Here is a 70,992-nt window from a genome sequence, read left to right as displayed (position 1 = left end):
TGAGTGCTTACTGTGTGCAGAGCATTGTACTAAGCGCTTGGGAAGTACAAATTGGCAACATATAGAGACAGTCCCTACCCAACAGTGTGCTCACAGTCTAAAAGATCAAATCAAGATCTATTCGGGAGGGTGATTTACAGGGGCTCATTCAATGAACACCATTGAACTATGCTCACAGAGGTATTAGACAATTTTTGAATTAAGCTGACCAAAGTACATTAATTAAAATATAAAGATGACTTCCAAAATAACTGCGATGTTCTGTACACACACATAAAGGCAGAGGATAAATCAATGTACCACAGTAAAATGATCGATTTGCCAAACCACTGAACCGTTTTAGATAGCTGATTAGAGGAAGCCAAAATTTCCCTTCAGAATAATGTGCTTCCTTCTCATAAACGTACAATAACTTCCCTGCCTCTGAAAGAGAATTTTCCCTCCCCACCTTACCTTTTCGTGAACAATTTAGTTCTTTTCATAAAAGATTCCATTATGTTCACATGTAGGAAGAAAGTTGTTAAACTGGAAGTGGAACAAAAAAAAAAAGCCAAAGGTGGAAAGCCACACATTTCAATTTCTTTCCTCACATTTCCAAATTGCAGTATTGCAGGAGTTGAGATTATGAACGCACTTTTCAACCAGAAGATGAGGTTTGTTATTGTTTTTTTTTTTTTCCTTAACCCCTTACTTGCAAAAAGACTGGGTTAGGGAGAAAGGCCTGCATTTATAATTACATAATATATGTGAATTAAATTAAAAAATCATCCCCGTGTATTAGCTGTCCCATTACATAAGCCTGCTCATATTGGATGAAAATCTTTCAAGCTCTCCGACTAAAATTGTGTGCGTGGCCCTTTCTGGCTTCTGTGCCATTTTCGATGGTTTTTGTCCATTAAGTGTCATACATTTCACTGAGCATTTAATTTTTTAAAAATGGATGTTACTCTTACTCCCATTATGGATGGCTGCGCTTCTGTGAAATGCTATTTGCATAAAAGGAAGTGAATTATTGATAGCTCGATGTGAGCAGGACTGAGCACACATCTTAGTAGAGGCCTGTTGGTGATCCCCGTGACTCTAACCCACAGCTCATGGCTTGCTTAATGGGATGGAAACTGACAGGTTTTTCTTGTACCTCTGCTATAGAACTCATCGCTACTGAATGACCTCCATGTACTTAGCTACTTTTCTTGTTGATCTTGCTGCCCTTCCCCTCCATTAATGGGAGAATTTCTAAAGGAAAACATGAACTATCCAGCAATTTTTATTTTTTTGCTTCCCGATGCTCTGTAAAACAACAGGACAACATAGGGTAGACAATTCTTCTCAATGGTAATATTAGCTCCAATTTCTATCTTACAAAAGTAATGGGAATAACATTGTTGCAACCTGGCTTTATTACATTTGCGGTTTTAATTTACCTCATGAGTTTCTCTGGGCATAGTTCGATGAAAAGCTAAACGAAAGCTACTTACCAGAGGCGGCTTTGACATTTTTGGAACTTCCAAACCTTAGTTTGGAAAGCGTCATCTTCACCTCATGATTGTCTGATGATAAATCATCAAAATCAAAACGGTGAAAGTCAAATGTTAAAAAAACCTCAATAACCTGAAATAGTAGAAAATTCCAGAAATAGAAATCTAGAGGACACAGCTGAAAGTCTTTCATTCTATAAAGTTGCCTTTAATCCCCCCTTAGGCAAAAATATCTGATTTTAGCTACTTCATTTTTGATGATTTAACATAGCAAGACAGGAGGCTACTGCTTTCATAAAAAAAAAAGGGTTGCTGCTATAAATGCGCTAGTCATCTAAAATCAAATGGATGTGATTTTTGCACTGGAATCGGATCCTTTTCATATCAGACAGCAACCACGAAAGAGACCTGAAACAATGTGTTTGGTTTATTTCCAATTCTGCGCTTCTGCTCCGAGGCTGCCTCAGCTGCTCTGTGATCTGGACATGGTTTCCCGTGTAAGCCCCTTTGATTAGGAGCCTTTTCTTGAGTTGGCGCAAATTCTTCCCAGTCTTTCTTTTTCAAAGTAAAGACCTGTCCGCATTTCAGACCCTTAGACTCGGAATTTCTGTCATTTTTTTACAAGTAGCTGCCTTCGCAGTCTGGCCAATTTGTTCTCATTTTGTTCTCCTTTGTTGACCTCTCTCGCATGTTGCCAAATATCAGGTCGGTGGCTGGACTCCAAATCCTATTTTTCAAAAGCCAAGCCAGGGTTTGAATAGGGTGAGGGTCCGGTGCCTCACTTCTTTTCCAGCAGGGCCTGAAATTGAACAGACTTGACCCCAGCCTGGATCTGGAACTGGACGACTGTGAATGAACTAGCCCGTGTCCATGTTTCTCTTTCTAGAATGAAACGCCCAGCACCCTACTTTCCTTTTCTCCCGTCATGGACTGGGAAAGATAAAAAAAGACAAAAACTGAGCACCACTACTGAAAGGCCTTTTACAACAAAATTAGCCCAACCTTTCAAGGGCCAAAAATCCAAAGACTGTGAAATTCAAAACCTGCAGTTGTCCATCTTGGGGTTCAGGGGATAGTTGATTTTTCTCGACCTTATTTTTGAAACATTTTGACCAAAGCTGATGGTGAAAAACCACCTTTACCTGCCCTGTAACTTGGATTGTTTTTGTTCTTTCTTTCTTCCCTCACATAATCTGTTGCTTATTTGGGGTTTTTTTTAAAAAAAGGGCTGTCCAATTTAGGTTTTTTTCCCCCCATAACATTTTACAAGGCCTTCTCTAATGCACCCAAAAAAATGTACACCATAAACATTTTGACCAAAGCTGATGGTGAAAAACCACCTTTACCTGTACTGTAACTTGGATTGTTTTTGTTCTTTCTTTCTTCCCTCACATAATCTGTTGCTTATTTGGTTTTTTTTTTAAAAAAAGGGCTGTCCAATTTAGGGTTTTTTTCCCCCCATAACATTTTACAAGGCCTTCTCTAATGCACCCAAAAAAATGTACACCATAAACATTTTGACCAAAGCTGATGGTGAAAAACCACCTTTACCTGTACTGTAACTTGGATTGTTTTTGTTCTTTCTTTCTTCCCTCACATAATCTGTTGCTTATTTGGGTTTTTTTTAAAAAAGGGCTGTCCAATTTAGGTTTTTTTCCCCCCATAACATTTTACAAGGCCTTCTCTAATGCACCCAAAAAAATGTACATCGTAAACATATATCAATAGCATTTTTAAGTTTCCAATTCTTTCTAATACCTTCCCGTCAATTTAGCTGAAAACAGGTATTTGCAAACACGGCTAGCCTAATTTCTCGTGGCCTTTCATTTTTTATGAAGCGTCTCAAAAGAGTTCAATCAACCTTAATGGTGCATTTTTAGTTAAAGAAACAGAATGGAGAGAAGTCAATTTCAGCTCCCTGATGAACAAGTGTCTGCAGAAAGAATAGGCATAAATGGGTTTGGAAAACAGAGAGAGTACAAGCAAAATGCAGTGAGCAGGGCACTCAGGGAAGCCGGATACAATGGCAAGAGTAAAATACTGCAGAGCTTTTTAAGCTCTACACAATTGGAACAATGGACTGGATCCCGCCATCTCTGTTAAACTGTTAGGAGATAGGTGAAAAGCAAGCTGGAATTCTATAGCGGGTGTTGGGAGACAGCAGAATGAAGAGCTTTAAAGCTAAAGGGAATGAATGTGGTCATTCAGGGAGATGGAAATGAAGTCAAAATTGGCATATTTCTCCCGTGAATTTACCCTGTAAAGAATTCTATTCTGTTTTTATATATTAAAGCATCATTAGGAACACAATAGCCATTCTACTACAACTTAACTGGGGTTTTGGAGTTCCAAAAACAGCCAAATCATCTTCAATATAAACGTGTATGTGGTCATTTATGCTTTTAGTTCCTAGCCAAGATTTCCCGCTATTATTTAAGTCTCTCGGTGACGGTGCCATTATTTAAACACACTGTGTTTTAATGAAAAAATAGAAAATCAGTCCAAACTTTCCCAGCTTCAGGCAAGAGACCAAATTCACAAAGATGAACAAACTGGGGATAATATGATGGTTTAGCATGTTGCCGTAAGCTATCACGGGCAGCAGCCCAGGAGTCTATTTAAAACAAACCACTGGGCGGTGGGCCGACATTTATTATCGCCTTTATAGCGGTACATCAGTTTGGGCTTGGGACTGCCTATGGTTCTGAGCAATTATTTTGTTGTCCACCCTATGTTTTCATTAAATTCACCTAGGTAGCATAATGCAAAGAGCTGACAGGTCCACAGATAAGTACAGTCCTATTAATTTGGAGAGTGCACTCATTACTCTTTAGCCATGAAAGTCAACAGGATAAAGGAATCAGAGAGAGCCATTCCAACTCCAAGAGAACAGCTGCCAAAAGACCTAAAGGATTTTATTTATTTATTTTTCTTTTTCTTGAATAATAAAAGAGGATTTAAAAAAAGAATTGTGACAACTTTTCTTTTGCTCTGAGTTTAAAACCTATTTCCTTGAGAGTTTTAATACAGCAAGATGAACTTCCAAGACTGAAAAATATCCAACCACACCTATGCTGTTCTGTGAGCCCAGTCTCCATATATCAAATAAGTGGCTCCTGACACAAATCACAAAAAATATTTATCAAATATCCCAGCTTTTCCAAACCCTTTATGATCTATTTTACCTTCTCCTCCTATTGCTTTGAGAAACTGAGATTGCGGGGGCTCTCTAACACCTCACCTAGTGATCAAACAATCAATTAATCAATGGTATTTATTGAGTGCTTACTGTGTGCAAGAGCACTGAACTAAGCACTTGGGAGAATACAATATAATAGAGTTAGTAGGCTCCATCCCTGCCCACAAGGAGCCTGAAGTGTAGAAGTTGAGACAAACATGAAAATAAAGTACAGAGAGGGGAAATGGCAGAGTATGTGGGGCTGAGGGTGGGTTATCAAAGTGATGTTTAATTTGTTTAGTTGACCAGTCTGCAAGTTAACAGAACACTTATTCTTTTTTCTTTTTTTTTTAAATCACATTTGTTGAAGGCTTACTATGCGCTAGGCACTACTAAGCATTGAGTAGATATGAGCTAATCAGGCTGGACACAGTTCCTGCCCCACATGGGCTCACAGTCTTAATCCCCACTTTACAGGTGAGGGAACTGAGGCCCAGAGAAGTGAAGGGACTTCCCCAAGGTCGCAGAGACAGATGAGTGGCAGAGCTGGGATTAGAACCCAGGTCCTTCTGACACCCAAGCCTGGGCTCTTTCCACTAGGCCATGTTGCTTCTCTTTAAGAGTTTCTAGAGGGAAGACCAGAGTGGTCAGAGCAATGAACTGAGGATGAGGATGAGGATGATGATGGAGGTCCCCTTCAGGAATGACGTATGTGCCTCGGTGCTGAGATTTCAGGGCTGAGTGCTTGTGTGGAAGAACTGATGACAGCACTGGTGGTTGGCATGGGGCCACTCTTTCTCTCTTGTCCCTAGCCCTCATGTTCCAACTGAGGCAGGAAGAGACTAGACAGGTGCATAGGGTACAGACTAAACAAAACACTCTGGGAAGTCTCATAGGAAGAAGGAAGGGTACTTGTCCTAGAGTTTACAATGCATTTGCAGTTAATTAGCAGAGACCAAACGCTAAAAAGCACATAGGGACTGAAACTGAAGAACGCAATGATAGAGGCAGGAGCAATCAATAAGTACCACTCACTAAGCACCAACAGAATGCAGAGTCCTGGGCCTTAGGCTCTTGGGAGAGTACAGTAGAGTTAGGAGACATGATTCCTGCCTTCAAGAAGCTTACAATCTAAAGGGGAAGACAAGCACTAAAAGAAATTACAGCTAAAAGGAAGGAAGAGAGGATATAAAATACATACATAAGGGTTCCTGGAGGTGTGAGTATAGGTGAGACTAATCTGGGAAGGCTTCGGGGAAGAGGAAGGAAGGAAGGAAGGAAGGAAGGAAGGAAGGAAGGAAGGAAGGAAGGAAAGGAGGGAGGGAGGGAAGGAAGGAAAGGAGGGAGGGAAGGAAGGAAGGAAGGAAGGAAGGAAGGAAGGAAGGAAGGAAGGAAGGAAGGAAGGAAGGAAGGAAGGGAGGGAGGAAAGAAAGGAGGGAGGGAAGAAAGGAAGGAATGAAGAAACGAAGGAACGAACCAGGGAAGTGTAGAAAAAGTTAGGAAGAACTGCACATGCAATGGCCCAGCCATAGCTGAACCTCAGACGGGGACAGACAGGCAGGGCTGCTAGGAGCAGAGAGCTCTCAGCGGGAACTGGTGTCTGTTTGTGCTAGCTCCAATCCCCAAAATATATGCTTGATAACAGTTTGAGAATCAATTCTTATGAATGCCGCTACTGATAACTGGAAATAAACTAACTGTTTTCTGCAGGTTGGGCTGAAAGAATTGATCACTTCTGCCCAGTTAGATTTTTTATATTTCTACAGGAAAACAGCTTAGCAAAGGAGTTATTGTTCTACTGCATTACAAAATTAGGTTCCAAATAAGTGTACGGGGGTAATTATGTCAAACGTGCACACATAGAGATAAAATGGAAGAACAGTATAATGACCCCTGTACCATATGACTACCATTATGTACATTCTATTAGACTCCCTTCCGCAGAGTGCAATCTTGGGGAAACCCAAAGGTGGATTTAAGGTGCTTTCTCTTTGTTCCAGGGAAGACACTCTCTGGCCCATTAGGTGTCAGAATGTGAGCATCTGTGCCATTCCGAAAAACTCGGAGATCAAAATATTAAAAATCCCCAATATGCTTTTGAGCACCACAAAAAGAATTGCCTGGAAACCGCTCTTCTTTTCTGAACTAGGTGATGGAAAGTATTTGATGTAAGTGAGATGCTTGTTCCTAGCATGGGATAGATTTTCAAAGAATGCTTTTTAAATCCTGTTCTGAGACTCAATTAAGAATGCACTTGTGAGCCTAAATGGGAAAAGCTGAATGACAACATTTTAGCCCGCATTAAGGTTTCCAGAGCGTTTCAAACTAGAGGAAAGATTTTCATGACTCTTGGTAAGAGGGATTGAGCTCTATATAACTAGGTTTCCGGGGGCGGGGAGGGGTCACTGTAAATGACCAGATTTTAGAAAAGCATTTCCACTCTGCCCACAAGGCAAACGGATAATGAATTGGTTTGAGATCATCTACCGGTCGATGGAGGAGTCGCCTTTGGACGAGAAGGCCTCTCCCCTTCACCGGTACTTGGGAGGATCCCAGTCTGAAGAAGCGCTCCTGGTGAGAGCCTGCTCAGCCCAAGTTTTCAGGGCCTCACTCGAGACCCTGAATGAGGCCTTCCACAGGGCTCTCTGCCCACCCTCCTGGGCCCTATTTTCAGCTGCTCGGAGCCCGTCCGTAGCCCTTCACAGAGTCATCAATCGTATTTATTGAGTGCTTACTGTGTGCAGAGCACTGTACTAAGCGCTTGAGTCCCTTTTTGGACTCAAGTTGTTCCCCCTTCACAGGTCCAGACTCACGGGGAGGGAGGCTGCAGGCTGGCAGCTTCTGACCCACTCAGCTAGAGGTGGTGATTGGGGCTCAGGACAGAAGGGCTAATGAAGCACTGGGGAAATTCCCTCCCTTTCCTTCTACAGTTTCCCCTTGGCCCACGGGCTGGAGGGCAGTGCTATTTAATAAGAGGAATTCACTCTCATGTGACTTCCGTGTTCTTCATTCATTCATTCAAACCTCTTTTTTGAGCGCTTACTGCGTGCAGAGCACTGTACTAGGCACTTGAGAGAGTACAAAGTAACAATAAACAGACACATTCCCTTGCCCACATCTTCACAAGAAGCAGTGTGGGCCAGTGGAAAGAGCACAGGCCCGGGAGTCGGAGGACTTGGGTTTGAATCCCAGCTCTGCCACCTGTCTGCTGTGTGACCTTGGGCAAATCGCTTCACTTCTCTGTGCCTCAGTCCCCTCATCTGTAACATGGAGACTAAATCCTACTCCCTTCTACCCAGACTGTGAGCCCCATATGGGACAGGGACTGTGCCCAACCTGATAACTCTGTAGCTTCCCCGGTATCATCATCAATCGTATTTATTGAGCGCTTACTGTGTGCAGAGCACTGTACTAAGCGCTTGGGAAGTACAAGTTGGCAACATATAGAGACAGTCCCTGCCCAGCAGTGGGCTCACAGTCTAAAAGACTTAGACCAGTACTTAGAACAGTGCTTGGTACATAGCAAGTGCTTAACAAATAAATACATAACAAATAATAAATAATAATAATAAATAAATAATAAATACATAGAGAAGCATAGAGAAGCAGCGTGGCTCAGTGGAAAGAGCCCGGGCTTTGGAGTCAGAGGTCATGGGTTCAAATCCCAGCTCCGCCAATTGTCAGCTGTGTGACTTCGGGCAAGTCACTTCACTTCTCTGGGCCTCAGTTCCCTCATCTGTAAAATGGGGATGAAGACTGTGAGCCCCCCAGGGGACAACCTGATCACCTTGTTACCTCCCCAGTGCTTAGAACAGTGCTTTGCACATAGTAAGCGCTTAATAAATGCCATCATTATTATTATTATTATAACATTATTATTAATATTTTATTAGTAGTAGAGTCAGTGCTTGGCCTGGAATATTTTCTATTGCTGAAGCTAGGGGTGAAGTGTCATTATGGGTGTACATGCAAGAACATATACCTGTGTTTGTCCATTGGTGCCGTGTATATGCACTTATGTGTGTGTGCGTGTGTGTGTGTGCATGCACACACATGAACTTTTTCTATTTCAGGAGGAGCAGCTGTTTGGACTTCCCCAGTTGGTTGCTCCTATGAAGTCTCTTGGCAGCTTTTGGCTCTGTCCATCTGTTGAATGGCTTTGTGCCAGGCTGCGAACTGGTCAGAATGTGGGCCTGCAGTCTGGGGGCCAAGCGGACGTGCTTTGGATGAACCATGTGTAGAACACCAAAGGTCATCTCTGTTCCCCTTCTCTGAGAATGCAGATCTCTCTTCCTGAATTGTCTGCTCAGGCTGAAACGAAGTCCAGGCTAGTCTTTCAGAGTCACCTGTGTTGGCCTTTCTGAACCCACATTCACATTTTCAAGTATACCACTGGAATCCTGGGGTACATCCAAGCTAATCCGATTGGACATAGTCCCTGTCTTATATGGGGGCTCACAGTGGAAGAGGAAGGAGAGTGGATATCTTATCCACATCCAGAAAACAGTGCTTGGCACATAGTAAGGGCTTAACAAATACCATCATTATTATTATTCAGGGAGGGCCCTATAGTAAGCGCCTGGGAGTGCACCATGGTGTTATTATTATTATTATTATTATTAAATCGTATTTATTGAGCACTTGTTGTGTGCAGAGCACTGTACTAAGCGCTTGGGAAGTACAAATCAGCAACATATAGAGATGGTCCCTACCCAACAACGGGCTCACAGTCTAGAAATTGGAAATCATGCCAAGAGGCTATCCGATCCAATCCCCTGCCTCCAAGGAAGTGAGTGACACCATCTAGGCTAACCCCAACCCTCAAGGAACTTCCCATCTAGAACTCAAAGAAGGCTCTCTTTTCCTTGGAATGCCCCTGCTCTCAGACTTCTCCTCTCCCCAGAATGCTCCCTCCCTGTCTCCTGACTGCTCCGCTCTCTCAGTCCCCTTTTCTTGACTCTCCCCAGGGCCCCACCTCCCCTGTTGCTCCTTTGCCCAGAGCTTCCCTTCTCCCAGGTGGCATGTGGCAGGAGAGGAAGGGGAAGTTGCTATCACCGCCTCCCCTGGAGCCCCGGGATTTCCTAGTGAGGGGCCTTACCGGGCCATGTGGGAAAGAAGAGTAGGGCCAACCATGTTCCAAACCAGGCCAGGAATGGAACTCCCCAACTCAGAGCTGTAGGAAGGGGGCAGATTTCTCTCTTCTCTTTCTTGGGCTTCCCTTAAAAATGGAAGGGAGTGCATTTCCCTCTCTGACAATCATGGATAGAGGGTAAGAGGCACAGACTGTGTGCCAGGGTAGTATTCATAGGTTATCACTATTAGAGACAAAGAACCGACTGTGTAATATATTTATTATGGTCTTCCCTACTGGCCCTACTGAGAGCTCACCTCCTCCAAGAGGCCTTCCCAGACTGAGCCCCCTCCTCCCTCTCCCCCTCCTCCCCCTCTCCACCCCCCCGCCTTACCTCCTTTCCTTCCCCACAGCACCTGTATATATGTATATATGTTTGTACATATTTATTACTTTATTTATTTATTTATTTTACTTGTACATATCTATTCTATTTATTTTATTTTGTTAATATGTTTTGTTTTGTTCTCTGTCTCCCCCTTCTATCATCATCATCAATCGTATTTATTGAGCGCTTACTGTGTGCAGAGCACTGTACTAAGTGCTTGGGAAGTACAAGTTGGCAACATATAGAGACAGTCCCTACCCAACAGTGGGCTCACAGTCTAAAAGGGGGAGACAGTATATCTTCTAGACTGTGAGCCCACTGTTGGGTAGGGACCGTCTCTATATGTTGCCAACTTGTACTTCCCAAGCGCTTAGTACAGTGTTCTGCACACAGTAAGTGCTCAATAAATACAATTGATTGATTGATTGATTGATTCCCTACTCTATTGCCCCAAGGATGTTGTTTAGTTATCAGGAACACATAATAATAATAGTAGTAACAATGATAATAGTGGTATTTGTTAAGCACTAACATCTGTGACTGGGTCAGGAATTGCTGAACGGCTGGCATCCCAACTGCTGGTCTTCTTGGACCAACAGAGGGAAAGAGAATGAACTAGTAGGAGGGACCCAGGGTATGCCAGCTCAGTAGGGTGCCCAGAGAAAAGCTGGCAGAGCTTGCCCAGCATCCTGTCAGATGCTTGAGGGCAGGGTTCGTGCCTACTAACTCTACTGTGCTCTCCCAAGCGCTTAGTACGGTGTTTAGCCCGGGCTTTGGAGTCAGAGGTCATGGGTTCAAATCCCAGCTCCGCCAATTGGCAGCTGGGTGACTTTGGGCAAGTCACTTAACTTTTCTGTATATATGTATATATGTTTGTACATATTTATTACTCTATTTATTTATTTATTTATTTATTTTACTTGTACATATCTATTCTATTTATTTTATTTTGTTAGTATGTTTGGTTTTGTTCTCTGTCTCCCCCTTTTAGACTGTGAGCCCACTGTTGGGTAGGGACTGTCTCTATATGTTGCCAACTTGGACTTCCCAAGTGCTTAGTACAGTGCTCTGCACACAGTAAGCGCTCAATAAATATGATTGATTGATTGATTGATTTAGCATTCAGTAGGAGCTCAGTAAATCTTTTTGATTGGTTGATGGGTTTCCCTGAGCTAGGTCTCTCAGTGACCCTCCTACCACCCCTCCCTCCAGCTCACCTGGTCCTGCCACCCCTCGGACCACTTCTTCTCCTGCCTCCACTGCCAGCACAGTTGTTCCCTGACACCACCACACCTCTCAGCCCTGAATGGGACCACTGGGGTTCTTTCTGAATAATCGAGCAAGTTACTGCTTGCTTATTAACAAATCTGAACTAGTTACATGCGAATCTCCCTCATGCTCTGATCTCTGCTTTTCATTCTACCTCTTCCAGACTTCCTGGGTCCAAAATGATTACCCTATGTCTCTACTCCAGTGCACAGTCAGAGTTTATTAAATACCATAATTATTACCATAATTATTATTATTAGCCCCATCTCTCCCCAGAACATTCTTCTCTTACGGGTACACTCTCTTACCTGTATATCTCTATACATGTTTGTTCGTATTTATTACTCTATTCATTTATTTATTCTACTTGTACATATCTATTCTATTTATTTTATTTTGTTAATATGTTTTGTTTTGTTCTCTGTCTCCCCCTTCTAGACTGTGAGCCCACTGTTGGGTAGGGACCGTCTCTATATATTGCCAACTTGTACTTCCCAAGTGCTTAGTACAGTGCTCTGCACACAGTAAGCGCTCAAAAAATACGATTGATTGATGGATTGATTGACCGGGCCCTGAGACTAATGTGCTGTTATTACTTATTCTTTTTTATTACTTATTTTCAGTCTCTGCCTCAGACCAGTCTAGTTGCTGGAAGCTTCAGGTCTGTGGGATCAGGGCTTTAGACTAACACCGGCCACAAGATTTTAAAATGGTGGTTACCTCGCCTTTGGTGGACATTGTCCAGGGCAGAACGATCAATAGTTGTTTGCTAGCCATTTGAGAGAGTACAATATAATCAGTTCTGTGACCCTGAACCTCGGCCACGGAGGACGTCCAGAGGGAGAGTAAGGCTGACAGTCGTCACCCCGTGTGCGGAGTACTGGACACGGATGGTGTCTACTCCCGGCTATTGTACCCTCCGCAGTGCTGCGTGCCGAGCTCTGCGCCCAAGAAGCACGCCATAAACACCACTGATTGACTGGTTGTCTGCCAAGGAACTGTCAGGTTAACATGTCGCCTTAATCAGTATTCCCTAAGTACCACTGATGTGCCCTCAGAGGACCCTTTTTTAAGGTCAGTTAAGTGAAGAAAATTTCACTTAATTTCACAGCGGTTCGTTGTTTGGCCCTTCTTGATTAAGAAGAGAGTGGGTCTGAAAGTGCCGAAACCCTTGAAGGTGATTTGAGGGTGGAGAAGAGCCGGAGCTGCACAAACAGCAATCAGAGACAATTAAGAGAGCTGGGACAAGGGTTTCATTCTCTCCTCCGGACTGCATGGGAAATTGCACTTTACACTTTGGGCTTGCTGCATTTTAAATAAGGCCCCCAGCTAAGTTGTTTTCAAGACCAGCTCCAATCAAAACATATGGCTTAAAATTTCCCTATCCCCGTAGAAGTGAAAAGATTGATTGTCTATGTTGATGAGCCCAGAAGATTGTCTTGGGAAGAATTTGACGGTTTTGCTCCCATTCCCATTATAACGTTATTACAATCCCTGGAGAAGGCAATCAAACAAAAAAAAAGAGTCTTAATGCTTCCCCGAATATCAGAGTGATTTTGAGACGGTTCTCTTTGATGGCTACCGCCGCCGACACTAACATTGGAATACTTTTTACGGAGGCGAGACCTCTCAGAGTGTAAATATGGCATTTATGCCTGTATACTTTTATTTTTTGTTCCAAGTGATGCTTTTGAATTACCAGTTCCGATCAGATTGGCTGTTAGGAGAACCGGTTGGCAAGACAAATCAGAGGGCTTTCGACTTAGAGGAAACATAAAATCTCCAGTGAAAAGAATTATGGGGTACAAAGGCTGAAGTCCTCTCCACTATCTTGGCAGACAAGTTGATAGTGGAGAGCCAGGCCACTCAGCCTCAACCACGATCAGGGTTGTATTTGTCACCCACACGTGTTGGCCCCCTTTTTGGAGGTCACCTGCAGGCACTGGGATTTATGTAAGCTCCTTAAGGGCAGGGAGACTGTCTACCAACTTTTTTTTTAATGGTTTTTGTTCAGCACTTATTATGCACCAGCCACTGTAATAAGCACTGGGGTAGAAATAATAATAATAGTGATATGCTTTCAAACTTATCTTTTGATTAATTTTCAAAATGATCTTTCTGAAAGCAGCCAGCACTTCAGTGCTCTCTTACTGCCCTCCTGAGTCATTTCTTTAGTACGCAGAAGGAAAGAAGTGCAGTGGCAGTAACTAGACTGATTTGGTTTTGTCTCTAATGACCTGACTTGGGGGTGGAAAGAAACTGCGAGACCCCTCGATTGTTAATACTAATTGCTCTGTGACCGGATCAGCATCTAGTCTGACAACCTCCGCCTTTCTTAAAAAATCTTAATTCCTAATGTTGGAAAACAGGAAGATAAAACTGGGCCAAAGGGGCAGTCCGTTGAAGTCTAGGGAGGCAGAGTTGCTACATGGAAAGCACATAGGGCTGGGAATTAGGAGACTGGGGCTCTTTTTATTTTATTCTAAGGAATTTATTAGGTGCTTCCTTTTGTGCCAAAGCATTCTGCTACGTCCTCAAGGCTGTAATCTCATTGTGGGCAGGGAATGTGTCTGTTTATTGTTATGCTGTAGTCTCCCAAGTGCTTTGTGCAGTGTTCTTGCACACATTTGGCGCTCAATAAATATGCCTGACTGACTGCAGGGCTGGGGTAAAGCCCATAATCAAGCAGGACACGGTTCCAGTCCCACAAGAGGCTCACAGTCTAAAAGGTGGAGAGGGTGTATATCTTAAGAGGACTCTGAAATCTAGGTGATTTTTTCGAGATCACCCAGCAGGTAGCTGGCAGAGATGGGATTAGAACCCAAACCTGAGCAAGTCACTTTTCTGTGCCTCAGTTACCTCATCTGTAAAATAGGGATTAGGACTGCTAGCCCCATGTGGGAATGGACTGTGGCCAACCTGATTATCTTGTATCTACCTCAGTGCTTAGGACGGTGCCTGGTACTTAATGAAAAAAAAAAGTCTTCTCCCAGCTCAGTCCCTGGTCTGCTGTGTGACCTGGGGCAAGTTACATAACCTCACTGGGCCTGATTCCTCATCTGTATAGGAGGGATGAGATAACTGCTGTCCTTCTCTTAAACTGTAAGGCCTATGTAGGACATAATAATAATAATGATGGTTTTTGTTAAGCACTTACTATTTGCCAAGCACTGTTCTAAGCGCTGGGGGAAATACAAGGTAATCAGATTGTTCCAAATGGGGCTCACAGTCTTAATCCCCATTTTTCAGATGAGGTAACTGAGGCACAGAGAAGTAAAGTGACTTGCCCGAAGTCACATAGCTGACAAGTGGCGGATTCAGAATTAGAACCCACAGCCTCTGACTCCCATGCCCGTGCTCTTTCTGCTGTTTCAGAAACTGTGTCTGAGCTGATTGTCTTGCTTCTAGCACACAGCAAGTACCAAGTAAATGTCATTGTTAATTGACATTAATTAACGTCACACTGTTAATTGCACTGTTAATTGCTTCTTCAGTGCCTCCCCAGTTCAGCCCTCTTCAGCTTCCATTTGTTATAGGGAGTTTCTCCCTCTCACTCACCTCCTGCCATCGATTAAGGATGCTATCAAAGGTTTTTTTTTTGTTGTTTTTTAAATGCATAGCAGAGCAATGCTATCGACCTCATCTTAAACCACTACCCTCAGCAGTGAGAACTTTCCTTATAGAGAGTTTGGGGAACCAGCCAGAAGCTAAATATATCTTGCCCTCTGCTTCCCTCAACCACTTTTATACTCCCTTTAGAAAACTCCAGCAGTCATGAGGCATCATTTCTCTTTTCGGAAACCACACTTTCTTTCGTCTGACGGTGTTTTCCTAAACGCTTAACGATGCTAAACTAAGAGAGTCTACTAACATGTTAAGAAGTTTAAGACTCAGTGGCCTATCATTTCCAACAGTTATACAGGCAATCGGCCAATCGAACGATAAAGCCATCTTTTGCAAGCAGTGATCCTCTCGCCAAGTAGGCCCAGATTAAGGGTGTCGGCCTGGGTGAACTGAAAAGTCCCAGTATGAGGTTGTGGGGAGCACTTTAGCTCCAAGCTAAGGTGCAATTCTCCTACCTGACTGAGCGGTGCAGCGGGAACTTCTGGAAAGGGTTAGAGTGTAACCTCCTCGAGGGCAGGAATTGTCTTCTATAGCCCATCCCAAGTGCTCCGTAGGGTGCACAGGAGACACACACACACAGTAAGTGGTCAGCAAGTATAGCTGAAGCCATTTAAACTGATGTTCAGCAAGCAGCAGTGTCCTTGAGCACTGTCCAGAGTCCCTAGCAGTGTGAGGTCCGGGGATGGTTTCTCCACTTCCCGGTGTTATCCACCTGGATGATGGCCACGAGCGCAATGGAGCCTTCCCTAAACATGGCAACCTGGGATGCATGCCTGAAACCTCTGCTTAAACCAAGTCCTGCCAGAAACGGTGTGGCACCGTCCTCCCCAAGTTCCTTCAACACAGCCGGCTGGTTGCCACTCAATTAATACTATCGATCGACTCTATCCGAGTGGCTTATTTGCTCCCCATGCTTTGTTAATTTGGGCCATAACGATCCCACGATGTCACTGGGATTTGATCCAGTTCTTCCATCTGGCACGTTCCCCAAACCAACGGGAATCACTCCCACGTTTCCCACGGTAAAAATCCTGAATCGAGATTTCACCATGCCCCTCGGCTATCTCCCCCTCACTTTTTGGGGTGCCTGTCACCCCCGCAGTTGTCGATGGTGTTGAGAAGCAGCGTGGCTTAGTGGAAAGAGCACGGGCTTGGGAGTCGGAGGTCATGGGTTCTAATCCCGCCCCTGCCACTTGTCAGCTGTGTGACCTTGGGCAAGTCACTTAACTTCTCTGGGCCTCGGTTACCTCATCTGTAAAATGGGCTGTGAAGGCTGTGAGCCCCACGTAGGACAACCTGATTACCTTGTATCTACCCCAGTGCTTATAGCAGTGCTTGGCACATAGTAAGCCCTTAACAAATACCAACATTATTATTATTATTATTAATAGGGGATGAAGACTGTGAGCCCCACATAGGACAACCTGATTACCTTGTATCTACCTCAGTGCTTAGAACAGTGCTTGGCACATAGTAAGCGCTTAACAAATACCAACATTATTATTATTATTAATAGGGGATGAAGACTGTGAGCCCCACATAGGACAACCAGATTACCTTGTATCTACCCCAGTGCTTAGAACAGTGCTTGGCACATAGTAAGCGCTTAACAAATACCAACATTATTATTATTATTAATAGGGGATGAAGACTGTGAGCCCCACATAGGACAACCTGATTACCTTGTATCTACCCCAGTGCTTAGAACAGTGCTTGGCACATAGTAAGAGCTTAACAAATACCAACATTATTATTATTCCTCAGCTTCTTGAAACATGCCCTTTCCTCTCTTTAGTCCCCCTAACCCACTCCCGTCAGGCCCACCCTGACTGCCCCTCCCTAAGTCCTGGTTTCACTCCTAGTGACTTTTCCCCTCACGAAGGGGAGAGTCCTGAGGGAGAGTCACTCTGGTTTCTCTCCGGGTCATCATCACCATCATCATCATCAATCGTATTTATTGAGCGCTTACTATGTGCAGAGCACTGCACTAAGCGCTTGGGAAGTACAAATTGGCAACATGGTCGTGTTCTTCCAGTTCTGTGACCTCTAAAATGCCATTTTCCAACGGCTTTAGGATCTGTGTGGTAAGTCTAGTATTTCATTTTGACTGGTTCTTTCGGCCTCTTCCCGCCTCGCTTGGGGCCAGGGCGACGGAGCGACGAAGAGAAAATGGCGGCGGTGCGGCCTTCCTTGCCCCGGCCGCGGCCCCGGTTGCCATGGCGATGGCGCCTCTGTTGCCATGGCGACGGCGCTGTGCGTCACGGCGCTGCGGGGGTCAAAGTTCATCCGGGCATCTTTGCTGCTTTTAAGGGCAACCACTTTTTCTTGCCTTTTTGAAGCGGCCCCCATCTTTTCCCGCACCGGGGTCTTTGAGCCTGGAGTTGCCCCTACATCCGTGAGGGGGTCGAGGTGGGCATGGCTGGGGGTCGCTTGTTGGGGCGGGGGCATTTGCATGCGGTCGCCCCAGGGTTGAATCCATCAGGTCCCTCGGGGTGCCCCGAGGGCCTGTCGGCTGGGAGTGGGGAGGGCGCTGCCCCGGGAGCATAAATAATAATAATAATAATGGTATTAATTAAGCGCTTACTATGTGCAAAGCACTGTTCTAACTGCTGGGGAGGTTACAAGGTAATCATCATCATCAATCGTATTTATTGAGCGCCTACTGTGTGCAGAGCACTGCACTAAGCGCTTGGGAAGTACAAATTGGCAACATATAGAGACAGTCCCTACCCAGCAGCGGGCTCACAGTCTAAAAGGGGGAGACAAAACCAAACATACTACAAAATAAAATAGATAAGTAAAATAAGGGAGAAGTAAAATAAAGGGAAAAGTAAAATAAATAGAGTAATAAATATGTACAAACATATATACAGGTGCTGTGGGGAAGGGAAGGAGGTAAGATGGGGGGATAGAGTGGGGGATGAGGGGGAGAGGAAGGAAGGGGCTCAGTGTGGGAAGGCCTCCTGGAGGAGGTGAGCTCTCAGTAGGGCCTTGAAGGGAGGAAGAGAGCTAGCTTGGCGGATGGGCGGAGGGAGGGCATTTCAGGCCCGGGGGAGGACGTGGGCCGGGGGTCGTTGGCGTGACAGGCGAGAACGAGGTACGGTTAGATTGTCCCACGTGGGGCTCACAGTCTTAACACAGTAATAACACAGTCTTATTTATTTTACTTGTACATATCTATTCTATTTATTTTTTTTTGTTAGTATGTTTGGTTTTGTTCTCTGTCTCCCCCTTTTAGACTGTGAGCCCACTGTTGGGTAGGGACTATCTCCATATGTTGCCAACTTGTACTTCCCAAGCGCTTAGTACAGTGCTCTGCACACAGTAAGCGCTCAATAAATACGATTGATGATGATGATGATGATGATGATTAACCCCCATTTTACAGTTGAGGTAACTGAGGCACAGAGAAGCTAAGTGACTTGCCCAAGGCCACACAGCTGACAATTGGCGGAGCAGGGATTTGAACCTGTGACCACTGACTCCAAAGCCTGGGCTCTTTCCATTGAGCCACGCTGCTTCTTCATTCGGTCGTGTGTAGTGAGCACGTACCATGTGCAGAGCACTGCACTAAGCGCCTGGAAAGTCCAATTCAACCATCAGTCGGCTCCATCTCTGCTACCCGCTTCAGGCCGGGGACCCCTCCTCAGGCTCCCTGCCCGCTGGAAACGCCGCCCCCGGGAGCCTCGCCGCCGCCTCTTCCTTCGGGCCAGTCGAGGTGTGTTGATAATAATAATAATAATAATGTTGGTATTTGTTAAGCGCTTACTATGTGCTGAGCACTGGGGTAGATACAAGATAATCAGGTTGTCCCACGTGGGGCGCACAGTCTTCATCCCCATTTTCCAGATGAGGGAACTGAGGCCCAGAGAAGTTAAGTGACTTGCCCAAGGTCACACAGCGGACAAGTGGCGGAGCCGGGATTTGAACCCACAGGGCCACGCTGTTGATGGGGATGATGGTATTTGTTAAGCGCTTACTATGTGCAAAGCACAGTTTTAAGCACTTGCGGGATACAAGCATGGCTCAATGGAAAGAGCCCGGGCTTTGGAGTCAGAGGTCATGGGTTCAAATCCCAGCTCAGCCAACTGTCAGCTGTGTGAGTTTGGGCAAGTCACTTCACTTCTCTGTGCCTCAGTGACCTCATCTGGAAAATGGGGATTAAAACTGTGAGCCCCACATGGGACAACCTGATCACCTTGTAACCACCCCAGCGCTTAGAACAGTACTTTGCACATAGTAAGCTCTTAACAAATGCCATCATTATTATTATTACTGTTATTATACAATGCTGTTCTCCAAGACTTCCCCACCGCCCCCTCTCTCCAAAACACCCGCACCAATAATAATAATAAAGGCATTTGTTAAGCGCTTACTATGTGCCAGACGCTGATCTAAGGCTGGGGTAGGTATAAGGTAAAAAGGTTGTCCCACGTGGGGCTCACAGTCTTAATCCCACTTTTCCAGTTGAGGTAACCGAGGCCCAGAGAAGTGAAGTGACTCGCCCAAAGTCACATAGCTGACAAGTTGCGGAGCCTGAATTAGAACCCGCGACCTCTGACTCCCAAGCCCAGGCTCTTTCCACTAAGCCACGCTGCTTCTCAATCAATCAATCGTATTTCCTGAGCGCTTAATAATAACGAGGATGATGGCATTTCATTCATTTAATCGTATTTATTAAGCCCTTACTTTTTTCATTCATTCAATTGTATTTATTGAGCGCTTACTGTGTGCAGAGCACTGTACTAAGCATTGGGAAGTCCAAGTTGGCAACATATAGAGATGGTCCCTACCCAGCAGCGGGCTTACGGTCTAGAAGGGGGAGACAGACAACAAAACAAAACATATTAACAAAGTAAAATAAATAGAATAAATATGTGCAGAGCGCTGTAGTAAGCGCTTGGGAATGTACAGTACAGCAATAAAGTGGCATTCCCTCCCCACAACGAGCTTACAGTCTGGGTGGGGTGGGTGAGGGGGAGAGACATATCCATGCAAATAAATAAAATGATAGATTTGTATATAAGTGCTGTGGGAGCAGCAGAGGGAACAAGTTGAGGTGACGCAGAAGGGAGTGGGAGATGAGGAAGCGCTTACCATGTGCCAGGCACTGTACTGAGCGCTGGGGTGGGTACACGCAAATTGAGTTGGACACAGTCCCTCTCCCACATAGGGCTCACTGTCTTTATTCCCATTTTACATTTGAGGGAACTGAGGTGCAGAGAAGTGAAGTGACTTGCCCAAGGTCACCCGGCAGACCAGTGGGAGAGCTGAGATTTGAACTCATGACCTCCTGACTCCCAGGTACAGCAGTGTACAGTGAAATCGAGTTGGTGGGCTTATTCCCTGCCCACTGTGTACGTTTCATTCAGTCGTACGTATTGAGCCCCTGCTGTGCGCAAAGCACTGTACTGAGTGCTTGGGAGAGTACCACACTTCACAAGGAGCTCACAGTCTTCACAGGGAAGAACTGCAGATGTAATCATGATTCCCTAGGGTGGCCCCAACAAACCAGTTTGCAGTTAGCAATTAACTGGTTGCCCAGCACTGTGTTCGCAGAGCTGATCAAGCTGTGATGATTTGGTTGTCTCCCTCCCTCTCCACCCTGAACAACTGAGAAACAAGGCGAAATGCTAGTCCAGAGCTGGTTGTTACTAGAAACTGGAATTGTTCATTTAAACATATGGACAGTAAGTTTACGGACAGCTTCCTGGAGGTGTCTTTGAGTCAGAAGGACTGGATTCTAACCCTGGCCTCTCCACTTGTCGCCTTTGTGAACTTGGGCTAGTCATTTCACTGCCTCAGTTACCTCATCTGTAAACTGGAAATTAAGACTAAGAACCCATGCGGGACATGGATTGTTTCCAACCTGATTAGCTTGTATCTGCCCCAGTGCTTAGTGCAGTGCCTGACACATAGTGAGGGCTTAATAAAATTCCTGTCCTCCAATCATCTCCTTGACCCCCTCCAGTCTTTCTTCCATCCCCTTCACTCCACAGAAACTGCTCTCTCGAAGGTCACAAATGATCTTCTTCTTGCGAAATCCAACGGCCTCCACTCCATCCTTAACCTCCTCAACCTCTCAGCTGCCTTCGACACTGGCAACCCCCTCCTTCTCCTGGAAACGTTATCCAACCTTGGCCTCAAAGACACAGTTCTCTCCTGTTTCTCCTCCTATCTGTCTGGCCGTCCATTCTCAGTCTCTTTCGTAGGCTCCTCCTTTACCTCCCCCCCCCCCAACTCTGGGTGTCTCTCAAGGTTCAGTTCTGGGTCCCCGTCTATTCTCCACCTCCGCCCACTCCCTTGGAGAGCTCATTCGCTCCCATGGCTTCAACTATCATTTCTATGCAGGTGATTCCCAAATCCACATCTCCAGCCCTGATCTCTCTCCCTCTCTGCAGCCTCACATTTCCTCCTGCCTACAAGACATCTCTACTTGGCTGTCCTCCTGTCTCCTCAGTCTTAAACAGAACTCTTTGTCTTCCCACCCAAAGTCTGTAACCTTAGCATTATCCTTGACTCCTCCCTGTCATTCAGCCCTAGACTGTGAGCCCACTGTTGGGTAGAGACTGTCTCTATATGTTGCCAGCTTGTACATCCCAAGCGCTTAGTACAGTGCTCCGCACACAGTAAGCGCTCAATAAATACGATTGATTGATTGATTGATTGAACCCACATCAATCACTAAATCCTGTCAGTTCATCCTCCACAGCATCCCTAAAATCCATCCTTTCCTCTCCATCCAAACTGCTACCATGCTAATCCAAACATTTATCCTAGCCCACCTTGATTACCACATCAGCCTCCTTGCTGACTTCCCTGCCTCCTGTCTCTCCCCACTGTAGTCCGTATTTCACTCTGCTGCTCTACAAAAACGTTCAGGCCATGTGTCCCCACTCCTCAGGAACCTCCAGGGGTTGCCCATTCACCTCTGTATCAAAAGGAGACTCCTTACCATCGGCTTTAAAGTACTTCATCACCTTTCTTCCTCCTATCTCACCTCGCTACTCTCCTACTACAGCCGTCACAGCTTTACTCCTGTAATACCAACCTACTCATTGTACCTCAGTCTCTTCTATCTCGCCACCGTCTTCTCGCCCACATCCTGCCCCTGGCCTGGTATGCCCTCCTTCTTCATATCCACTAGACAGTTACTCCCTCTCCTCCCCCCTTGGCCTTATTGAAGGCACATCTCCTCCAAGAGGCCTTCCCTAAATACACTTTTCCGTTTCTTCCACTCCCTTCCGTGTCATCCTAACTTATTCCCTTTATTCATCCCCCCGCCACCAGTCCCACAGCATGTATATACCTATCCATAATTTATTTATTAATATTAATGTCTGTCCCTCTAGACACCAGCTTGTTATGGGCAGGGACTGTGTCTGTTTATTGTTATATTTTACTCTTCCGAGCACTTAGTACAGTGCCCTGCACAAAGTAAGTACTTAAATACGATTGATTGAAATACTATTAAAAGAAATAAACGTTTCCTACCGCACTCTTATGTATTGGAAATAGACTTGAAAATTCCGTGGGTCAGATTCTGGCTTTTTAAAGACAAAGGGTGTCTGTTAGACAAGGAATTAAGAGAGGTATCCCGAAGCAGAATTTAGTTTGTTTTTTTTTAAAGAAAAAAACCAACAACAAAAAAAAACCTCTCCAGTGTTCATGGAGTGATTATGATCTTAGATGCTTGGAAACAATTTTTACTTCCTCTTAAACTGCTAAAATCCCCACTGCCCCTCTACCCTTTCTCCCATGGTCCCCACAAGATTTTTTAGGTCTAGGCTTTTATTTAAGACTAGCTCTGTGCATTTTTAATTGTTTAGGACCTTGGAACCTATATGTAATTTCTCACCATACTTCCTTATCTTGTGTTTTCTCTTTTGTTAATGGAAAAAAAAAGGAACTGCAACATGGTTGCTACTAACCCTTGCTACATGTTCTGGGAAGGGACGGGGGCTCACAGTTATAATAATAATAATGATTGTGGTGTTTGTTAAACGCCTACTGTGTGCCAGTCACTGTACTAAGCACTGCAGGGGATACAAGGAAATTGGGTTGGACACAGTCCCTGTCCCCCAAGAGGCTCATTTTCCCCCATTTTCCAGATGAGGTAACCGAGGCACAGAGAAGTAAGTGACTTGCCCAACGTCACACAGCAGACGAGTGGCGGAGCCGGGATTAGAACCCACGTCCTCCGACTCCCAGGTATGTGCTCTTTCCACTGGGCCGTGCCCGCTGCTTGGCATCAGCCACGTAACCTGGAAACGGGGAGTTTGACGGGAGCTTGGGAAACCCCAAATGCAGGCTGATGCAGCCTCGCCTTTGGCTTGTTTGTACGTATTTATTACTCTATTTATTTATTTTACTTGTACATATCCTATTTATTTTATTTTGTTAGTATGTTTGGTTTTGTTCTCTGTCTCCCCCTTCTAGACTGTGAGCCCACTGTTGGGTTGGGACTGTCTCTATATGTTGCCAACTTGTACTTCCCAAGCGCTTAGTACAGTGCTCTGCACACAGTAAGCGCTCAATAAATATGATTGATTGATTTTTGCTCCCTGGCCTGGTCCCCCAGACTCAGGATCTGTGGGACCACCCCCCGAGGCTGGCCCTAGCCCAAATCCAGCTCAGTTCTGTTCTCCAGTGGAACTAGAGAAGAGCTCAAGTTGGCGGGAGCCCTGAAGTTTCATTTCTCTTTCCTTGCGGTGTTTTTGCCGTAGGGCTTGCTGGTCAGGATGCCAGTTAGACGGCTCCGTGGGCTGAGTGACTTAAGACTAACCACCATCTCCACTCTGCATCATCATCATCATCAGTCGTATTTATTGAGCGCTTACTATGTGCAGAGCACTGTACTAAGCGCTTGGGAAGTACAAATTGGCAACATATAGAGACAGTCCCTACCCAACAGTGGGCTCACAGTCTAAAAGGGGGAGACAGAGAACAAAACCAAACGTACTAACAAAATAAAATAAATAGAATAGATATGTACAAATAAAATAAATAAATAAATAGAGTAATAAATATGTACAAGCATATATATATATATATATATATATATATATCTGCAGAATCCTTCGGCATACCGTGTCTCACTCCTTTCCGCCCTCGGTCTCTCCCCAGCTTAATCAAGAAAGAAGAGTAGAGAAGTCGGAGAGCCAAACATCTAAGGACAGAAGGAGAGGAAAAGGCCGTACATTGCTGCAAGAGCCTTGTTTGTCCATAGAAATAACTCAGTCGGGAAGTCGTCGTCAGGATACCGGAGCGATGCCGAGAGAGGTTGCGACACCTCTGCTTCTGGGATCGACCCAGCAGTCCTATGCCTTGAGGAGTGTAGAGGACTCCAGGCTGTAAGCTCCTTGTGGGCGAGGAACGTGACACCGATTCCATTATATTATTCGCTCCCAAGTGCTTAGTACAGTGCTCTCCATACGGCAAGCGCCCAATAAATACGATTGATCGATTAGTGGGAGCTCTAGCCTTCTGAGGGGCAGGAGTCACAAGGAGGTCATGCGATACAGTGCTAAGCGCTTAGTACAGTGCTCTGCACACAGTAAGCACTCAATACGATTGATCCAGTCTTTGCACAATTTGGTTGGCTTTGGATCCGCTGGAAAATCTGCAAGTTGCCCATTTTGTGGCAAGAAAATGAGCAGGAACCTGAATCCCGAGTGAAGGTGAAAATCACAAGCGGGGCATCGAGGGGGTGGGAATTGGAGAAAGAGCGTCTGAAGTCACTATTGCTTGCTGGTTATTTTGGGCAGCTGATTTTTAGAACTTCTCTCTGTAAATAATAATAATAATGGCATTTATTAAGCGCTTACTATGTGCAAAGCACTGTTCTAAGCGCTGGAGAGGTTACAAGGTGATCAGGTTGTCCCATGTGGGGCTCACAGTATTTATCCCCATTTTACAGATGAGGGAACTGAGGCCCAGAGAAGTTAAGTGACTTGCCCAAAGTCACACAGCTGAAAAGTGGCAGAGGCGAGATTTGAACCCATGACCTCTGACTCCAAAGCCCGTGCTCTTTCCACTGAGCCACACTGCTTCTCTAAATGAATTCTCTGTAAATGAATACATTGGATAAATTTCTCATTTTGAGGACACCAGTCCACCTGGTGGCTTTAAATTCCAGCGTACAGCCTTCTGGCCTCTGTGATCAGGAAGGGACCATGTATGTATACGTGTTTTGTTTATGCTCTAGGTTGGTAACTAGGAGATCCTGGCTCTGCACAATGCTAACCCAGCCCCTCTTTCCTGACCCCTTCAGAAAGAGCCAGCAGCCATTCCCAGTCTGTGGGAGTCCCTTTCCTGATCCTCCACCGGTGAGAGCAGTGCTCTGAGCAGAAGAGTAATTTGAGAGAACTTGCAAGGGGCCACACACCTTTACCAAGGAGAGGTAAGTGGAGGAAGGAGGTTTTGGGTTTTTTGCTTCTAAGAGAAGCCTTGACCTTCACCATCCAGGAGCAGTTCAAGTGATTCCCAACTGTGGAAGTAGGCAGTTCAGTGACTTCTTTTTAAAGGGAAAGAATGTCTCCAAAAATGCTCATTTGTTAAGCCCTCAAAGTGTCTAATTCCCACTATGTACTGCTTCCCATTGTAGTATAGTGCTCATATTTATTGAGTGTTTACTGTGTGCAGAGCACTGTACTAAGGACTGGGAAGAGTACAATATAACAACAGACACATTCTCTGTCCACAATGAGCAGTCTAGAGGAGGAGAAGACATTAATATAAATGAAAACGCACTTAAGTAAACACTCGTACTACTACTGATTTGCCCAGAAGGAGTTCCATGCAAAGCAAAATTTGTAGAGGCAACTATTGGAACAGCGTGTCGTAAATCAGCGTGGAGGCTGCTTACTTGTCATTGTGGAATTATGACTATAAACCACTTGAAATATTTTCTTTCTTATTATAATGCTCTGCTCACAGCTTACCCAGTAAATACGATTTGATTTTTCTGGTTTTAATAAAGTGATTAGGTAGGGGAACATAGCTAGTTGTAAGCTCTCTTCCTTGAAGCAGAGGGTTAACTGGTTAAGTCCAAACAGGAGTTCCCCTTCAGAAAAATATCATTCAGAAGATTAAAATTGTTTTACTGTATTTTCCTATATTCCTGGTTTATATATTAAAGTCCTGGTTAATACACGTGCCAAGTATTTTATGTTTCCAAGGATTTTGCACTTTGTGGCCAACACAACTCTTTTAAAAGTAAAGTGTGCTATCAGTAAAATCAAAGCTTTACTGATGGAAAAGCAAGATTCAGTGAGTGATTGTGATAATAATAATAATTATGGTATTTGTTAAGTACTTATAATGTGCCGAGCACTGGGGTAAATACAGGTTAATCAGGTTGGACACAGTCCCTGTCCCAAATGGAGCTCACACTCTTAATCTCCATTTTACAGATGAGGTAACTGAGACCCAGAGAAACTAAGTGACTTATCCAAGGTCATATAGCAGACATGTGGTGGAGCCAGGATTAGAACCCAGGTACCTCCGATTCCCAGGCCCATGCTCCATCCACTAAGCCACGCTTCTGTCCCGGACCTCACACTAAGACTTTTCCAAATCTGGGGAGAGAGGACTGACTTGCCTCGGCTCCAGATTCCAAAACCCTGTCCCGGGAAACACGTCCGGGGTGGGAATAAATCATTTTAACTCTACCCGAGGGTACGTTTTGCACTATTTTCCTCCTTCGTTAGGTTCCACCCTGCTCCAGAGAAGATGAGACTCCTCCAGTACTGCTGAGAGAGAAGAATGGGTCCAGATGTCCCTCTGCTGAACGACTACAAGCAGGACTTCTTTTTGAAGCGTTTTCCGCAGACCGTTCTCGGAGGTCCCCGCCTGAAGCTAGGCTACTGGGCTCCTCCTTACGTGTACATCAACCAAGTCGTCCTCTTCCTGCTGCCGTGGGTGTGGGGCGGAGTGGGCACCCTCGTGTACCAGCTGGACCTCCTGCAGGACTACCACACGGCTGCTCTCTCAGGCGGGCTCATGCTGGTCACCGCGTTGGGCGTCCAGGCGGCCAGCCGGTATGCCAGGAGGAAGTCCGTGACCGTAGAGCGGATACGGAATCCTGTCGCGCTGACCGATGAAGACGAATATGAATTTGCCAGTTGCGCGGGTGCGGAGACGGTCAAGTTCATCATCCCGGGCAAGAAGTACGCGACCAACGCGGTTCTGCACTCCGTCCTTGCCAGCGTGATGTGTGGGCTGGGGACGTGGTATCTGCTGCCCAACCGCATCGCCTCGTTGTACAACAACCCCGTGGGAACCGCCATGGTCTTTGTCTTCGGGTGGGTGACCGTATGTATAGGAGAATATTCGCTGATTGTAAACACAGCCGCCGAGACTGCTACTTTCCAAACGCTGGACACCTATGAAATCACTGCCCTCATGAGACCTCTTTACATCTTTGCTTTTATCGCCGTGGATCTGGCCCACAGGTACTAACTTAGAGGGAGTCGCTAACTCGGAAGCTTGGGGAACCTCTTCCTTGAGTTATTAATAACATAGACTGAGCACTTGAGAGAGTACTGAAGGGTCAGGAGGCTAGATCTCAGGGGTCAGGGTACTGACAAGCTAGTAGACGAACAGTACAGTTGACTCTCCAGAGTACAAAAGAAGTGTATTCTGTGGCAATTGTAGGACAGCTTGGAAATAAATTAGATAGGCCACACGTTCAGTAAATGAGATGGTCCCAAAAGCATTTTAGGTATTCCCAACTGAATTCCCAACTGTTACAATGAAACCCACTTGGATCATTCATTCAGTCTTGTTGTCTGTCTCCCCCTTCCAGACTGTGAGCCCGTTGATGGGTAGGGACCATCTCTATATGTTGCCGACTTGTACTTCCCAAGTGCTTAGTACAGTGCTCTGCACACAGCAAGCGCTCAATAAATACGATTGAATGGATGAATTCAGTCGTATTGAGCGCTTACTCTGCAGAGCATTGTACTTAGAACTTGGGAAAGTACTACATAACAATAAACAGTGACATTCCCTGTCCACAATGAGCTCACAGTCTAGAGTGGGGAGACAGACATCGATACAGAGAAATAAAATTACAGGTAAGTACATGAGTGCTTTGGGGCTGGGAGCCGGGAAGGGCTTGCTACAGATGTAGGCACACCCATTGACATTTCCTTTGGTTATGATGGCCTTGTTAATAGATCAATGATCGGTTCATTTGAGGTCGACCAGAGGGCCGTGACAGTAATTTTAAGTGCCTGGGTCGCGAAGCCTCAGTTTTGAGAGGCAGTTTCTGGTTTTCTGCATTTTGCCTTTGACTCGATCTGGCTGAAGTTCTCACTTTTTAAAAAACATTTCCCAAGTAGTTTCTCCTTATTAAAAGAACCTCGTTGTCAAGGAACTGTGTCGCAGCAGTTGTTGCCCACCCAGTGTCCCACGGAGAATTTTTGAAATTCCGCTAGTCTGCTAGGACTGTCTTGCTCACTATTCTCACAGCTATCGGGGTAGGGGGCGGGAAAGGGGCTTCTGTTTCCTTGAAAGATCAATTGCATCAGAAATAGTTTATGCCTAATCCGGACTTACGGGACTCCAATTTAACCTTTCTTCTAGACGGGGAGCTCCTTGAGGGCAGGGATCTCGTCTGCTTACTCTACTGTTCTCTCCCAAGCACTTAGTGCAATACTCTGTGGGTTCTTAATACAGTAAATGCTGAATTAATACCATTGATCCATTGATAAGGACCAAGACCTGCCTATTCAGGAAAGAGAACCCCGCGGAGTTGGGAGACTGTTGTGCCTTATCCTTGGGTTTAAAATATATAAATGTTTTTATTATATTTTTTATATGTGGGGCTCACCCAGCAAAAGCAAAGGTTGGTTCTTGAATGTGAAAAGTGAAGTTTAGTCTTTTTTTTTTGCCAACTATATCCCTGACCTGAAGTTTCCCCTATCATTTGTATGACGCAGTCCTTGAGTTTGCAGTTACTTTTATTCAAAAAACTGATCCGTTTCCTTTTCGTTGTAGATTCACTGCCCATTCGCCAGCTCTAGAGCAGACGAATCAGATCCTGCACGTCCTGTTTGTGTTTCTGCCTTTCCTCTGGGCCTTGGGGGTCCTGCCTCCACCCGACGCGCTTGTCCTCTGGGGCACGGAGCAGGCTCTGGAATTCGGCCTTGGAGGGTCGCCTATGGCAAGCCACGCGCGGTAATTGTTGCCTCTTCCCCAACGGGTGGATCTTCAGCATTTTCCACTCGATGACGTCTCTCTTCTTCTCAAGCACGCTTTCCTTTCTCTCCCCCACAGGCTACTGGGGATGTTCCTCGCTTCCGCCGGAGCCGCCGTGGCCACCTACCTCGTTCCGAGTCGGGTAGGGGCGGTCCTTCTCATGACCGGGTTTGGGTTCCTGCTGAGCCTTAACTTCAGCCAATTCGGTTTGGCCTTCCAGCGGATCAGAACCCGGCAGCTCGCCGCTCCCCAGCCTTCCCCTCTACCTGGAGGTCTTAGGCTCCAGGTGGGCGGGAGGCAATTCCTTTTCTATTTCCTGATTCTGCTCTTGGCCCTTCTAGAAGCTAGCCTCCTGCACCACTTTGCTGGGTTTTCGGCTTTTTCCCAAACCAGCCCCCAGGCTCTCGCTGGCTACGTTTTGATGGGGCTCCTCGGATTAACGTGGGTCCTTGGAGAAATTCAGAGCGTGTACCTGTTCGGAATTCTTCGCAACCCTTTCTTCCCGAAGGATGTAAGAACGATGACTGTTTTCCTGGCGGAGCAAGGGAGATTTAGGCATGTTGGTGTGTGCAGACGGATTTTGCTAACTCTAGGTAGGAAAACACACTCGACTCCATTTACAAAACTGTCTTGGGGAGCAGAATTAAAGTCCTGCTGTTCAAATGGCCAAAGTTTGGAAGTGTTTTGCCAGAAACAACTCTTTTGCCCCCCGAGTGCTTGAATTCCCAATTTTATGCCAGAAGGTCTCAGACATTTTCCCTAACTAAACCGTGCTGGAAGGTGTAACCCCTGGCTAGAACCTGCGGAAGGGAAGCATTAATTGTCTTTCATTTCATTATTGCAGTGTCACCATTTGCTATGATAGCATTTCTTTCACTTGACAATTCCCTCCAAGGCCTGCCCTCTGTGTCTGTGTGCGTCGGATTCACCAGAACCTTTAGAATGGTAACTTTCCTTTATATTTAGCATGTTTCCTATTTCTGTGAAGAACTGAGCGCTTACTGGGTGCAGAGCACGTTACTGAGCACTTGGAACAGTACAATGTAACAGTTTGGAGGCACGATCCCCGGGGAGAAGAAATGTGCGTTGCCAAAATAAGCCCAACACATCATTAGAAGGAATGTGGAGGGACTGGAAGAATACATCATGGTCCTTGGCATTTGAAGAACACCTCACCGGTGGTTAAGGTTACCCAGAGGCGTGTGGGCGATTGCGTCTAGACGGGTCAGTTCAGGACTCCCATCCCCAGCCACATCATGTATGCAATAGAAGCCACCCCATGCTCTTTCATCAGCCAGAGGAACAAGTCAATCCCTGGCAATTCAGAGGGGCGATTGTGTTTGAGAGCGATTGTGTTTGAGAAGCAGTATGGTGTAGTGGATAGCGCACAGGCTTGGGAGTCATAAGGTCTTGAGTTCTAATCCGGGTACTGCCGCTTGTCTGCTGTGTGACCTTGGGCAAGTCACTTTACTTCTTTGTGCCTCCGTTACCTCATCTGTAATAATAATAATAATGGCATTTATTAAGCGCTTACTATGTGCAAAGCACTGTTCTAAGCGCTGGAGAGGTTACAAGATGATCAGGTTGTCCCACGGGGGGGCTCACAGTCTTCATCCCCATTTTACAGATGAGGTAACTGAGGCCCAGAGAAGTTAAGTGACTTGCCCAAAGTCGCACAGCTAATTGGCAGAGCCGGGATTTGAACCCATGACCTCTGACTCCACACCTCTGTAAAGTGGGTACCGAGATTGTGAGCCCCATGTGGGAGATGGACGCTGTCCAACCTATCTTGTATCTGCCCTAGCGCTTAGAACAGCGCCTGGCACATAGCGAGCGCTTAACAAATACTATCAATCAGTCGTATTAATCAATCAATACTACAGTTGTTATTGTTATTACTAGGTCTGGCAGAACACAGAGAACGCGCTGCTGGAAATGGTCGTGTTGTCGGTAGCCCAGTTGCTGGTGTGCCGTGCAGACTGGTGGTGGAATGCCAGCCTGGACACAGGACTCAAACTCCTACTGGTAACGGAAACTTAGCAGACAATTCCCCTCTCTCGTTTCCTCCGCTCTTTCCCGAAACCTTGATCCCAGCTGGAGGATGTGGGCAATGGCGCCCTGATCCCAGCTGCAGGCAGTGACACCACTCTGAACTCTACTGGTTGCAACCGTGACTCCCAGTTTAAACCTAGAATCTCATCCCAGCCCACTGGACATTTCCCACTTTTCTCCCACAACTCCCAAGAGACCCCGGAGTGTCTTCATGAATTCCAGCCGGATTCAATCCCTCTTCCTGTGGTGGGCTCCTGCAGTGTGGATTGTCCAGTGGTGTTTGTACAATCGTTTAGGAGAGAAAGCTCGTTGGAGCATGCCTCGTCCTCGCCTTGGGAAGTTTGGGGTTGCCCGAGCCCCTAAGTGGGGGTGTTGGGGGTTTTGGGGAGGAACAGATCTGAGATGCGAGAATGCAGACAGTCTCCGCCGCACACCTTGAACAGTACACGCCTGACAGTTGTCTGGGCCTTATTTCCCCACACAGCTGCGATCATCAATCACTTCTGCATCCTCATTTTGCTGATAAGGAAACAGATCACTCTTGATAGCTGAAGCCACCCAGTCCTAGGTGCAGCCAGCCTGGACTTCCTCAAGGGTGACCTCTCAGATCGTAGGAGCGTGGGCCACCTCGATATCTGGAAACTGACCCAACCGACCTCCCGTTTTTCGATGCTTAATTCTCAGGTAATCGTATCTATTGAGCGCTTTACTAAGTGCTTGGGAGAGTACAATGTAACAATAAACACACATTCCATGCCCACGGCGAGCTTACTTTCTCGAGGGAGAGAACAGACTAGAGACTGGACATCGCAAATGCAGGACTGTCCCAGAGTAGCAGGTTCCACAGAATGCCAATCAGTAGTCTGTCCGCGCACTGACCCTTTGGCTCTTTGCTTTGCCACGGGTGGGGTTGAAAGGTGCTCTCAATAGAGCGTGGGCCCGAGTGGATATGCAAAACGTAAATCCCTCTCTTTACTCAACAGCTCGGCCTGGCTCGGGACCGACTCTTCCAGCTGATCTCCAAATTGCAGTTTGCGCTGGCCGTGCTGCTGACCTCGTGGACCGAGAAGAAGCAGCGGCGGAAATCGACCACCACGCTGATCGGCCTCAACGTCGTGTTCTTCCCCGTGGTGTTGCTCTTCGTCCTTCTTTCCACCCTCCTCTCTTCTCCTTTGCTGCCCCTCTTCACCCTCCCGGTGTTTCTGGTGGGGTTTCCCCGCCCCGTCCAGAGCTGGCCCGGCACGGTAGGGGCCACGGCCTGTGTCTGTTCAGATACACCGTACTACCAGCAGATGGTCCCCAGCCTGACGGCTGCCCTGCAATCCGCGATGGCGGCCGGGAGCTTGGGTAAGCAAGCCATGGTCATCCCCCACGTAATAGAGTGATGCTGATAATCATGATTTATGCACTTACTATACGCCTAGCAGTGTACTAGAGAAGCCACATGGCCTAGTGGACATACCCCGGGCTTGGGAGTCAGAAGGACCTGGGTTCTAGTCCTGGCTCCACCACTTCTCTGCCTGTATGACCTTGGGAGAGTCACTTCACTTCTCTGGGCTTCAGTTCCCTCATGGGATTAAGACTGTTAGTCCCTTGTGGGACAGGGACTATGCCCAAACTGATTACCTTCAGTGCTTAGAACAGTGCCTGGCACCTAGTAAATGTTTAACAAGTACCATTAAAAAAAAAAATGGGGCAGAAGCAATATAAGCAGCTCAAAGTCCCTGCCCCCTCCCAGCCCCCACAGGACTCACCGTCTAAAGGCCCAGGAACATTCAGCACAGGGACCTGCTACAGGAGAAACTCCCTGGTAGAAAGATCCGAGGGGTCCGATCCCACCAGAGCAGCCAAGCCACCTAGAAGTCAGAGTTCAGAAGTTCAGAGCCGGAGAGTCTGAAATGTATTTTACGCAGGGTGATTGGTCTCCCTGGTTTGGAGTTGCAGGTGATGACTCTGGAGGTTGGCCTCAGCCCTAGGGTCGGATCCCATGTCCCGTGAGTTTATTTCAAGCGGGGTAACTGACAGAAGCACGAAAGCAAATAGAAACCTGCTGCAGGGCGGCCACGGGGGCCCCTGACGCCCAATTATACAAACCACCAGCCACCACGCCGCCTCGGATGGCTTTGAAAACTGCTCAGAGACACTCCTCTCTGTGAAGTGGCATTTGGTTTCGACAGAATAGCAGAGGGAAATTTTTGAACTTCTTTCCCCAAGGCACCCGTGGTGGAAACCCACACCTTTGAAAGTACTTAAAACCAAAATACGATTGCCAGAAAAAGGAAGTTTGAAGGAGTGGGGGGAACATTTTTATAGCGGTGTTTCCTCTGAAAGAGATCCTCATTATTAACTGAAATAGTATATAGTTCCTTGTTTTGTTTCTGTGGTTAACAGTATTTAAGCAGTTACTGTGTGCCAGGCACTGTGCTACACACCGGGGTGGATACGAGCTAATCAGGTTGGGCACAGTCTATGTGCCACATGGGGCTCACAGTCTTGATTCCCATTTTACGGATTATGTAACTGAGGCACAGAGAAGTTAACTAATTTGCTCATTCATTCATTGTCGCATTTATTGAGCGCTTACTGTGAGCAGAGCACTGTACTAAGTGCTTCGGAAGTACAAGTTGGCAACATATAGAGCTGGTCCCTACCCAACAGCGGGCTCACAGTCTAGAAGGGGGAGACAGACAACAAAACAAAACATATTAACAAAATAAAATAAATAGAATAAATATGTACAAGGAAAATAACTAAATAAATAGAGGAATAAATATGTACAAACATATATACAGGTGCTGTGGGGAGGGGAAGGAGGTAAGGTGGGGGGATGGGGAGGGGGAGAAGGGGTCACACAGCACAGAAGTGGTGGAGCTAGGATTAGAACCCAGGTCCTCGTGCCCTCTTTTCATCGCCTTTCCGGACAAAAAGATTTCACTGTTCATATGAACACTAAAGAAATGGATCTGGTTCAGCCATTGCCAGTTCATTGCGCCTCTGAAGGGGATAAACATGCTCCCAACCCAAACGGCTAGCCTGTTGAACAAGTGGTGAGCCAATTCCTGGGCTTAGCGAGATCCTGCCAATCTCACCGCATTGCACAAGTCCAGTGGACTGCCTCGTGCACATCGCAAACAACACACCGGTTCATTTCAGTTCCTGTTGTGCCCCAAGGGTCGGTGAATCCTAGGTTCCTGAGACATTGCCAGATCCCAAAGCCATCCTCCGCAAATGCCCCAGTCATCATCATCATCAATTGTATTTATTGAGCGCTTACTGTGTGCAGAGCACTGTACTAAGTGCTTGGGAAGTACAAATTGGCAACGTATAGAGACAGTCCCTACCCAACAGTGGGCTCACAGTCTAAAAGGGGGAGACAGAGAACAAAACCAAACATACTAATAAAATAAATAGAATAGCTATGTACAAGTAAAATAAATAAATAAATAGAGTAATAAATATGTACAAACATATATACAGGTGCTGTGGGGAAGGGAAGGAGGTAAGATGGGGGGATGGAGAGGGGGACGAGGGGGAGAGGAAGGAAGGGGCTCAGTCTGGGAAGGCCTCCTGGAGGAGGTGAGCTCTCAGCAGGGCCTTGAAGGGAGGAAGAGAGCTAGCTTGGCGGATGGGCAGAGGGAGGGCATTCCAGGCCCCGGGGATGACGTGGGCCGGGGGTCGATGGCGGGACAGGCGAGAACGAGTGTGGAATATAACCCCTCCCTTTCTTTCTTTCGGCCTTCCTTCAGGTCTCCAGCCTGGATCACACTACCTGTGCCGCTTTCAGGATCGACTTCTGTGGATATTGATTCTCGAACGAGGCTACACCTACTGCTGTGTCAGCGTCAAGGTCAAAGATAACGATGATGACAGTGTGGTTTTTGTTATGTGCTTACTCTGTGCCAAGCACTGTACTGAGCACTGGGAAAGAGGCAAGTTAATCAGGTCAGACACAGACCCTGCCTCTAATCGCGCTCACCGTGGACGAAAGTGCTACTTGGAGGTTTTTCTACCATCATTAGTATACCGATCAGTTCAATCGTGTTCAGTGGTAGTCGTTTAAAGACATCAACAGTGTATCAGGGCACTTCCAAATAACGCTGCTCTGAACGGTCACTGCCTCAGCAGGCTCTCACCCTTCCATCCCTCGGGCTCTAACCCTGTCACGCCACCCTCTCCAAGTGGCCGCGCCGTTTGGTATTCAAGCCATTTGTGTTAATAAGTAATCGTGTCAATCAAGTGCATACTGGGTTCAGAGCACTTTACCAAGTGTTTGGGAGGAGAACGCCCCGGGTGGGAAATAGATTCAGTCCCTTTCCTTTGGCGGGGGACTCAGTCTAAGAAGCAGTTTGGCCTCCGGTTTCATCAGACAGGTGTTAGCGGCTGACGTTGCGTCACTGTTTGTAAAATCAAGTTCATAACTGTGTAGAAGAAACCCTTATAAAAATTCAGGCTCAATAAGGGTTTGGTTGTGGAATCGGTGGACTTTCTAGGGCACTGTATTAACAGTAATAATAATAATTTTGGCATTTGTTACGCACTTTCATTCATTCATTCAATCATATTTGTTGAGCGCTTACTGTGTGCAGAGCACTGTACTAAGCGCTTGGGAAGTACAAGTTGGCAACATATAGAGACGGACCCTACCCAACCATGGGCTCACAGTCTAGAAGGGGAAGACAGACAACAAAACAAAACACGTAGACAAGTCGTCAGAACAAATAGAATTAAAGCTAAATGCATCGTTAAAAAGTTTAACTAAACAGTTAACTTTTTGTTAACTGTTAACTTGGTGCACTTACAATGCGCCAAGCACTGTACTAAGTGCTGGAGTGGATACAAGCAAATCGGGTTGGACACAGTCCCAGTCCCACTTGGGGCTCACAGTCTTTATCCCCATTTTCCAGGTGAGGTATCTGAGGCCCAGAGAACTGAAGCGACTTGCCCAAGGCCACATAGCAGACAAGTAGCGGAGCTGGGATTAGAACTCATGACCTTCTTTGACAATTAGAGTGGATTGGGGTCTTTAACCTTTATGTATTACTTGTCCCTTGCTCCTAGCGCCCAGGAGGTCTAAAAGTTTCTTGAGAGGAACTTGGATATTTCTCAGCATGCTGTTTATGGGGGTGGAAGGATGTCCGTTCTTCAAGATGGAAGATGACAGTACATGTGATCAGCTGTTTATATCTTGGCCTCAGGGGTTAGAATTGCAAGAGACATCCTGTCACACGGCTGAAGCTCGCAGAGTCGATGAAGTTTTTGAAACCGCCTTCGAGCAACAGGAGCCCGCTGCTGGATTTTCCCTGAATAAACACTTTGGGAATATCTTAACCCCCCGCACCGTCCTCCCCGTGAGGCTGTATTCGGATGCGAGGAGCGTCCTGTCGGGCATAATTGACTCTCACGAAAACTTACAAGAATTTAAAAGTGACCTGGTCAAAGTGCTCGTGTGGCTGTTTGTGCACTTCTGCTACAAGAGAGCCAGCGTGCCCCAGAACCTCTACGAGCGGGGGGACCAAGGAGAGCCACGTCAGCCAGATCGGCCCGAGTTGCTGCGTTCATCCGAACGGCCCAAGACCTCAAAGGACACGGACAGCTTGAGTATCGAGAGTCTCGACGAGTGGTCTGACGATGACCTTTTTGACTTCGAGCCCATCCGGAGGACCGGGGGAAAGGAAGAAGGTGGACCGTATCGAGCGCCGCCGAGAACCTCTTGGCCCATTCCAGGATCCGTCGAACCCCCCGGGGTGGGCGGTGCTCCTCTGGATGCTGCCATTGGAACTAAGCCTCCCGGTACCGTGGCATCGGGGTTGCCCGCTCAGGGCAGAGGGAAGCAGCAAGAAGGGGCCTGCTTCCCTCTGATCGAGTTGACTTGCTCTCGGTCGGAGCTGTTGAGCGTCCCCGAGGAGTGGCAGTCGAAGTGTTTTCCAGCCTCCAAGGTGGACGAGATGAAGCTGCTGTTTCCAGAAGACTGGTACCAGTTCGTTCTGTGTCAGCTGGAGTCTCCTCCGGTCGGAGGCAGCCCCCCAGCCGGATTGGAAAACGTGGCCCAGGACCCATTCTTGCAAGACGTGTGTAGCCACATAGTGATGTCCTGCTACGTCAGCCTGTTTGGCGTCGACCCGGCGGCCCCCAGTCCTAGTCTCATCTTTCGAGCCTACAGCGGCGGGGTCCCATGGTCCCTCGGTCTCGACTGGCTGACCGGAAAACCAGAGCTGTTCCAGTTAGCACTGAAAGCTTTCAGGTAAAAACTGGCCGTGGCTGGAAATCCCATTCCCGCGGTTGGGATGGGGCGGGGGGGGCCGAGAGGCACCGCGTTCTCACAAGCCGGAGGAAAGGGTCTGTTACCTTCCGGTTGAAAATGATTGATCGTCCATGAATTAGAGAAGCAGTGTGACCCGGTGGACAGATCACAGGCCTAGGAGTCAGAAGGACCTGGGTTCTAATCCTGGCTCCGCCACTTGCCCACTGTATGACTTTGGGCAGGTCATTTCATTTCTCTGGGCCTCAGTTACCTCCTCTGTAAAAGAGGGATTGACTGTGAGCCCCATGTGGGACAGGGACTGTGTTCAACCTGATTGTCTCGTATCTACCCCAGCGTTTAGAACAGCGCCTGGCACCAAGGAAGCACTTAATTTTTTTTTTTGAAAAAGGGATTAACAGGGGGCCCCACTGAGCCCACGCAGCTGCTAAAGAGATTGGAAACACTGCCTTTGCAACTCTTTTTATGTGCTGTTTGAACTCGCCACCCACTTTGATGGTGTCTTTGGTCGTCAGCCTTGAGAAGTTGTTCCTCCAAGGCAAGCAACTGGCACAGCTCAGTAGGCCAGTCCTTGAGGTTTAAACGACAGCTACTGTTCCTCCGTATTTTCCAGGTACACCTTCAAGCTCATGTTGGATAAAGCCAGTTTGGGTCCAGTTGAAGACTTCAGAGAGCTCGCTGGCTATCTAGAGGAGTACGAGCGCGCCTGGTACATTGGCCTGGTGTCAGATAAGGAGTGGCAGCAAGCCGTCTCACAGGAGAAGCCTTTCCTGTTTGCCCTGGGGCACGACCCCAACATGGTAAGGAGGACGAACGTTTGGGTTGAACAGAATTAAGTGGCTTTTCCACCCCCTGCGTTTTCCTACCTGAAACTTTCCCAGGAAGTCCGCGCCCATGGGACAAGGTGGGAGAGGGAGAGGGAAGGGGGTCAAGTCCCTCTCATGGGCTGAGGTGGTCGAGCGGCTGGGCCTGTGCAGTCGCTTCATTTGGCCACCTAGGGCCAATAGTTCCAAACTCCACTTAAAGCTTAGTTTATGCAATCGACTTCCCGGTGGATTTTGAAAGGAAAGAGGCCGTTGGATTTGGCAAGGTCATTGGAAGCCTCCCTCCCCCTTGATACCCAACAGACCACTGCCTTCCCCATCTTCATTCATTCATTCATTCATTCAATCGTATTTATTAAGCGCTTACTGTGTGCAGAGCACTGGACTAAGGGCTTGGGAAGTCCAAGTCAGCAACATATAGAGACGGTCCCTACCCAACAATGGGCTCACAGTCTATTATTATTATTATTGCCAAACGTGGTGATTGGATAAATTAAATCGCTCTCTGGGTGGGTCTGAGAGGGTCTCTGTGCGGGTCTGAGGGTGTGTCTCCCCCTTCTAGACTGTGAGCCCACTGTTGGGTAGGGACCATCTCTATATGTTGCCAACTTGGACTTCCCAAGCGCTTAGTACAGTGGTCTGCGCTCAGTAAATACGATTGAAGAAGAAGGAAGGCAGACAACAAAACAAAACATGTAGACAGGTACGCTCTCTAACTGTGAAACCAGTGGGCCAGAGGCCTTCTGGGCACCTTCATCTAACCCGCTTTCCAGCTGAGGAGCCGGAGGCCCCAGGGGCTTCTGAGAGACATCGTCATGCATTCACTCATTCAGTCATCATCATGATCATCATCATCAATTGTATTTATTGAGCGCTTACTATGTGCAGAGCACTGTACTAAGCGCTTGGGAAGTACAAATTGGCAACATACAGAGACAGTCCCTACCCAACAGTGGGCTCACAGTCTGAAAGGGGAAGACAGAGAACAAAACCAAACATACTAACAAAATAAAAATAGAACAGATATGTACAAGTAAAATAAATAAATAAATAAATAGAGTAATAAATATGTACAAACATATATACATATATACAGGTGCTGTGGGGAAGGGAAGGAGGTAAGATGGGGGGGATGGAGAGGGGGACGAGGGGGAGAGGGGCTCAGTCTGGGAAGGCCAGTCGTATTTATTGAGCGCTTACTGTGTGCAGAGCACTGTACTAAGCGTCATAGTCACTTCCCAGCCAAGGAGACTGTGGCCCTGCCGACTTCTAGTAGGTAACAGTTTCACTGGCTTCCCAGCTGGGGGACCTGGCTGGAACCCCAGGGGTTTCTGGAAGATGTAGGCTCCCCCACTTCCCCTCACCCCCGCAAAGCCCTTCTAGACGCCCGACCCCGCCTCAGTGAGGACGACTGGCGATCCTATTGGAAACGGGAGCACAGGTTTTTGGGTGTCTGTCCTCTGTCCAAAATGAGCCAGCAGTGAGACGCCCGTGCGGGGAGTGTCGCGGGCGCCAACCGAGAGCATTAGAGAGCAGGGTCCAGAGTTGTAAAAGAAGCATCTGGCTTCGAAGTCCAATTTAAGTCACAACTCCAAGAGGCCTCCCCAAGTTCTCCCCTCTTGTTTGTCCTCTCTTCTGTGATGCTTATAATACTAATCATAATTGTGGTAATTAAGTGCTTGCTTCTGTGCCAAGCGCTGGACTAAGTGCTGGGATGGATATAGGCAAATCAGGTTGGACACAGTCCCCATCCCACATGGGGCTCACAGTCTCAATCCCCATTTTTCAGATGAGGGGACTGAGGCCCAGAGAAGTGAAGTGATTTGCCCAAAGTCCCAGGGCAGACACGTAGCGGAGCCGGGATTAGAACCCATGACCTTATGAACCCCAGGCCTGTGCTCTACCTACTATGCCACACTGCTTCTTATGCTTATAATAATAATAATGGCATTTATTAAGCACTTACTATGTGCAAAGCACTGTTCTAAGCGCTGGGGAGGTTACAAGGTGATCAGGTTGTCCCACGGGGGGCTCACAGTCTTAATCCCCATTTTACAGATGAGGGGACTGAGGCCCAGAGATGTTAAGTGACTTGCCCAAAGTCACGTAGCTGACAGCTGGCAGAGCTGGGATTTGAACCCATGACCTCTGACTCCAAAGCCCATGCTCTTTCCACTCAGCCACGTTTATGCACTTGGATCTGTGCCGCAGAAGCACTTGATAGTCGCCCCACATCCCTTATGTACTCACCCATTTTCTCTACCTGTAACTTTTATGTTAGCATCCATCTCCCCCTCTAGACTGTAAGCTCCTCATGGGCAGGGATCGTGTCTACCGCCTCTTTCGTGCTGGACTCTCCCGAGTGCTTAATACAGTGCGCCGCACACGGTAAGCGCTCAAGAAATACCACTGTTGGTTTGATTTGCGCCGCTCGGTGAATCAAGGCGAAACAGCCCCCTCCAAGTCCCCGGGCCGAAAACGCAGAGCACTGAACGGTGCCTTTGTCTCTGTCGAGGGCGTCTACACGGGGAGAGTGCTGACGCTGCAGGAGTTGCTGGTGCCGGTGGGGAAGCTGAACGGGGAAGCGGTCAGAGGGCAGTGGGCCAACCTGTCCTGGGAGCTGCTGTACGCTACCAACGACGACGACGAGCGCTACAGCATCCAAGCGCACCCCGTGCTCCTGAGGAACCTCACCGTCCAAGCTGCGGACCCACCCCTGGGCTATCCCATCTATTCCTCCACACCGCTCCACCTGCCTCTGCTGTAGAGCCTGGGAGCGGGGGCCTCCGATCCCTGCCAACGACCAGCTGCTTTCGGTCCGGATTTCGGAAGCGTGACAATCCGAATTTTTATTATTCCGATGATGACGATTGCATCATCAAGCAGAGTAGAAACTCGGTTCCATGGTGTTGGATTTTTAACCAGACACGAGCGCGTTGATGACAACGGACTGCCCTAGAGTTTTGCTGGGGACCCTAATCCCTCCAAGGATGAAAATCACTTTGCCTGAGATTGGGCAATGAATTTTAAAAAAGATGTTTTCTTAAGGTGTATGACAGTGTGACTGGTTCCTTGCATTTTTTGGCAAGCTACAACTGGCCACATCAAATTTTTTCTAACTCTGATGGTGGACCCTCTTGGACGACCAAAATGTACATATGAGTATTTATTTCAAATATAATTTTGATAGCATTGTGATGTATTGGATGAATTCTTTTCAGCATCAGTTTCATGGTTTCTAAATTCTCCGATGTCTTCTCGTGCTTCAGAATTACTCTGTTACCAACTAATCAAATCCCTTCCTACCCCCCCCAAAAATCCTTATTTTTGGTAAGTATGAAGAATGACAAGTTTTACCCCAGTTATGTGACTGCAGCAGGATTAGAAGTAACTGTCTTAAGGGGTACAGTTGATGGAAGAAAAAGCTTATAAACCTGACGGAGTCTATTTCCAAATTCCCCTGCATTACAAGCTTTTGGTAAGTACTATCATTGCATGTTCATACCACAGCTCGCAGGTTGATCGGCCTTTTCACACCACGCTTCCACCTTTCTCTGTCACACTTGGTCATGGTTCAGGTGAAATTTAACATTCTAGATCACTGTCACTTGCCTGATGTGTGACCTTGAGCAAGTCATTTCACTTCTTTGTGCATCAGGTACCTCATCTGTAAAATGAAGATTAAGACTGTGATATGGACTGTGGACAACCTGATTAGCTTGTATCTATCCCAGCACTTAGTACAGTGCCTGGCACGCAGTAAGTGCTTAACACATGCCATTTTTAAAAAAAAAAATCACAAAGTAGTTCCAGGTGCCATTAAATGGAACAATTGGAGAAGTCATTATGTAACTGGTATACCAAGTCAAATATATTGAGGAATTAACTTTAGAAACTTACAGGCAAAGGAAAATAAACAGACCCCAAGTAAGGCTTTTTTACAGCAATACTAGCATAAAGCTCTGGCTATTAAATATTGGGGGAAAGGCTTGTTTTTAAATGATACATTATTGAACTCACCAGTTCCTCTTTAGGTGATATTTGAAATTCAGCCATGCTAGCCAAGTGTCAACTACCAGCTCTTTTTCTACATCTTTATATTCTGATGTGGGGGGCTTGGTGGTTTGAGGAGGACTTTTTTGTTTTGAGGTGGGGAAAGATAGTAAAAGAAAAACAGAAATTTTGAATTTTCCTAAAAATGCACTACCTCCTTGAAGTTAACACCTTTAGAGTCCATCGAGGTTACTTTAATCTCTGGTTTCTTGTCAATTCTTTGCCTTTCTGATATGGAAAAATCCACAAATTTCCCCTTCTATCACATATAATTTAACACGAGGAAGCACTTTTGTGGATTTTTTTTTATGACAGGAAAATAATTTCACAAGAACACATTTTTAAGGTACCTCTGATGGACTCCAAAGAGGATTTAAAGATCCAGCATTTATTCCATAGTAGAGTGGTGATAAGGGTCAGAGTTAAATCCTGTTTGGCCTGATTGAGAAAGGGCTATGTCCTATAAAGCTTGCCCGGGCCCTGGTATAAGTCCAGAAACTTATGTTGACACACAGTGACTCGCTTTTTAACTCCCTGCTGACTGTGGAGGAGGAGGGCAAACTTGCGTTCCACAATATCCCCCTCCATCTCCCAATCCTTGAGAACCCAGTCCTGTTGTCTTGACTCAATTTACAGGTAGCGCTATAACTACAGGCCCCAACAGAACTCCGACAGGTCAGGAACCAAGCTTAACCAAGAAATACGTCCCCCATCTTGTTTTCTTTTATGATTTTTAAGCACTTGCTATGTGTCAGGCGCTGGACTAAGCGCTGGGGTAGACACAAGATAATTAGGTTGGACACAGTCTGTGCTTCTCACTTCGCTAGAAAGAAGTAATGGAGTAGAGCTGCTTCTGCCTTTCAAACCTACCTCTGGGTAGGGATTTTGAGGAATGTGGCAATGTTACCTCTTCTCTCAATTTTTTTTAAGGGTATTTGTTAAGCACTTTTGTGCCAGTCACTGTACTGATCTCCAGTGTAGATATATATAAGCTAGTCCAGTTGGACCCAGTCCATATCCCACATGGGGCTCACAGTCTTCATCCGCACTTTACAGAGGAGGGAACTGAGGCACAGAGGAGTGAAGTGACTTGTTCAAGGTCACACAGCAGACAAGTGGGGGAGACACTAACCCCAGGTCCTCTGACTCCAAGGCCCAAACTCTCCTCTAGGCCATACTGCTTCCCCAATCAGCCAATGACGATTGATTGATTAATTCAGTTGGGAACAGGGTTTACCAAAGGAGCCAAGGACCCAAGCAGTGAGAAGCCGTGATTCTTCCCCTTTTAGACTGTGAGCCCACTGTTGGGTAGGGACTGTCTCTATATGTTGCCAATTTGTACTTCCCAAGCGATTAGTACAGTGCTCTGCACATAGTAAGCGCTCAATAAATACGATTGATGATGATGATGATTCTTCTAGTCCCAACATCCCCAGGGATTGGCCGGGTGTCCTTCCGGCCAGCCTCTTAACCTCTCTCAGCATTAGCATCCGACAGGCCTGGGAGTCAGAAGGTCACGGATTCTAATTCCAACTCTGCCACTTGCCTGCTGTGTGACCTTGGGCAAGCCACTTCTCTGAGCCTCAGTTCCTTCATCTGTAAAATGGGGATGGTGACTGTGAGTACCACGTGGGACAACCCACTTTGCTCGTATCCACCCCAGCGCTTAGTACAGTGCCTGGCACATAGGAAGCGCTTAAATGCCACAATTATTATTATCTGTTAAGTGGAGAACCACACCTGCCATTAGCTTGGCTCAGCAGAAGGAGCCCGGGCTTTGGAGTCAGAGGTCATGGGTTCAAATCCCAGCTCTGCCAATTGTCAGCTGACTTTGGGCAAGTCACTTTACTTCTCTGTGCCTCAGTTACCTCATCTGTAAAATGGGGATTAAGACTGGGAGCCCCCCGTGGGGCAACCTGATCACCTTGTAACCTCCCCAGCGCTTAGAACAGTGCTTTGCACAGAGTAAGCGCTTAATAAATGCCGTCATTATTATTTGGAGGGATGACCGGAAAGAGGCCGTGAAGCACTGTGAATCCCAGAGCGCAAAGGGGTCTTCCCCTCTCCTCCCCCTCCAAGGGATGGTGGTTCTTATGAAGGAAGGAAGGAAGCATAAAGGTGGTGAGGAACAAAAGAGGCTTGGGGTTAACACTCGTTTCCTTGGCCCCTAAGAGCAGGACCCCCAAACAATCTAAGGTTCCGGCAACTCTGGTCCTGATAAGGGTGAGAGAGAGGCCTACCAACCTGTTTTCTTTGGAACCCAAGGAAACCACTTCAAAAACTTCAAACTTTTAATGCATCGGGCAACCTTCTAGCAGCACAGCCCCCCTTCTTCCATCATCCTACAAGCTTTGTAGCAGAAATGATTAAGGCACAGGTTTGCACTGAGGACGAGCACTTCCCCAGTTCGGTCTTCTCCACAACCACCACCACGAGGAGGAGGGTGCAGGCCTTTCCTTAGGTGCGCTTCTTCTTTGCCAGCATAAAATACGAGCCGTCTGCATCCTGCAAGTTGAAAGCAAAAGTTGAATTGGGGCTTATTCCAGGTGGCACGGTCTCCCCAGTCTTGTTCAAAAAACTTTCTCATTTGGGGGAACTGAGTCGTGGACTACGTTCACTTGCTTGCCAGACCCGGACGAGAGCGGAGTTAAAATAAAGAGTGACCACTCTAAGTCCAGCCTGTAGTTTCGAGTTAGAGTCGTTAACCTGGCAGTGCTGGCAAATCTAGATCTTCCTCCACTGAGGACAATTCTAAGCAGAGCTGGCAGCTTTTCTCCCTTCCTGTGCGGCCATTCTGATTCAGATGCAGAATTCGCTCAGTTAAAACACACCAGAAAAGGCCGCGGTGAGTATTTAAACTAAACACTTTTTATCCATCCAAGTCCGAGTTGGTCTGGTGTAACTTAGGCACAAAAGTGTTCAGGGAAAGTGAGGCAGACAGGCAAATCTGGCCCTCTGGAGTGTAATAAAGTGCTCAGTCAAAGTACCAAGGTGCCCCCAGTGAATTGTCCCTACGGTGGGGCAGCTATGGGCATCGTTTGCAAGAGTAATGAGCAGGCAGACAGGTTCAGAAACGAAGCCAACTCAATATTAACCACAACGATGATGATGGTATTAAGCGCTTACTATGTGCCAGGCACTGTACTAAACCCTGGGGTAGACACAAGCAAATCGATCTGGACACAGTCCCTGTCCCAGGTGGGGCTCACAGACTCAATCCCCATTTTACAGGTGAGGTAATGGGGGCACAGAGAAGTAAAGTGACTTGCCCAAGGTCACCCAGCAGGCAAGTGGCAGAGCCAGGATTAGAACCCATAACCTTCTAACTCCCAGGCCCGGGCTTTATCCACTACACCATGCTGCCCTTTGGGGTAAGCGCTGACAGTCAGCTAGCCGGCCTGATTTTTGTTAAGCGCTTTACGCCAGGCACTGCAATAAGCGCCGGGGTAGATACAAGCTAATCAGGTCGGACAAGTCCATGTCCCACGTGGGGCTCACCATCTTAATCCCCATTTTACAGGTGAGGTAACGGAGGCCCAGAGAAGTGAAGTGACTTCCCCAAAGTCACCCAGCAGACAAATGTGAGCCCCCCGTGGGACAACCTGATCACCTTGTATCCTCCCCAGCGCTTAGAACAGTTCTTTGCACATAGGAAGCGCTTAACAAATGCCTTTATTATTATTATTATTATTATTATTATTAAATGGCGGAGTCAGGATTAGAACCCAGATCCTTTTGACTCCCAGGCATGTGCTCTATCCCCTAAGCCACATTGCTTCTCCAGTTCCCCACTCCTTCCTCCTTAGGAGGGCCGGTCATTTAGTACAGTGAGAAGCAGCGTGGCTCAGTGGAAAGAGCCCAGGCTTTGGAGTCAGAGGTCAGGGGTTCAAATCCCGGCTCCGCCAATTGTCAGCTGGGTGACTTTGGGCAAGTCACTTCACTTCTCTGGGCCTCAGTGACCTCATCTGTAAAATGGGGATTAAGACTGTGAGCCCCCTGTGGGACAACCTGATCACCTTGTGGCCTCCCCAGCGCTTAGAACAGTGCTTGGCACACAGTAAGCGCTTAATAAATGCCATCATTATTATTATTACAGTGCTCTGCACACGGTAAGTGCTCAATAAATACGATTGAATGAATGAATGAGTGAATTTCTCCACCCAAGGTCACAGAACTAGAGTCGGGATCTCCACAATGGCCCCAGTTCCAATCACAGTTTTGCTGGCAGGGGCCGTTCTGAAAGCAGGTCGACGCGCCGACACCGCGATAAAATGCCGTAACTGCAACCTTACCTCTCCACTCTGGAACTTCTGAATTCTCCGGGTGCTTAACCAGTTCATTAGCCACCAGCCCCAAGTGGGCATGTACTGCCAGATGTAGAAGAAGTCCAGGTAAGGGTGTTCAGCAATCCAGACCTCCTTCAGGTTGTTGGCGACGCTGACCAGAATCAACCGGGCGCAACGGGCCGTGGACATCTTGCTGTCCTGGGTCACCGTGCTGACGAATGGCTGAGAAGATTCAGGGATTCACTTGTTACCTAGAACTTGTTACCTATCCCCCTGGGATATTAGCCGCTCGATATGAGGATTGGGGCGGATCGGTGGTTTAACAGTCTGAGGAATGTGCTCAAAGATCCCAAACTTCAGCGGGGCCAGTTTTACTTGGCTCCAATTCATTCTACTGTCCCTGCGGTAGAAAGAAATCTGCTCTAAATGGGTCCAACCAGTGTGTTGACTTCCTTGGTTTTCTGAAAAAGGTGTTCGTTAAGCGCTTACTATGTGCCAGGCACTAGACTATGTGCCGGGGTAGATACACGATAAACAGGGTGGACACAGCCCCTGTCCCACATAGGGCTCAAAGCCTTAATCCCCATTTTGCCAATGAGCCTACGGCACAGAGAAGTTGAGTGATTTGCCCAAGGTCACACAGCAGACAAGTGGCAGAGCTGAGACTAGAATCCAGATTAATTAATTAATTAATAATGACATTTATTAAGCGCTTACTATGTGCAAAGCACTGTTCTAAGCGCTGGGGAGGTTACAAGGTGATCACGTTGTCCCACGGGGAGCTCACAGTCTTCATCCCCGTTTTACAGCTGAGGGAACTGAGGCCCAGAGAAGTTAAGTGACTTGCCCAAAGTCACACAGCTGACAAGTGGTGGAGCTGGGATTTGAACCCATGACCTCTGACTCCGAAGCCCGGGCTCTTTCCACTGAGCCACGCTGCTTCTTGTTGAGCAGAACACTTAACAAATGGTACACATTTACAAGTCCTTTCTACCGGAGCTCCGGGAAACTTCATACTCAGCAAAAACTAACACTTCAGGGGCTCTACTACATTCTGGTGACAGAATGTTAGAAAACGTGATTTCCCTGTATCTGTTGAGTCCCCAGTTTCTTTGACCCAGCTAAATATCTGAGCATCTGATGCCTTCCTTGTATGCCTTCCACCATAGCTGCCTGAGGTCATTTTGCTGATTTCCAGAACACTGAAAGCCCCTAGGGTGGGGTTTAAAAACCTTCATTCTTACATTTTAGAGAACTTCCAGAGTTTGAAGATTTCCCCGATTCATCCCTCTCACAGCAAGCCTTTAAAAATCTACCCTTGTTTTCTGACTTTAAAATCTTTACCTTTGAGAGTTCCTCAGTGAAGACATTTTTTACAATATTGGACTGCACAGGTCCAGGGCATACACTGGAGACTGTAATTCCTGGATACGCGAAAAGTTCAGCTCCAACACTGTGGACAAATCCCTAGCAGGAAGAAAAAGAAAATTAAACGATGCTAATTAAAAGTGACAATTTAGTTACAGTTCTGGAAGCCACGTGACCTAGGAGACGGAGTGTGGGCCTGGCAGCCAGGAGACCTGGGTTCTAATTCCAGTTCTGCCCTTGGCTTGCTGTGACTTTGGGGCATTTGAGGCCTCAATTTCCTCCTCTGTAAAATGGGACCAAGATACCTAGTTCCCTTCCCTATTATTATTACAGTTTTAAGCAGGTACTGTGTCTCAAGCACTGTTCTAAGTGCTCGTACAGATACAGGATAAACAGGCTAGACATAATCCCTGTTCTTCTCAGGGCTCACAGTCTAAGTAAGAGGGAGAACAGGCACTGAATCCCCATTTTACAGACAAGGAAACTGAGGCACAGAGAAGTGAGGTTACTTGCCCAAGGACACCCACCAGCTAAGTGGCAGAGCTGGTATTAGAACCCAGGTCTTCTAAGACCAGGCCCCTGTTCTTTCCAAAAAAGACAGCACTTCTCCACATACAACATACTATGTTAAGCGCTTATTAAGTGCCAAGCACATAGAACAGGTAGAGCATCCCCAATTTACAAGTGAGGCACAGGAAAGTTAAGTGACCGCCCAAGGTCTGAAGACAAGGCAAGTGGCAGAGCCAGGATTAGAACCCAGATCCTCCAACTTCCAGGCCCGCGCTCTTTCCACTAGACCCCGCTGCGTAGGGAGTGGAATTGGCCCAGCTGATCCTTCTTGGAACCAAATGGGGCCTGGAACCCGAGGAGCTGCAAGTCGGTACCAAAAATAAATGAAACAATTAATCAGGGGTTAAAGTTAAAAAATTCTTTAAGAATTAAGATTAAGATTAATTTTTTTTGCCAGGCAGGCAAATGGCAATCCCTTCCTACCTCACTTTGCTAATGTCCTACTAGAATCCAGTCCGCACACTTCGCTCTTCAAATGCCAACCTTCTCCCTATCCCTTGATCTTGTCTATCTCACCGCCAGCCTCCCGCCCACTTGCTGGCGCTGGCCCGGCACACCCTCCCTCCTCATCCCTGACAGACAATTACTCTCCCCCACTTCAAAGCCTTTCTGAAAGCACATCTCCTTCAAGAAGCCTTCCCTGACTAAGCCCTCTTTTCCTTCTCTTCCACTCCCTTCTGCGTCGCCCTGACTTGCTCCCTTTATGCATGCCCCCTCCCAGCCCCACAGGACTTATGTCCAGATCCGTAATTTATTTATTTATATTAACGTCTCCCCCTCTAGACTATAAACTCATAGTGGGCAGGGACTGTTTCTGTTATACTGTACTCTCCCAAGCGCTTAGTCCAATGCTCTGAACACAATAAGCGCTCAATAAATACGACTAACTGGAAGGTGCGTGGTTCGGGGGGGAAGGGGGCGCGTTTCAAACTGCCACTCAGCGGGTGGGGGAAGGTCAGGCTGAGGTGCTCTAAGCCACCCGGTAGCACAGGGAGGATGAAGCGGAGAACCCCAGGTCCTCGGCCGGGGAGCCGGATCCTGATCCTGCCGGCCGAAGCAGTGGGAGTGGGGCCGCTGCTCTCCCCCGCTCCCAGGGTCCCCGCCTGGGCCGGCCCGGAGTCACAGCCGTCCGCTATAGGAGCTGACAGTGCTGCTGCTGCTGCTGCTGCAGGAAAATGGGCAGAAGAAACTCTGACCGTCTGCACGAAGCCCGTAGCTCCATCCACTAAGAACCAAACTTCAAAAGAACCAGGCAAGCAGCGCAAGCGGCAGGAGTCCCGGTAGGAAACCCCAACGTGGAGGTACAACCCTAACATTTAATCATTACGGTGTCGTAATGACGCCTCAGCAGTGAAGGAAGCTACGTTCAGATTCGAAAGATTGACTCTCCGCGCTAAACTGTTCAATTTTCTTTGGCTCTTCTCCCTGACAGATTACCAGCCCCTGGTTTAAGTCTCTTTAGGGGAAAATGGGCTGGGAGAGCCCGACTCAAAAGAGAGGGACAGTGGAGCCGATGCAACCTCTCTGCTGGTTGCTCGCTTACACTGAACAAGAACGAGCAACTCCAGACCACGTGCGACTCTGTTCCTCGTTTCTGTTTCCCCACCACCCCAACCCAGAGTCCCATGACTCACATTAAGAGCGTGCTTGCTGGCCGCGTACCCCGAAGTCAAGGGCCCCCCAGTTATGCCCACAAGGCTGGAAACCATCACGATCTTCCCCTGGTTCCTCTCCATCATGTGAGGCAGGACGCACTTGGTCAAGGACAGCGAGCCCAGAAAGTTCAGCTCCATCAAGGCCCTGTAGACCTCCAGGTTCGTGTCCACGAACAAGGAACGCTGGCTCCTTCCACCGTTGTTGATCAAAATGTCGATCTGGGTTGACGACAGTTCAGCAAGAGTGAGTTATAAGGGAGAGTGTAACTTGGGATATCAAGGTTGGCTTCTTCATCACACAGCAGGCAAGTGGCAGAGCCGGAATTAGAACCCAGATCCTCTGAATCCCAAGCCCGCGCTCCGTCTGCTAGGCCTTGCTGCTTCTGTGGGGCTGGGTTGGTGGGAGCGGGGGGAGATCTCTGGGGACCCAGATATAGCTACCCCAATAACGTGTGAGACAGATGAAAGGTGAAAGGATGAAATAGGAGAGTTGAGCACAGAGGGAGAAGAAGAGCAGTGGTGGGACAGGGAGAATGCTACAGTGCGGTTTCAGGAGATTTGGGAAAGGATGAACACTACAGAGAGGTTTCAGAAGATGCGAGGAAGGGACAAAGAGGAGGAAAAGCACAGGCTTCTCCGGAGCCCTGACGACACATCCTCCAGCTGGGGGGCCTCGGCATCGTGAGGGGCTCTCAGCAGGGATGTACCCCGTGACCCCACTCCAGACCCCTCCCTCCCAACCCAGCCCGCGCTCCCGCCACGGAGGCGGCTCCGGCTGAGAGGACACCCACCTTCCCGAATTCCTGGAGAATGCGTTTGGTCGCAGCTTCGTGGGTGCTCCTGTCGGCCAAATCCAGTGGTAAGACCAGGATGTCTTTCTCCTGTAAACTGCTGATCTCTAAACCGAGAAGGAAGACGTCAGGGCCGGGGGCTCCTACGCACCTGCCGCCCTCACTCTGCAGCGGCGACACACGCTGACCATCTCGACTGTCAAGCCGCCCGGGGACTAACTCAGAAGGGGCAGCCGGGATGGAATCATTCAGCACAATGTCCTCGAAAACTACTCTTGAGTGAATTTCTCAATGAGTTAGTCTGATGCTAAAAAACACAACCTCTAGAAGCTTGGGTCCACCTGCTAACAGATCCGGGTGCGTCGGGAAGCTCATTCTCTGAGTTGCTAAGACGTTACCGTAAAACACCCATCAGCGGTACTTACTGATCACCTCCTGGATAGGAGGTACTGTACTAATTGCTTGGGAGAATAAACCAGAAGCAAAACGTATGCTCCGTGCCCTCCAGGAGTTTACAACCCTAATGGAGTTTAACCATTCTGAAGACACGGAAAAAGACTAGTTCAACTACCAATTTAGCACTCCCACACCACCCGAGCACCTGTGTATTCAAAACCTACCAGAGCCCTTTGGCACATAGCTCATATATACTCTTACTTAAGCACTTAATTAATATACATTTCCCCTTTTCCTTCTTCTCCCTACCGATAATCTATTTGAGTGTCAGTCTCCCCGGCTAGACTGTTAGCACCGCAAGAGCAAGAATCTTATCTACTGTTGTAGTATCCCAAACACTTAGTATAGTGCTCTGCACACCACAGGTGCTCAGTAAGTACCCTTGGTTGACTGAGAGAGAGGAGGGGTGTGGGGTGGATATCAGACAACTGGACTTCATGTCATCTGAATTCTTTCCTTTTATGACTTGCAGACTAAAACCACCTTCTAAATAGGTGGCCGTTGATGGGAATTTCCTTCCACTGGACTGTTTCTACCCACTGTGACTAAGTGCTTTTGCTATTCTCTCTGGAACTGTTTTTGGAGACAGAGTAGATCAGGCTGGGGCAGGTGGGACTACTTCTGTCACTAAACCACTGGCCGGAAAGAGACCAAAAAAAGGGGACGGCAGTACCTGTTCTTGATTGCATATGGATTACTGAGAAGAACCACTGGTCACCCACAGAGATGCTGTCCATTTTCAGGGGTACTATCTGCCTCAGCAAATCTGATGATAAGCTTTCAAATTGTGCTGTTCTCAAAGAGGGCAAGGCTACCAATAGGGTTAGGAGTGAGGAAACTCATCAGGATAAATTCTCCTCTCTTTCCCAAAATCCATAGGACTGGAATAGCCTGAATTCTTGGCCAAACAAGTTCCCCAAAGATAATTAAGCACCTAGTGCAGTGCATTGCGCCCAGTGGGCACTCAAATATGCTCATTACTATTATTACTACTAACTAAGCTCCTCAAAAGCAAGGTATTACATCTTTCTCTTCCGCCAGGCACCCGCTCTCCTGTTTCAGGGCTTGGCACTTGGGAGTCCTGAGTAAATTCCAACGGCTGGCAATCCGGTCAGGGGGACTCCTTCGATTCCACTTACCCAGGCACTTCTGCTTCACTCTTTGCAGCTCATTTTCTCTTCTTGCCGACAGCACCAGAGGACACCCCAGTCGGGCCAGCTGATAGGCCAGTTCCTCTCCTATCCCGCTGGAGGCACCGGTCACCCAGACCACCGAATTTATCAATTCCAATTCTGCACAGGGAAAGATGGGAAGTAAAAGGGTTACAATCCATTCCCAGGTTTGGATGGCTGGATGGATGTGCGCGTGCACGCGCGCGCGCACACACACACACACACACACACACACACACACACACACACACACACACGTGCGCCCAAGGTCACACAGCAAACAGGTGGTGGAGCCGGGACTAGAACTCATGGCCTTCTTACTCCCAGGCCTGTGCTCTATCCACTATGCCACGCTGCTTCCCCAGAGGCTTGTCAGGGTCCAACCTCCAGATGGGCAGGATGACCAACCGACCGACCCTTTCTCTGGAGCTGCCTGGGCTGGCTCCCCCAAACTCCCCACTCCACCCAGACCCATCATACATCATCCACAGGGGCAAGGGCCAGGCAGCAATAGATCAATCAATCAATTTATTGAGTGCTTACTGTGTGCAGAGCATCGTACTAAGCGTTTGGAGAGTACAATATAACCGAGTTGGAAGGCAAATTCCCTACCCACGATGAGCTTAGTCTACATGGCGAGACAGATATTAATATAAATAAATAAATTTACAGATATGTACATAAATGCCGTGAGGGAAAGATGTATAAAGGAAGCAAATCCAAGTACAAGGGTGACAGCAGAAGGGAGTGGGAAAAGAGAAAATGAGGACTTCATCAGGGAAGGCCTCTTGGGGATGTGCCTTCAATAAGGCTTTGAAGGTGGGGAGAGTAATCGTCTATCGGATATGAAGAGGGACAGCAGTCCAGTCCGGAGGCAGGACATGGGCAAGGGTTTCAGCTGCTAGATGACTGATTGAGGTACAATGAGTAGGTTGGTATTAGAGAAGCAAAATCTGTGGGCTGGGCTGTAGTAGGAGAGCACATGCCCCACCTGAACCATCCTAGCCCCAGGCGACTGCTTGCACTGAAGCTAAGAAAGCTGGAAGGGCTGACGGTTAAGTCAAGCAATGCTAAGGACCTAGACTAATCCAGACTACGGAAGGAAAGAGGCTGCTGGGGAGGAGTGGGTGGTGGAGGGAGCGGGCAATCCCTTTGAAAGGGAAAGGGGAGGAGGATCCAGAAACCTACAGAAAGTCCAGGAACCATGGGACAGGGTCTGTAGCCAGAACACCTCCCCCGAACCATCGCCGGGGAAAGCCCCCTCCCCATGGGCCCACAGGGCTGGAAAACCTCGTGGCAACTGTTTAAATGTCAGGAAGGGGTGGGGGGTGGGGGGCAGAATTCCCTGGAACTGCTGACAGAACACTGGGAATGGGGGAAAGGGAAGGGAGAGGGCAGCACTCGGACGCAGACAGTGTAAACTCTCTGAGAACAGTGCCTGAGTCTTTTTTCTGTTAACAAACTTCCCCAAGTGCCCAGTCCTGTGCTCTGCCCACAGTAGACACTCAGTACAGATGCTCGAATGCTCAATAAATGATTGTAAGAATGAATGAATGTTTGGTAAACACCACCGACAGATCAGCTCACCCATACTGGGCCCAGAACCTAACCCTAGGAGACCCTAGGAGGCCTCCAGGAGGCCTTCCCAGACTGAGCCCCTTCCTTCCTCTCCCCCTCGTCCCCCTCTCCATCCCCCCATCTTACCTCCTTCCCTTCCCCACAGCACCTGTATATATGTATATATGGTTGTACATATTTATTACTCTATTTATTTATTTATTTATTTATTTATTTTACTTGTACATTTCTATCCTATTTATTTTATTTTGTTGGTATGTTTGGTTCTGTTCTCTGTCTCCCCCTTTTAGACTGTGAGCCCACTGTTGGGTAGGGACTGTCTCTATGTGTTGCCAATTTGTACTTCCCAAGCGCTTAGTACAGTGCTCTGCACATAGTAAGCGCTCAATACGATTGATTGATTGATTGATGATTTCCACTTTATCTTGAAAAGTGGTCATTTGTTCCTCCCCACTGTTTCCTGTCTGAACCAACCTGCCTCTCCCTCCCTCTCAGCCCACGCACCCGCAGCGTGTGGGTCAGGCTCTGTGTCCGATCTGATGACCTGGAAGCTACCTTGAAGCTATCTTGTAGCTATGAGAAGCAGCGGGACCTAATGGATAGAGCCCGGGCCTAGAAGTCAGAAAGACCTGGGTTCTGATCCCGGCTCCGCCACTTGTCTGCTGTGTGACCCTGGGTGAGCCACTTCACTTTTCTGGTCTTCAGTTGCCTCATCTGTAAAAGGGGGATTGAGACTGTGAGCCCCACGTGGAACAGGGATTGTGTCCAACCCGATTTGCTCATATACAGTGCCTGGAACATACTAAGCACTTAAATACCACAATTATTATTACTACCCCAGTGCTCAGCACAGTGCTTGGCACCTGCCAACTGGTGAATAAATACCAGTCTTAGTAATTTAGCCAATTTCCTCTCCATGACAGAACATTCCCTCCAAACCCATCATCAGGGAAGCTGCTCTGGATGTTTTTAAACTCTCAATCTATCCAGTCCCCAGGCTCTTCTCTCCCCACCTACTCAGTGACTTCTCCAGGGACTCCGGGTGGGGAGACCCGGTTCTGTGCTGACTTTCCCTGGTCAGGTTGGATCTTGCCTCAGAGCTCCTCGTGCCAAAACACGGTTTCTGATCCTCCCGGTTTGCCAGGCTCGGGAGCAAGGACTGGCCAATCTATAATTGCCGGGGTCCCCTCCCGACACCCAAAACGGGCCGGGCTCTACAGGGCGTGACTGGCTGATGGTGAGGCTTAAACAGCCAGGCCAAGTTTCACAACTTCCCCTCCAAAGTCACTCTCTCCAGAAGTTCCAGTGTTGGTCATTCAGTACCAATTATGGTCTTTTTTAACACGCTTTCTATGGGGTAGATACAGATAATCAGACCGAACACAGTCGCTGTCCTTCACGAAGCTCACAGGGTAAAGGGGAGGAGAGTGGAAACAGAGCGCCACTTGGGTCTAAAACCTCCCACAGTCTGATCCAGTCTCTTCACACCACCTGCTTGAAGAAACAGTTTGGGAGCAGGGATGTGACTGACACATTTTTAGGGCATGAGCCCCGTGAGAAACAGAGACCATGTTTAATTCCCACTGTGTATTTTCTCCCAGCACTCAGTAATAATAATAATGTTGGCATTTGTTAAGCGCTTACTATGTGCAAAGCACTGTTCTAAGCGCTGGGGAGGTCACAAGGTGATCAGGTTGTCCCACGTGGGGCTCACAGTCTTAATCCCCATTTTACAGATGAGGTAACTGAGGCTCAGAGAAGTTAAGTGACTTGCCCAAGGTCACACAGCAGACATGTGGCGGAGCTGGGATTCGAACCCATGACCTCTGACTCCAAAGCCCGTGCTCTTTCCACTGAGCCACGCTGCTTTCTACAGTACAGTACAGTGCTTTGTACCCAGTAAACGCTTAGTAAATACTATTACTACTACATTTTCCTCGGGAAACCCCAAGCTGAAAAACGAGTCGGTGAATCAAAGGTTTGGATGGGGCACCTACTCTTTGCAGAACGCTGGGCAGGGCACCCACTGTGCGCAGAGCACCGTACGAGGCACACCCCCCCCCCTCTTTTAGACTCCCCTTTTAGACTGTGAGCCCACTGTTGGGTAGGGACTGTCTCTATATGTTGCCAATTTGTACTTCCCAAGCCCTTAGTACAGTGCTCTGCACACAGTAAGGGCTCAATAAATACGATTGATGATGATGATGATGAGAAAAATCTTTCCCCTCTCGCATCCAGCTTTCTCCCCAGCTGGGTGAGGACATTTTTAAAATTCACTTTGGTCTCTCTTGATAGTCCCTGTCTAGTTCCACTGTGACCTGCCACTCTTCACAGGCCTTTCTGGTTCCCCACCTGAGAGCTTCCACTGTTTGAGAAAGGAAAGACCCTTGCCCCGATCAAACCTCTTTCTCTATGTCTACGACATGCAGGGTTTCTGGACGTTTCACATCCCGGGACCCGCCTTGTACTTAGATAGCCCTCACTATTTATAAACAGTCTCCGGGTGGGGCAACTGTTTTTGGCTACTCCTTTCAGTTTTCTACATGGTAAAGTTAAGGCAGTTGTAACTGTGGCTTCCTTTTCTACAACGTAACATCCGTCCCGGGGGCAGACGGGGGGAGGAAGGAATGAATCCCCACTTTACAGATGAGGAAACTGGGGCACAGAGAAGTGACTCACTCAAGGTCACAGAGGGGCAAGTTGCAAGACAGGGTTTAGAAGGCAGGACTTCTAATTTTCAGACGCCCAGATAACCGTGTGCCTCATCAATCAATGTGGCTTAGTGAGACGCAGCGTGGCTTCGTGGAGACAGCTTGGGCCTGGGTGTCCGAAAGACCTGGGTTCTAATCCGGACTCCGCCACTTGCCTGCCGTGTGTGACCTTGGGCAAGTCACTTCACTTCTCTGGGCCTCAGTTACCTCGTCTGTAAAATGGGGGCTAGAGTGTGAACCCCATGTGGGACAAGGACTGTGTCCAACCTGATTAACGTGTTTCTACCCCAGTGCTTGGAACAGTGCTTGTCACAGAGTAAAGCCCTTAACGATTTATTCTATCTATCTATTTATTTTATTTTGTTAGTATGTTTGGTTTTGTTCTCTGTCTCCCCCTTTTAGACTGTGAGCCCACTGTTGGGTAGGGACTGTCTCTATATGTTGCCGATTTGTACTTCCCAAGCGCTTAGTACAGTGCTCTGCACATAGTAAGCGCTCAATAAATATGATTGATGATGATGATGATGATGAGTACCATAATGCTGCCAACTTGTACTTCCCAAGCGCTCAGTACAGTGCTCTGCACACAGTAAGCGCTCAATAAATATGATTGAATGAATGAATCAATCATACTTACTGAGCACTTACTGCATGCAGAGGACTGTACTAAGCACTTAGGAGAGTTCAATCCGACCGGGTTGGCAGACATGTTCCCTGCCCTCAACAAGCTTACAGACCAGGGAGACAGATGTTAATATAAATAATTTATAATATGTAATTTATAGATGAAGCAGCGTGGCTTACTGGAAAGAGCACGGGCTTGGGAGTCAGAGGTTGTGGGCTCTAAACCCGGCTCTGCCACTTGTCTGCTGTGTGACCTTGGGCAAGTCACTTAACTTCTCTGTGCCTCAGTTCTCTCATCTCTAAAATGGGGATTAAGACTGTTAGCCCCACAGGAGACAACCTGATTACCGTGTATCTACCTCAGCGCTTAGAATAGTGTTGGTATATAGGAAGCAACAAATACCATCATTATTATTATTATTGCTACATAAGTGCCACATCACAGAGTCTTTCTTTCTGTGGTGGTGTGTTGTCTCATATCATGGCAGGGGAAAGAGAAGGAAGGTACTACTTCAAGTTCAAAGTTCTGTTCAGTATATACCAAGTGCCAGCATTACGTGGCTCAGTGGAAAGAGCCCAGGCTTTGGAGTCAGAGGTCATGGGTTCAAATCCCAGCTCCGCCACTCATCGGCTGTGTGACTTTGGGCAAGTCACTTAACTTCTCTGGGCCTCAGTTACCTCATCTGTAAAATGGGCATTAAGACTGTGAGCCCCACATGGGACAACCTGATCACCTTGTAAATTCCCCAGCACTTAGAACAGTGCTGTGCACATAGTAAGCACTTAATAAATGCCATTATTATTATTATTATTATTATTATTATTATTATTATTATTATTATTACCAAACGCAAACAGTTTTTAGCAGCCAAAATGAAGGTGGCGAGGAATTGCCCCATCTTGACCAGGCTGACTGCAGTTAGCTCTACATGACAATCACAGTAAATACTAGATGGCTGCCTTTTGCGAAATTCATGAAAATGGACTTCTCCATTTCCACTCTGGAGTTATGTAATACGTCAATAACCTAACAGACATGGTTGTCTGTCTCCCCCTTCTAGACTGTGAGCCCGTTGTTGGGCAGGGACCGTCTCTATATGTTGCCGACTTGGACTTCCCAAGCGCTTAGTACAGTGCTCTGCACACAGTAAGCACTCAATAAATACAATTGAATGAATGAATGAATTATATTCTGAATTCCACGAAATTCCCCCTCTATACTGGGAGCTCTTTATGGGCAGGAAGTGTTTCTACCAACACTGTGATACTGTACTCTCCCCAGTGCTTAGCATAATGCTGTACACACAGTCAGCACTCAATAAATACCACTGATTGATGGACTGATAACACCTCAACTTCCCACTGCAAAACCTTATTAAGCCAGGTTGATTTTCCTCTCTAGTGGCAATGCCCCAGCAGGGCCTTCCAGTTCCTAGAAGCAAAAAAACAGAAAGAAAAGTGCAACTTTGGTGTGCTGCAATCTGGCCACAAAAGCCTCTGGGGCAGGAATTAATGTGTTTAAAAAGCCCACCTGAAAGATCATTTGCCTACAAATATTCCCCCATCTGACCCTCATTTCACGTTTCCATACACGCACAGACCCCTGTCCAAAACTCACTGCTGGCCTCTCGCCCTACTCCCCCAACACAAACACACACACACAAACGAAACACTATCCAGCTTACTGACCACATTTGAAGACCTAATCCGGACTCCACCACTTGCCTGCCGAGTGACCTTGGACAAATCTCTTCACTTCTCTGTGGCCTCAGTTACCTCATCGGTAAGATAGGGATTAAGACTGTGGGACATGGACTGTGTCCAATTCGATTAGCTTGTATCTACCCCAGAGCTAAATACAGTGCCCGACACATAGTAAGCACTTAACAGATATCATTAAAGAAAAAAAAAGCTTAGCAAAATGGAAGTAAATTAAAGCCCGGGGAGAGAGTCAGGCAGAGAGTCCCGTCGTCTTGCTACTTTGTTGCCAGGACATTCCCAATGGCAGAAATTCCCGCTTGTGTCACGAAGAATCAGGGCAGAGGCGAGGGAGGGGAAGGGTGGACTTTGCCTGCCCCTCCGCACCCCTTCCCCTCCCATGCTGTCAATGTCCACTCCAGCAGAGTCATCATCATCATCAATCGTATTTATTGAGCGCTTACTATGTGCAGAGCACTGTACTAAGCGCTTGGGAAGTACAAATTGGCAACATATAGAGACAGTCCCTACCCAACAGTGGGCTCACAGTCTAAAAGGGGGAGACGGAGAACAAAACCAAACATACTAACAAAATAAAATAAATAGAATAGATACGTACAAGTAAAATAAATAGAGTAATAAATATGTACAAACATATATACATATATACAGGTGCTGTGGGGAAGGGAAGGAGGTAAGATGGGGGGAATGGAGAGGGGGACGAGGGGGAGAGGAAGGAAGGGGCTCAGTCTGGGAAGGCCTCCTGGAAGAGGTGAGCTCCCAGTAGGTCCTTGAAGGGAGGAAGAGAGCTAGCTTGGCGGATGGGCAGAGGGATTGGGGGCATTCCAGGCCCGGGGAATGACGTGGGCCGGGGGTCGATGGCGGGACAGGCGAGAACGAGGTACGGTGAGGAGATTAGCGGCGGATCACCCCCGCAGGAGGGGAGTGACCCCCTTGACCTGCTAGGACTCCCTTGATCCCCTTCTTACTGTGAGCCCATTGTCTCTATCTGTTGCCGAACTGTACTTTCCAAGCGCTTAGTACAGTGCTCTGCACAAAGTAAACGCTCAATACGATTGAATGAATGAATGAATGCAAGAAGGACCTTTCCCAACCCAGCAGTGGCAGCCCCACCCTCTCAGTCTACATCTCCAGTCCTGACCTTTCTTCTACCTTGCAATCTCACATTTCCAACTGCCTCCATGATATCTCTACCTGGATTTCCTGCCAACAACTCAAATTAAACACATCCAAAATCGATCTCCTTGTTTTCCCGAAACCTATCCTCCCACTGTCTCTCCCATTACTGTAAACACCACTATCCTCCCTATATCCCAAGTCCATAACCCTGGTGTTGTCCTCGACTCAACTCCCTCATTCCACCCACAGAATTCAACCTGTCGGTTCTACCTTCACGACATTGCTAAAATCTGCCCTGTCCAGCGTGGCTCAATGGAAACAGCACGGGCTTTGGAGTCAGAGGTCATGGGTTCAAATCCCGGCTCCGCCACTTGTCAGCTGTGTGACTTTGGGCAAGTCACTTCACTTCTCTGGGCCTCAGTTCCCTCATCTGTAAAATGGGGATTAAGACTGTGAGCCCCCTTGGGACAACCCGATCTCCTTGTAACCTCCCCAGTGCTTAGAACAGTGCTTTGCACATAGTAAGCGCTTAATAAATGCCTGACGGTTGGAGGGGGCGGGATTTGAACCCATGACCTCTGACTCCAAGGCTCAGGCTCTTTCCACTGAGCCACGCTGTTTCGATTGAATGAATGACTGAATGAAAAGGACTCGACAATCTGCAGGGGAAGACGGACATGAAAACAGACGACAGCAAGCGGGGAATGGCACAGTGGAACTGCTGAGGGCTCCCAGTCCTTAAGGGGTTCAAAGCCATGGGCACGAGTGACCCGGGGGGCAGGAGGATCATCATCATCAATCATATTTATTGAGCGCTTACTATGTGCAGAGCACTGTACTAAGCGCTTGGGAAGTACAAATTGGCAACATAGACAGTCCCTACCCAGTGCCCGCGTCCGCGGGGGTCCCACTGGGTATATGGCCCCTGCCAGTTCAAGCCCCCGCTAGGACCCCATCCTTTCTACAACCCCCTGCCAGGGCTGCTGGGGTCCCGCCCAGTGCCCACCCCCTACCAGCCCTTTCATTCATTCATTCAATCGTATTTATTGAGCGCTTACTGTGTGCAGAGCACTGTACTAAGCACTTGGGAAGTCCAAGTTGGCAACATATAGAGATGGTCCCTACCCAAAAGCAGGCTCACAGTCTGGAAGGGGTAGATAGGCAACAAAACAAAACGTATTATCAAAATAAAATAAATACATACCAGTAAAATAGAGTAATAAATACGTACAAACATATATACATATATACAGATGCTGTGGGGAGGGGAAGCCGTACTGAGAGCTCACCTCCTCCAGGAGGGTTTCCCAGACTGAGCCCCCTCCTTCCTCTCCCCCTCCCCATCCCCCCAGCCTTCCCTCCTTCCCCTCCCTACAGCACCTGTATATATGTTTGTACAGATTTATTACTCTATTTATTTTACTTGTACATATTTGCTATTCTATTTATTTTATGTTGTTAATATGTTTTGTTCTGTTGTCCGTCTCCCCCTTCTAGACTGTGAGCCCACTGTTGGGTAGGGACCGTCTCTATATGTTGCCAACTTGTACTTCCCAAGTGCTTAGTCCAGTGCTCTACACACAGTAAGTGCTCAATGAATACGATTGAATGAATGAATGAGTATTTATTACTCTGTTTTACTTGTACATATTTACTATTCTATTTATTTTATTTTGTTAATATGTTTTGTCATGTTGTCCGTCTCCCCCTTCTAGACTGTGAGCCCGCTGTTGGGTACGGCCCGTCTCTAGATGTGGTCAACTTGGACTTCCCAAGCGCTTGTCCAGTGCTCTGCACACAGTAAGCGCTCAATAAATATGAATGAATGAATGAATATTACTCTATTTTACTTGTACATATTTACTATTCTATTTATTTTATTCTGTTAATATTTTGTTTTGTTGTCTGTCTCCCCCTTCTAGACTGTGAGCCCGCTGTTGGGTACGGCCCGTCTATAGATGTGGCCAACTTGGACATCCCAAGCGCTTAGTCCAGTGCTCCGCACACAGTAAGCGCTCAATAAATACGATTGAATGAATGAATGAAAGGGCTGGTAGGGTAGGGAAGCAGCGTGGCTCAGTGGAAAGAGCCCGGGCTTTGGAGTCGGAGGTCATGGGTTCAAACCCCAGCTCCACCAATTGTCAGCTGTGTGACTCTGGGCAAGTCACTCAACTTCTCTGGGCCTCACTTCCCTCATCTGTAAAATGGGGATTAAAAACTGTGAGCCCCCCGTGGGACAACCTGATCACCCTGTAACCTCCCCAGCGCTTAGAACGGTGCTTTGCACATAGTAACCGCTTAATTAATGCCATTATTATTATTAGGGCCCGTCTCTAGATGTGGCCAACTTGGACTAATCAAGTGCTTAGTCCAGTGCTCCGCACACAGTAAGCGCTCAATAAATACGATTGAATGAATGAATGAAAGGGCTGGTAGGGTAGGGAAGCAGCGTGGCTCAGTGGAAAGAGCCCGGGCTTTGGAGTCGGAGGTCATGGGTTCAAACCCTGGCTCCACCAATTGTCAGCTGTGTGACTCTGGGCACGTCACTCAACTTCTCTGGGCCTCACTTACCTCATCTGTAAAATGGGGATTAAAAACTGTGAGCCCCCCGTGGGACAACCTGATCACCCTGTAACCTCCCCAGCGCTTAGAACGGTGCTTTGCCTATAGCAAGCGCTTAATACACACCATCATTATTATTAGGGCCCGTCTCTAGATGGGGCCAACTTGGACTAATAGCAAGCGCTTAGTCCAGTGCTCCGCACACAGTAGGCGCCCGATAAATGCGATTTAATGAATGATAGGAGGTAAGGCGATCATCATCATCAATCGTATTTATTGAGCGCTTACTGTGTGCAGAGCACTGGACTAAGCGCTTGGGAAGTACAAATTACAAAGTACAAAGGCGATGGGGAGGGGAAGTGTGGGAAGGCCTCTGCCCCCGGCAGCCGGTCCCCTCTCGGGCTCCATCCTTTCTCCGGGGTCCCGGTGCCCCCCGGTGCCCCTTGGGTCGTACCGGGTGTGCGGCCGCGTCTCTCGGCCCCCATGAGGGTGAGGTCTCCGTCGGCCCTGGCGAAGCGGTACAGCTGCAGGAGCAGGGCGAGCAGCAGCAGCAGGGCGATGGCCACGGCCAGCGAGGGCACCATGGCAACGATCCCGACCCCTCTTCCAATCAATCAATCCTATTGAGTGAGCGCTGACTGTGTGCAGAGCACTGTACTAAGCGCTTGGGAAGTGCAAGTTGGTAACATACGGGGACAGTCCCGACCCAACAGTGGGCTCACAGCGCCGGGTGGCCCCTCCTCTCTCTTACAGCGCGGCCCAGCTCCGCCCCGGGGCGGTGCCCAGGCACGCAAGGGCACCCGCCTCTGCACCGGTGCCAGCCCTGTTGCCGCCCTCGGCACCCAGTCGATCAATCAACCAATCGTCTTTATTGAGCGCTTACTGTGTGCAGAGCACTGGACTAAGCGCCTGGGAAGTCCAAGTTGGCAACATAGACAGTCCCTCCCCAACAGCGGGCGCACAGTCTAGAAAGGGGAGACGGAGAACAAAACCAAACATATTAGCAAAATAAAATAAATAGAATAGATATGTAGAAGTAAAATAGAGTGATAAATACGTACAAACATTTATACAGTAGATGCACAGTTGCCACTTTGCGCACACAGTAGATGCACAGTTGCCGCGCTCTGCACATGATGGGTGCACACTTGCCTCGCTCTGCACACGGTGGGTGCACAGTTACCTCGCTCTGCACACAGTAGATCAATCAATCAATCAATCAATCGTATTTATTGAGCGATTACTGTGTGCAGAGCACTGGACTAAGCGCTTGGGAAGTCCAAGTTGGCAACATAGAGAGACGGTCCCTACCCAACAGTGGGCTCACAGTCTAGAAGGGGGAAACGGACAACAAAACCAAACATATTCACAAGATAAAATAAACAGAATAAATACGTACAAATAAAATAGAGTAATACATACGTACAAACATATATACATTCATTCATTCATTCATTCGATCGTATTTATTGAGCGCTTACTGCGTGCAGAGCACTGGACTAAGCGCTTGGGAAGTACAAGTTAGCAACATAGAGAGACGGTCCCTACCCAACAGTGGACGCACAGTCTAGAAGGGGGAGACGGACAACAAAACCAAACATATTCACTAGATAAAATAAACAGAATAAATACGTACAAATAAAATAGAGTAATACATACATACAAACATATATACATTCATTCATTCATTCATTCATTCAATCGTATTTATTGAGCGCTTACTGTGTGCAGAGCACTGGACTAAGCGCTTGGGAAGTCCAAGTTGGCAACATAGACAGTCCCTCCCCAACAGCGGGCGCACAGTCTAGAAGGGGGAGACAGAGAACTAAAACCAAACATATTAGCAAAATAAAATAAGTAGAATAGATATGTACAAGTAAAATAAATAGAGTGATAAATACGTACAAACATATATACATATATACAGTAGAGGCACAGTTGCCACGCTGTGCACACAGTAGATGCACAGTTGCCGCGCTCTGCACATGATGGGTGCACACTTGCCTCGCTCAGCACACGGTGGATGCACAGTTACCTCGCTCTGCACACAGTAGATCAATCAATCAATCAATCAATCGTATTTATTGAGCGCTTACTGTGTGCAGAGCACTGGACTAAGCGCTTGGGAAGTCCAAGTTGGCAACACAGAGATACGGTCCCTACCCAACAGTGGGCTCACGGTCTAGAAGGAGACGGACAACAAAACCAAACCTATTCACAAGATAAAATAAACAGAATAAATACGTACAAATAAAATAGAGTAATACATACATACAAACATATATACATTCATTCAATAGTATTTATTGAGCGCTTACTGTGTGCAGAGCACTGGACTAAGCGCTTGGGAAGTCCAAGTTGGCAACTTAGAGAGACGGTCCCTCATCATCATCATCATCAATCGTATTTATCGAGCGCTTACTATATGCAGAGCACTGTACTAAGCGCTTGGGAAGTACAAATTGGCAGCATATAGAGACAGTCCCTACCCAACAGCGGGCTCACAGTCTAAAAGGGGGAGGCAGAGAGCAAAACCAAACATACTAACAAAATAAAATAAATAGAATAGATATGTACAAGTAAAACAAATAAATAAATAGAGTAATAAATATGTACAAGCATATATACATATATACAGGTGCTGTGGGGAAGGGAAGGAGGTAAGATGGGGGGATGGAGAGGGGGACGAGGGGGAGAGTAAGGAAGGGGCTCAGTGTGGGAAGGCCTCCTGGAGGAGGTGAGCTCTCAGTAGGGCCTTGAAGGGAGGAAGAGAGCGAGCTTGGCGGAGGGGCGGAGGGATTGGGGGCATTCCAGGCCCGGGGGAGGACGTGGGCCGGGGGTCGATGGCGGGACAGGCGAGAACGAGGTACGGTGAGATTAGCGGCGGAGGGTGCGGGCTGGGCTGTAGCTGGGCTGTCCCTACCCAACAGTGGGCTCACAGTCTAGAAGAGGCCTCAGTTACTTCATCTGGAAAATAGGGGTTAAGTCTGTGAGCCCCAGGTGGGACAACCTGATCACCTTGCATTCCCCCCCGGTGATTAGAACAGTGCTTGGGACATAGTAAGCGCTTAACAAAATACTACTACTAATAATGATAATGATGGCATTTATTAAGCGCTTACTATGTACAAAGCACTGTTCTAAGCGCTGGGGCAGATACAAGGTGATTAGGTTGCCCCACATGGGGCTCGCAGCCTTCATCCCTATTTTACAGATGAGGTAACTGAGGCCCAGAGAAGTTAAGTGACTTGCCCAAAGTCACACAGCTGACAATTGGCGGAGCCAGGATTTGAACCCATGACCTCTGACTCCAAAGCCCGGGCTTTTTTCCACTGAACCACGCAGCTTCTCTAATTTATTATTATTATTATTATTATTATTATTATTATTATTATTATTATTATTCACTTTTCTGTGCCTCAGTTACCTCATCTGTGAAATGGGGGTTGAGCCAGTGAGCCCCATGTGGGACAGGGACTGTGTCCAACCCGATTTTCTTGTATCCACCCCAGCGCTTAGTACAGAACCTAGCACATAGTAAGTGCTTAGCACATACCTCAATTATTATTATTATTATTTATTTATTTATTTTATTTGTACATATCTATTCTATTTATTTTATTTTGTTAGTACGTTTGGTTTTGTTCTCTGTCTCCCCCTTTTAGACTGTGAGCCCACTGTTGGGTAGGGACTGTCTCTATATGTTGCCAATTTGTACTTCCCAAGCGCTTAGTCCAGCGCTCTGCACATAGTAAGCGCTCAATAAATACGATTGATGATGATGATTACTAATATTAATAAAATGGAGATTAAGACTTGAGCCCTGTGTGGGACAGGGACTGTGTCCAACCTGATTATCTTGGATCTACCCAAGTGCTTAGTAAAGTGCCGGGCACATGGTAAATTCTTACTGAATACCATTTTTTTTAAAGGTTAAATGACTCACCCAAGGTCACGCAGCAGGTTCGCAGCCGAACTAGGACCCAGACCAATCTCCTCTGACCCCCACTACTCCCGTGCTCTTTCCCTTAGTCTAACAACTCTCTGGAGTCTTGCTGTATTGCTGCTCCTGTCGGATTTCTTCCTTGGATCGGTTTCGGCCTTTCTGGAGCTGAGGTCGAGAAACGTCGGAGCCCGGAGGCCTTCCAGGAGGAGGCAGGAAGGGAGAGTGGGACCGCAGATCTTCCTCCTTGGGCTGAGGGCGTCTATCACTGGGTTCCCTCTGCCCTCTACTGGAAGATTAGCGCGTGTGCCAGTGGGACGGTCTCGACCATCCTTGGCAGCTTGGTTTCATCCTCATCGTCATCATCAAAGGTACTTATTGAGCGCTATGTGCATCATCATCATCATCATCATCATCAATCGTATTTATTGAGCGCTTACTATGTGCAGAGCACTGGACTAAGCGCTTGGGAAGTACAAATTGGCAACATATAGAGACAGTCCCGACCCAACAGTGGGCTCACAGTCTAAAAGGGGGAGACAGAGAACAAAACCAAACACGCTAACAAAATAAAATAAATAGGATAGATATGTACAAGTAAAATAAATAAATGGAGTAATAAATCTGTACAAACATATATACATGTATACAGGTGCTGTGGGGAAGGGAAAGAGGTAAGATGGGGGGGATGGAGAGGGGGACAAGGGGGAGAGGAAGGAAGGGGCTCAGTCTGGGAAGGCCTCCTGGAGGAGGTGAGCTCTCAGCAGGGCCTTGAAGGGAGGAAGAGAGCGAGCTTGGCGGATGGGCAGAGGGATTGGGGGCATTCCGGGCCAGGGGGAGGACGTGGGCCGGGGGTCGATGGCGGGACAGGCGAGAGCGAGGTACAGTGAGGAGATTAGTGGTGGAGGAGCGGAGGGTGCGGGCTGGGCAGTAGAAGGAGAGAAGGGAGGTGAGGTAGGAGGGGGCGAGGGGATGGACAGCCTGGAAGCCCAGGGTGAGGAGTTTCTGCCTGATGCGCAGATTGATTGGTAGCCACTGGAGATTTTTCAGGAGGGGAGTGATATGCCCAGAGCGTTTCTGGACAAAGATAATCCGGGCAGCAGCATGAAGTATGGATTGAAGTGGAGAGAGACACGAGGATGGGAGATCAGAGAGAAGGCTGGTGCAGTAGTCCAGACGGGATAGGATGAGAGCTTGAATTAGCAGGGTAGCGGTTGGGATGGAGAGGAAAGGGCGGATCTTGGCAATGTTGCGGAGCTGAGACCGGCAGGTTTTGGTGACGGCTTGGATGTGAGGGGTGAATGAGAGAGCGGAGTCGAGGATGACACCAAGGTTGCGGGCCTGTGAGACGGGAAGGATGGTAGTGCCGTCAACAGAGATGGGAAAGTCAGGGAGAGGGCAAGGTTTGGGAGGGAAGACAGGGAGTTCAGTCTTCGACATGTTGAGCTTTAGGTGGCGGGCAGACATCCAGATGGAGATGTCCTGAAGGCAGGAGGTGGACTTAGTCCAGTGCAGAGCGCTGGACTAAGTGCTTAAAAGAATACAACGGAATTGGTGGACGCGTTACCTGCCCACAGCGAGCTTATTGGGGTGTCTAGACCCCCGGTTTCTGATTTTACTGGCAAACCTAGAAGAGCAGCGTAACCTAGTGGATAGAGCAGGGGGCTGGGAGTCAGGACCTGGGTTCTAATCCTGGCTCTGCCCCTTGTCTGCTCTGACCTTGGACAAGCCATTTAACTTCTCTATACCTTTTTTTATATAATGGTATTTATTAAGCGCTTACTACGTGCAAAGCACTGTTCTAAGCGCTGGGGAGGTTACACGGTGATCAGGTTGTCCCACAGGGGGCTCACAATCTTAATCCCCATTTTACAGATGAGGGAACTGAGGCCCAGAGAAGTGAAGTGACTTGCCCAAAGTCACACAGCTGACAAGGGGCAGAGCCGGGATTTGAACCCACAAACTCTGACTCCAAAGCCCGGGCTCTTTCCACTAAGCCATGCTGCTTCTCTAAATTACCTCATCTGTAAAATGGGGACTAAGACAATGAGCCCCAATAATAATAATAATGTTGGTATTTGTTAAGTGCTTACTATGTGCCAAGCACTATTCTAAGCACTGGGGGAGGGAATACAAGGTAATCAAGATTGTCCCACATAATAATAATAATAATAATAATGGCATTTGTTAAGCACTTGCTATGTGCAGAGCACTGTTCTAAGCGCTGGGGGGGAATACAAGGTGATCAAATTGTCCCTCGTGGGGCTCACAGTCTTAATCCCCATTTTCCAGATGAGGTAACTGAGGCTCAGAGAAGTTAAGTGACTTGCCCAAGGTCACACAGCAGACATGTGGCCTAGTCGGGATTCGAACCCATGACCTCTGACTCCAAAGCCTGAGCTCTTTCCACTGAGCCACGCTGCTTCTCCATGAAGCTCACAGTCTTAATCCCCATTTTCCAGATGAGGGAACTGAGGCCCAGAGAAGGTAAGTGACTTGCCCAAAGTCACCCAGCTGACAATTGGCAGAGCCGGGATTTGAACCCATGACCTCTGACTCCAAAGCCCGGGCTCTTTCCACTGAGCCACGCTGCTTCTCTGGGGACAAGGGACTGTGTCCAACCTAATTAAGTTGCATCTACCCCAGCGCTTAGTGCAGTGCCTGGCACATAATGAATGGTTAACAAATACAAACAAAAAAACCTTGTTCTTCCAGGGTGAAAACACCATGGTGGAGGACACTGTCCTTGTGAGTCACGGTCTCAGAGAGGAGGAGCTTTCATGGAAGAGATTCCCAGGAGGGAGACTGTTACGGTGGTGACTCACGGTATGAAACAAAATTCCGGAGTGTCGGAGAAGCCGGATTCTCCCTGGGATGATATAAAAAGCCACTTGGTGTCCCCATGGTTGGGTTTTCAAAAAGGGAAGAGGAGAGGAGTGTGTCCAACCTGATTATCTGGTATCTACCCCAGGGTTTGGAACAGTACTTGACAGTAAAGTGCTTAACAAATGCCATTATTGTTATCATTACTGTTATTAATAACATTTATTATATTATGAATATTGATTTTATTTTGTTAGTATGTTTGGTTTTGTTCTCTGTCTCCCCCTTTTAGACTGTGAGCCCACTGTTGGGTAGGGACTGTCTCTATATGTTGCCAATTTGTACTTCCCAAGCGCTTAGTACAGTGCTCTGCACATAGTAAGCGCTCAATAAATACGATTGATTGATTGATTGATTAGTAAGACAACATCAGTAAACCTTGTTCTTAATGAGGTGAACCATCACCAAGGAGAGTGGAGAAGCGGCATGGCCTGGAGGGTAGAGCACAGGCCTGGGAATTGAGGACATAATAATAATAATAATGATGGCATTTATGTAGCGCTTACTATGTGCAGAGCACTGTTCTAAGCGCTGGGGGGATACAAGGTGATCAAGTTGTCCCACGTGGGGCACACAGTCTTTATCCCCATTTTACAGATGAGGTAACTGAGGCCCAGAGAAGTTAAGTGACTTGCCCAAGGTCACACAGCAGACATGTGGCGGATTCGGGATTCAAACCCGTGACCGCTGACTCCAAAGCCCGTGCTCTTTCCACTGAGCCACGCTGCTTCTATAATAATGGCATTTATTAAGTGCTCACTATGTGTAAAGCACTGATCTAAGCGCTGGGGGGGATACAAGGTCATCAGGATGTCCCACTTGGGGCTCACAGTCTTTATCCCCATTTTACAGATGAAAACATAGGACATGGCTGCTAATCCCGGCCCCATCACTTACCTGCTGTGTGACCTTGGGCAAATCACTTTATTTCTCTGTGCCTGAGTTCCCTCATCTGCAAAATGGGGATTCAATGCCTGTTCTCCCACCTACTTAGGATATGGGACCTGATTATCTTTTATAATAATAATGATGGCATTTATTAAGCGCTTACTACATGCAAAGCACTGTTTTGAGCACTGGGGAGGTTACAAGGTGATCAGGGTGTCCCACAGGGGGCTCAGTCTTAATCCCCATTTTACAGATGAGGTAACTGA

The 70,992-nt window shown here is 47.5% G+C and overlaps 2 protein-coding genes across 5 annotated transcripts; one reads left to right on the top strand and one right to left on the bottom strand.

Annotated features, from left to right (window-relative positions):
• Positions 1–23,177: 23,177 nt before the first annotated feature.
• On the top strand, positions 23,178–41,540 carry PCNX4 (pecanex 4). Of its 4 annotated transcripts, none has more exons than XM_038756656.1 (13): positions 23,178–23,219; positions 24,135–24,290; positions 25,282–25,410; positions 26,720–27,463; positions 29,013–29,192; positions 29,292–29,806; positions 30,058–30,158; positions 31,116–31,238; positions 32,249–32,612; positions 35,012–35,112; positions 36,461–37,506; positions 38,138–38,324; positions 40,864–41,540. In XM_038756656.1, the coding sequence occupies exons 4-13, from the start codon at positions 26,775–26,777 to the stop codon at positions 41,113–41,115; spliced, it is 3,558 nt and encodes a 1,185-aa protein (XP_038612584.1). In that variant the 5' UTR covers positions 23,178–23,219; positions 24,135–24,290; positions 25,282–25,410; positions 26,720–26,774; the 3' UTR covers positions 41,116–41,540. The 4 variants fall into 4 exon arrangements, with proteins under 4 accessions (XP_038612584.1, XP_038612586.1, XP_038612583.1 ...); XM_038756658.1 differs by having other exon boundaries at positions 24,135–24,361; positions 26,720–27,313; XM_038756655.1 differs by having other exon boundaries at positions 24,135–24,361.
• A 3,134-nt stretch (positions 41,541–44,674) lies between these two features.
• On the bottom strand, positions 44,675–63,686 carry DHRS7 (dehydrogenase/reductase 7). Its single transcript, XM_038756521.1, has 7 exons — positions 63,467–63,686; positions 52,667–52,819; positions 51,072–51,178; positions 50,260–50,499; positions 48,032–48,154; positions 46,694–46,909; positions 44,675–44,906 (listed from the first exon to the last, which is right to left on the bottom strand). Exons 1-7 carry the CDS (start codon positions 63,594–63,596, stop codon positions 44,859–44,861), a joined length of 1,017 nt encoding a protein of 338 aa, XP_038612449.1. The 5' UTR covers positions 63,597–63,686; the 3' UTR covers positions 44,675–44,858.
• Between the last annotated feature and the right edge of the window lie 7,306 nt (positions 63,687–70,992).

This window comes from Tachyglossus aculeatus, chromosome 14, assembly GCF_015852505.1.
Source record: "Tachyglossus aculeatus isolate mTacAcu1 chromosome 14, mTacAcu1.pri, whole genome shotgun sequence".
NCBI classification, from domain to species: domain Eukaryota; kingdom Metazoa; phylum Chordata; class Mammalia; order Monotremata; family Tachyglossidae; genus Tachyglossus; species Tachyglossus aculeatus.
Note: the sequence above shows the minus strand (reverse complement) of the source record. Positions and strands in the feature narration are given on the sequence as shown.

Excerpts from the sequence above, each read along its gene's own strand:
- DHRS7 (XM_038756521.1), bottom strand. The coding sequence starts at position 63,596 with ATGGTGCCCTCGCTGGCCGTGGCCATCGCCCTGCTGCTGCTGCTCGCC. Across the intron at positions 50,500-51,071 it reads TTCTCCAGGAATTCGGGAAG|ATCGACATTTTGATCAACAA; the intron begins GTGGGTGTCCTC and ends TCGTCAACCCAG. Across the intron at positions 46,910-48,031 it reads TCACTGAGGAACTCTCAAAG|CCATTCGTCAGCACGGTGAC; the intron begins GTAAAGATTTTA and ends GAATCTTCTCAG.
- PCNX4 (XM_038756656.1), top strand. The coding sequence starts at position 26,775 with ATGGGTCCAGATGTCCCTCTGCTGAACGACTACAAGCAGGACTTCTTT. Across the intron at positions 27,464-29,012 it reads GCCGTGGATCTGGCCCACAG|ATTCACTGCCCATTCGCCAG; the intron begins GTACTAACTTAG and ends TTTTCGTTGTAG. Across the intron at positions 32,613-35,011 it reads GATGGCGGCCGGGAGCTTGG|GTCTCCAGCCTGGATCACAC; the intron begins GTAAGCAAGCCA and ends GCCTTCCTTCAG.